At 44.1% G+C, this 60948-nt stretch overlaps 1 protein-coding gene across 2 annotated transcripts; it reads right to left on the reverse strand.

The window, feature by feature from the left end:
• Nucleotides 1-17057: 17057 nt before the first annotated feature.
• Nucleotides 17058-60392, reverse strand: Slc25a17 (solute carrier family 25 member 17). 2 transcript variants are annotated; one of them, XM_052161264.1, is made up of 10 exons: nucleotides 60258-60371; nucleotides 47003-47090; nucleotides 42724-42784; nucleotides 37543-37609; nucleotides 35323-35474; nucleotides 26402-26518; nucleotides 24557-24702; nucleotides 24381-24476; nucleotides 22184-22266; nucleotides 17058-17894 (listed from the first exon to the last, which is right to left on the reverse strand). In XM_052161264.1, the coding sequence occupies exons 2-10, from the start codon at nucleotides 47078-47080 to the stop codon at nucleotides 17747-17749; spliced, it is 948 nt and encodes a 315-aa protein (XP_052017224.1). In that variant the 5' UTR covers nucleotides 47081-47090; nucleotides 60258-60371; the 3' UTR covers nucleotides 17058-17746. The 2 variants fall into 2 exon arrangements, with proteins under 2 accessions (XP_052017224.1, XP_052017225.1); XM_052161265.1 differs by lacking the exon at nucleotides 47003-47090 and having other exon boundaries at nucleotides 60258-60392.
• Nucleotides 60393-60948: the final 556 nt, after the last annotated feature.

The following is a 60948-nucleotide window of genomic DNA, read 5'->3' on the forward strand; positions in this document are numbered from 1 at the left end:
CTAGTTTAGAGGGAAGCTTTAAAGAATCAGCCTTCTCCTTCCACTGTGTGAGACCTAGGGATTGAACTCAGGACACCCGACTTAGCCACAAGCTCCTTTACCCACTGAGCCATCTTACTGGACCTTTTCTCCCTTTAATATTTAGAGGGGAGAGAGAAAAACAGGGGGAGAGAGAGGGAGGATACAAAGAGGCAAGCATTGGGTAGTTGGTTTTCTCCACCATGTATGTTCTAAGGGCTAAACTCAAATTGCAACAACACAAGGTAACCATCTGTGATTGATCAAATATTCTTAGCCTAACTTTTGGAAGAGATAAGTTGTCCAAGTGATGGCCAGACCTGTCAGTTTCTCCTGTTCCTTTTTTAAATTACATGTATGTGTTTGTGTGTGTAAGTTCCTATGTATGTAGATATGAACATGCCACACACGCGTGTGGAGGTCAGAAGACAACTTGTGGGAGTCAGTTCTCTCCTCCCGCGAGGAGGGTTCGAGGACAGAACTCAGGTCATCAGCCTTGGTGGTAACAAGGGCCTCTACCCACTGAGCCACCTCGCTGGCCTGGATATGTCCATGTCTTGCAGTGACTCTGGCCACTGTCACACTGATGCGTTTGAATCAAGCTCATCTTGCCTCAGGCTTCTTACTGTTTCATGGCTTTTGACTAGAAATCTATTTGAAAGGCCTCATGACCTTTTGTCTTTTTATTTTAGTTTCGTTGAGACAGGATTTGGCTGTGTAGCCTGGAACCGAGCACATTGACCAAGCTGAACTTGTGGACATTGGTCCTCCTCTGCCTCTGCTTCCCAAGCCCTAGGAATCCCGGCATGAACCACCATTGACATCAGCCGGTTCCCCTGCCTTAGCATTGCTTGCTATGTCTACTGCCATCTCCTCCTCCCTTCCTCTTTTCTTAGTTGCGTGGCTGTGTCTTCCCCAACTTGTAAGTGCCGCTTTGATTTCTAATGCTGCTTTTGAGATTTGTTGGAACCGCACAGTAAGTCAAGGTTGCACCTGGTTTCCTCTATACCGGGGTGTGTAGCTCGTCCTTGTTGCCACACAGACTTGTGGTTTGCTCCCTTTCGTGTCTGCATAGCGCTCCATTGTACAGATTAATGTGACAACTGCTGGTTATTCAACTATTAGATGTGAATCTTTGGCTATTGTGAATAATGTTGGGGTAAACAGTCACATGTTGGATGAGTAAGACAAAGAAGGAAAAACAATTTTACATAGATTATAGAGGCACAGAAGCACCCGGATAGGTCCTGCAAAGCCCCTGCACTTTAATGCAGAATTTCTTCCTGTTTATGTCTCTTGCTTTGTAGAAATATCTAAAGTTTTCTCTGGCAGCTTGATCCTCAGCAAATCACTGAAAGCCAAGGGTGCTCTCAGTCGCAGAGGCATGACGGCAAGAAATGTGTTAATAATTAACACCTAGGAAAAGCATAACTCACAATTGGAAAAAAAAAAAAAGCAGATACAGCAATGCAAGCCCAGACCATACTGCCCTGGGCAAGCCTAATCCCTTCCCAGCCTGGAGTCAGTCTCTGAAGGGACAAAGCAGCCAACTGTGGGTGACTGAGACAACTGTGGGTGGCTGCCTGTGGCGGCCAGCAGAGTCCGTGAGGATGATGTGCTAAACCAACAACTTGCCAGGCAGCGGTGGCGCACATCTCTAATCCCAGCACTTAGAAGGCAAAAGCAAGCAGATCTCTGAGTTCGAGACCAGCCTGGTTTAGAGAGTGAGTTCCAGGACAGTCGGGACAACACAGAGAAACCCTGGCTTGAAAGAAAAATAAAAATAAACAAAACAAAATGAAGCAACAACTGAATTATATACAGCTTATTACATTTACTGTGGACAGGGATCATCAGCATTTTGAGAATGATTTAATAAAATGGCTAAAAACAAAACAAGGCAGTAAGTCAGGACGGTGTAGGGCAAGGCAGCAGCAATGTCAGTGTCTGGGAGATCTGTGGCTAGTGTACCAGTCAATATGCATTCATTTCTAAGCATGGTGACAGGTCACCCATGGTGACTCAGAGCAGGCAAGTGCACAGTCCTGCAAAGGAACCACAGGGAGCCTCTGGAAAAGCTACAGCTAGCACCACACTTAACAGTGTGAGATTGGCATGCTTTCGCCCACAGTCAAGAACAAGACCTAACTGTCCGGTTTTATCTCTAGTTTTCCTGTTATGGATTGCCCTGGTGCTGCTTGCATTTTGATGCTAATTCTGCTTCCTCAAGAGGGGCTGCCCCAAAGAGGAGTGGATAGAGTGGTGATTTCAGGTGAACCTTCTGCCCATTTTAACTGGTTTAATAAAGGCCTGTGATTGGGCAGTGGAAGGGAAAGGTGGGGCTGGAAGTTTTAGAGAGGGAGAGAGGGGAAGGAAGAAGGGGAGCTGAGGGGAGAGAGAAGAGAGAGGACGGAAGAAAAGGAAGCGAAAGGAAGATGGAGCAGAACCTCGTGGCCTGGAGGAACCTCAAGTGGCAAGGGATTTCATACCTGGGGCACAGAGCCACGTAAGTCAGGATGCCACCCCCTCTCCCACGGCTTTGCTTGCTGCAGTCGCCTTTCTGCCCGCTTCAGCTTCTACACAGAGGGTGCCAGCTGTGCTGTGTCACTCAAGTTAGACGTTTTTATTAGTAGGAGTAAAAGCCACAAAGATCTGGACCCTACCAGTAAGAGGCAGGTGTCCACGTGTCGGCTTCAATTTCTGTCGCTATTGGGAGGTCCTGAGTCTACCGTCTGCTCAGGAAAGATTATTAGTCACGGATGGGATGGCAACTCGAAAGTTTAGGCCCATGCCTGGGGAAAGGCGTAAGGGAGAGAAGAGCACTTGAGGGAGACGCCACCTACTCTGTTCTTTACTTCTGCCAGATACAAAGAATGCTCGCTCTCCTGTTCCAAGTTCAATCTACTGATCCTCTTTAGGAGGTTCATTAAATGTGAAAGTGCTTCTTTTCCTGGAAACAGATTTCACCAGGCACCTCTGATTTATAACAAAGCCATCACCCAACGTTAACTACAATGCCCTCTGGTGGCTTGAAGTATTTTCCTTAGCTACAACAGTAAAATGAAACAAAACGAAATCTCAGAAAACAACAACAACCATAAAAATCCCAGCACTTGGGAGGTTCTCCCACTTACAAGGGAGCTGTTTTATAAAATCGGGAGTCAAACTGTAAAACTCTTCAATATTTATAGCCTTTGTGATCGCTGCAAATGCAACCTCATGGCTCAGAGATGAGCTGGTGAGGAAGAGGGGCTGAGGCAGCTCAGTGAGAGGTTTGCCTAGCACACCTCAAGTCCTGTATGCGCCTCAGCACCACATAAACCAGGCACGGATGCACACAACAGTAATTCAGTGCTTCAGAGGGTGAGGGAGGCAGAACCAAAGTTCAGGGTTCTCCTTGACTTTCTGTTGCTGTGACAAAACACCAAGACCAAGGCAAGTAAGAAAAGAAAGGGTTTATAGCCTTAATTCAGCCTTCAGGAGGTTGGAGTCCATGACAGCAGAGCAAAGGCGCAGAGGGAGGAACAGACGAGAGCTCACATCTTGATCCAAAAGTAGGAGACAGGGAACATAGTGAAAATGCGGAGACTTTTGAAACCTTGAAGCCTGGCCCCAGGGACTCGCCTCCTCCAACGAGGCCACACCTAATCCTTCCCAAACAGTTCAACCAACTGGAGACTAAGAATTCACACATGGGAGCCTATGGGAGACATTCTCAGACTGACATCACCACAGTGAGTTTGAGGCTAGCCTGGGCCACCTGTTGAAAAATCGGTGGGGGGAGAGGCAGTATGATGAATTCCAACACACAGAAATTACAATCTAACAAAGTCACGTGACGTGGGGGGGGGGGGGGTTGCACCGACTCGTGGAACCAAAGCTGGAAATGCAGAACTGTGGAAAGCACAGAGGTTTGGGGATCTGCAGGATTCAGTAAAAGATACACATGAGGTCTTGTGACACCAATGTGTGCAGGAGGTGCCTAATTAATGGTGGCTATCGTTATGACCTATTTTAGTAGACAGTCTACAATGTCAACTACCCCGGTGGGTGAGGGCTTACAGCTACTGATCGGTGTAGCATTTACATTTTCTGCAGGATCGTCAGGGAGAGCAAAGCCACAGAGTACACAGCCCTGCCCTCAGTCCTTGCCTTTCTTCCCATTCCTCTTACAGTGGGATTTCTCCTGCAGATCCCCAAGCAGACATGCAGAGAGTATGTCACACCGCTCCACGAGTGACAATCAATGCCAATGAATCATAAGGGGAAGTGGGAGGCGCATGCCCAGGGTCCCCCAGGCACTGGCTTGAGGGTTTGAGAATATACCAGACAGTATAAAAATTTTATTTTAGTAGTTTCTTTTCTTTTTTTCTTTCTTTTTTTAAAGTCATGATCTCATAACATAGCTCTGGCTGTCCTGGAATTTACTATGTAGACCAGGGTTGGCCTTGAACTCACAGTGCGATTGATTCACCTGCCTCTACTCCTGAGTACTGGGATTAAAGATGTGCCATTGTATCTGGCCTAATTATTGTTCTCATGTTACCAGGATTAAGCTCAAATTCACAATGTTGAACCAATGTGGTGGTACGGTCTATAGATCTTATAATCTCAGCCCTGGGGAAACTGAGCATGCTAGAGTCCAAAGTCAGTTTATACTACATGTGTGCTGCAGGACAGGCCGGCTGACCTGGTGAGACTGTGTTTTAAAAACTACAAACCCCTGCCTGGTGGTATAACACACACCTTTAATCCCAGCATTTGGGAGGTGGTGGGCAGGTGGATTTCTGAGTTTGAGGCCAGTCTGGTCTATAGTGCATGTTTCAGGACAGCTGGGGTTACACAGAGAAACCTTGTCTTGAAAAACAAAAATCAAACCTAAACAAAGCAAAACACAACAAAAACACAACACACACACACACACACCCTACAAATCACCTTACACTAGAATGGCCAGCCTGGTCAAGGATGGTGGGAACAGGAAAGTTAAGCTGGTTTTTCAGGCTGATCTTATACAGGGAAACTAAATAGTTCATGTTATGATTAATTCAAAACTTTAATTACTTGATGATTTCAAGGACATCATCATCTCAGTAGACTCAATTCTAAATGTAAACAAGACGGTTAAGAAAGATGGGGCCACTGAGCGGTTTTCCCTCGGTGCAGGGAGTGGTCGGAGCTCTTTTGTCTCCTCCATTCAGCCTCCTTTCAATGCTCAGCTAAGGCTGGAATGCTTCTGGGTTTGGTTCAGATTAATGTAGAGAAAACTAAAACAGCACTGTGTTTTCTCACTGACAAGGGCTCTCTGCGTCCTCTGTCAGACAAGCTTCTGCTCAGTGGTGTGCTCCCAGGCAAACCTCACCTTCTCACCTCAAAGTCCATGGCAGAGTTAGATCCTGCCTCTCAAGTGAACAGTGATACAGTGGCTGCGAAGGAGGCTGGGCGTTTAAGAGAACCGACTGCTGTTCCAGAGAACCTGGGTTCAATTTCCAGCATCTACATAGCAGTTCATGACCATCTGGAATTCCAGTTCCAGTCTTCTGGCCTCAGTGTGCACCAGGCACCCACAGGGTGTATAGACATACATACAATCCAAGCATCTATATACAACAACAACAACAACAACAACAACAACAACAACAACAATAATGACAGGTGGTAGGGATACATGCCCTTAGTTCCAGCACTCAGGAGGCAGAGGCAAGCAGATCTCTGAGTTTGAGGCCAACCTGGTTTCAGGACAGCCAGGGCTATACAGAGAAAACCTGTCTTGAAAAACCAGAAAAAACAAGTAAAATATCTTCTGTGTGTTGTGTGTGTGTATGCATGCACATGTACATGTGAGCACACACATGTATTCTTGCATGTGCACATGCCACGTGTGTGCAGTGTCCATGTACACAAAAGCCAAAAGAAAGCACTGGACGCCTGGAGCTGGAGTTCCAGATGGATATGAGCTGCCCAGTGTGGGTGCTGGGAGCTGAACTCGGGTCCCCTGGAAGAGCAGCAAATTCTCTTAGCCACTGAGCAGACTCTCTAGCCCCACAAAATGACTTGAACATTTTCAAAACATTTTTTCATCAAACTTATCAGTGGAAGCAGTCCAAGCTGTTGTCGTCTGTCTGACTCCCACACTGAATAATGAATCAGAAGGGCAGAGCCTGAATACTATTCATCCTTCCAGTCCCAGAAATTGGCAAGGTGCTTGCATATGGCAAATAACCAAAAAAAAAAATGTTTTTTTAAATACACAAGCAGAGCATTAGTCTCAAAACCAGAACTGACAAGGTAATAAGGTCCTCCATATGGAGCCCACACAGGAACTACTCACTGGCTGGCCATCCACTCTACCAATGCGCTCCACAGACTCTAAAGCAAACAAGGATGAGATACACCCGGAGCAGCTGGCAGCTGGTACAGGTGTACCTATAAAGCAAAATCTAATGAGTGTTTAAAGGTTGAATAAAAGCAAACTGAAGCCAGTAATGCTGTGTGCATGTCCTCCCTGACCCTGTGCGCATGTCCTCCCTGACCCTGTGCGCATGTCTTCCCTGACCCTGTGTGAATGTCCTCCCTGACCCTGTGTGAATGTCCTCCCTGACCCTGGAAGGCAGAGGCAGGAGGTCAAGGATCTCAAGACTAGGTAAACAATATAGGAAACACTGTCTCAAAAAGTATGAACTAATTAAAGACATCTGAAAGCCGAAAACACCACAGTAGAGTAAACACGTAAACCCTGTGTATGTGTGTGTACTTGTGTGGACATGCAGATGAGTGTATGTGAGCACGGAGGCCAAGAAGTCAATGTTGGGTGTCTCTCTCGGTCTCTCTCCCCCTTGTTTTGTGACACAGGGTCTCTTGATGGCCTGGAGCTGGTTGTTCAGGCCAGGCTGGCTGATCAGAGAGTCCTCTGTGATTCTCCTGTCTCTGCCTCCTTGGCACTGAGAAAGCAGGCATAAGCCACTGTCCCTTGATTGTCATAGGACTTCTGGGGACCTGGCTCTCTTTCCCATTGAGCCATCTCCTTAACCACAATAGAAAGGCCCCTTAATTAAGATAGATTCAAGTGGAAAACAATCAGTATCATCTTTAGCCAGAAGCAGTCGACACCACAGGTGTGTGAGATGGCTCTGTAGGCACATGGGCTTGCCACCAAGCCTGACCGCCTGAGTTCAATCCCGGGTCCCACGCGGTGAAAGGAGTAAAGGACTCCCACATAGTGCTGACAGCCACACGTGCGCACTGCCTACCTGAGGAGGCTAGAAGAGGGCCTGCGCCCCCGGGACTGGAGTTACAGACAGTTGTGAGCCAGCATGTGGGTGCTGAGAATCAAACAGGAGTCCTCTAGAAGAACAGCCAGTGCTCTAAATCGCTGTGCTATCTCTCCAGCCCCAAACACTGTATTTTAGTAATATTCACCTCAGCCTCCCTCTTACCTCCCCGCAAGATCTTCCTCCACTCTGTCCCAACTTCATGTCTCTTAGTTCTAGGCCAACCTGGTCTACATAGCAAGACCCTGCTCAAAGACAACAATAACAAACAAATAAAAAGCTCCAAAAGAAGACAAACAAAAAAGACAGAAACCTAAAAGAATACTGACCGTAGCCTCTCAGCGAGGGGTCAGGGGTCAGGGCTTATGAATCCCTCCCCACTCCACACTAGCATGCTCACTGGCTCCATCTTTTGTGACTGCAATGAGATCCTGCTACCTCAAAAAACAGTTTCCCTCTGGTCCTCTCTAACTTTTTAACCTTTCTACCCCTTCTTCCCCCATAGTCTCTGAACCTCAGTGTGTGTATGTGTATGTGTGTGTGCACGTGTGTGCATGCATGCATGTGTATGCATGTGCATGTATTTGTGCATGTGTGTATGTGTGTGCATGTGCTATGTGTATATATGTATATGTATATATGTGTGTGTATGTATGTGTGTGAATGTATGTGTAATATAGACATCCCATTTGTGGCTGAGCCATGTATGTGTGTATGCATGTGTGTATATGTGTGTCTGTATGTATGTGTGTGCATGTGATAGACATCCCATTTGTGGCTGAGCCATGTGTGTGTATGTATATGTGTATGTGTGTAATACAGACATCCTATTTCTGTCTGAGTCATGTGTATGTGTGTGCATGTGTATATATGTATGTATGCATGTATGTATATATGTGTGTGTACATCTGATAAGACATCCCATTTGTGTCTGAGCCATGTGCTTATGTGCACATGTGTGTATGTATGCATGTATGAGTGTGCATGTATGTATGTGTGTGCATGTATATATGTATACATGTGATACAGACATCCCACTTGGGACTGAGCACTCCAGTCACTTATTCTTTTTTTTGTTTTGTTTTGGTTTTTTTTTTTTTGGATTTTGGTTTTTTTAAGACAGGGTTTCTCTGTATAGCCCTGGCTGTCCAGGAACTCACTCTGTAGACCAGGCTGACCTTGAACTCAGAGTGCTGGGATTACAGGCGTGTGCCACCACCGCCCGGCCAGTCACTTATTCTTACACTGTGATCAGGACAAGGTCTGAGACCTGCACTGGCCTGCGGACTCAGAGGTGAGAGTGCAGGGTGCTTTGATACTATGACCACTGTTTTGTTTTTATGGGTCAGGCACTCTATTACTGAGCTATACTGCCAGCCCTTTAAAAGATTTCTTTTAAACCATGTCTATGTGTGTGTCTTTGTGTGTAAGCATGTGCACGCAAACTCAAGTGTCCAAAGATGGGTTGGGTCCCTCTGGACCCCTGCTCAGGAAGTTCTAGAGATCTGAATTCAGTTCATTCTCACACAACAAGCACTTTTACTTACAAAGGCATTCCATCTCCCCACTGCCTCCCCAAGACCAGCAGTGTCTTATGTAGATCTCATGTAGGTCTTATGTGAATGACCATCAACAGCTGATTCTCCTGCCACTAGCATCTAAAGTGCTGGATTACAGGTGCTTGCCCTGTACTTGGTTTTAACTCTATTTTTTTTAATGCACTATTGGTGTGTGTGTGTGTGTGTGTGTGCTTGGGGAAGAGGCATGTGTGTGAAGGTCAAGGACATGTCTGGAGTTGGTGTTCTGCCTTTTCATGGATCTCGGGATCAAACTCAGACCACTCCACTTGTGTGGCAATAACCTTTACCCTCTGACCCATACCTCACCAATTATAACCTTTACCCTCTGACCTCACCAGTTGCCGCTCTATAACTGTAAAGTATCATTTTCTTCTTTTTTTCTTCTCTCAATGACATGATTGGGCTTCATTTTTTTTCTCTTTTCCTACATAAACTCTAGAAAGCCTTCTTTTCCTGTTTAATTAGACCCACTGAGCAGCTTCTGTAGGAAGAAGTACCGACACCCCACAAACATTAGCATTAATACAAAGCCTTTTTATTTAGATAGGGGCACTAAGCCAGTCGCATCTCAACCAGCCCACATTCTTCGCATGCATAAATACCTTACATGTGAGCTTTCTATTATAGATTTCTTGATTATTATAGTAACATTCAACTGCCAGGTGACCAGTGCGCGGCCAGCAGGGGCTCTCAGCCTGTGGCTTTTGGCTCCATAAAGCCACCACTCTTTAGCTTTCTAAAACGCCCAGGTGACTCACTAGCTCAGTCAGTGACTCTTGCTATTAAACATAGCCTTGATACTGAGTAACTGATAATTTCAGGGAGGGAAATCTAATTTGAATACTGAATAAAAGAAAACATTATTGGATTTGGCTTCTCTATTTTTGCTCTTCTCTATTTATGACAAATATTCCACACTCATTACTGTCTCCACTTAAAAAAAAAAGAGGAATACTTTATAAATCTGTGTCACTGTGATGGCTAGGCATGCTTATCAACTCAACACAAACTAGTCACTCGGTGCATTAGTCAGTGTTCTCTAGAGGAACAGAAAAGAACCAAGAGGATAAAGAAATGTATTGAAAGAATGTATTAAATCAGCCTAAGAGCCGGAGAACCCAGTCCTTGCTCAGTCCTTGCAGCTGGGTACCTCAGTAGTTGGAGTAGTAGGCTTCAATCTCGTTCATTATAGGAAACACCATGATTGATCAGCAATCGCAAAGGTCTGCATGAGTCATGCCATTACGGATATCACATTACCTGTGTTGCCCATTAGAGCCAGACTGTTATAAACAATGCTTGCCCTGGCCTGCCCATTACAAATCCGGTCATTACAGACACTGCGCTTTGCCAGTGCTCCCATTATAGTACCTACAATTCCTTTTGCTACTCCAGTGCCCAATTAAACACACTGCATTTAATTCACCCAGTTGAGTGGCAGCTTCTCCAAACCCTGGGGCCAGACACACGGGGAGCAAGGACAGAGCTCTGCGAATGAGCCTCTCACCTGTTTCTGTCTCGCGGCGCTAGGGAAGGGTATGGTATGTCTTCTGATGAGGTTTTAAACAACAAATCCACTCAAGCATCCCAATTGCTCTGAGCCTTAAAAATCCCTCAACATTAAGCCAAAGAATAGCAGGCATCTCTGGCTCCTTCTAGCAGGGCAGCTTTTCACAGCCTCTCAGCCATCAAATCAAATAAAGTCTTGGTACCTTTAACTGTACTAGTTTCAATAGTAAACCCAGAATCTTTCCCCTGGACTCATATTAATAAACTTGTCCTCTCTAGCTTCATAATCCTTTGCCTCAATACTCACTCCCTTAAAATCCATTGCCACACACATTCCCAGGGTGTCTGTCTAAATGAGTTAACAATTTTACACAAGTTCATTTGTGTAATACAGCAGGGGGTGGGGAGGCATCCTCTACTAAGGATGAGGAGACTATTTCCTCAGACAGACTGAGCCCATGAGAATCTGAGGATTCAATATCAATCTCCTTAGGGTCCTTTCACACATCACCAACCCAACTCACAGGATCCTATTCTTTTATAACCAGCACTCTCATTTTAACTGCTGGCACCCTTAGAGGCTGGGAATTACATCTGCATTGTAAGCCAGTTAATTGTATAAGGAGGGCTTGGGTTTAGTATTCCGCAAGTTGAGTTCTAAAGGCTGCTGGCTTCTCTTCCAGGGCATACTTAGGAACCTTTGGGTTGGTTATGCACACCTGGGGAATCATCAATTTTATTACTCAACTCATTTTTTTCTCTTTTTCGTTTATCCAAAGACACCAAAAGGAAGCAGGCGGCATCATTACTTTCCCACGTTTAAAGGTTTTCTATAAAGTCACTAATGCCTCACTTCTCGCAAGAGGCCAACCAGGCACATCGAATGCATTTATCTTGCATACTTCTTTAAACAGCTCACACACTGGACTTTCAGTGTTCTCCATGCTACCCAAGCAGCCTTTAGCAACCATGGGGTTCATGCAATCGGAGATCCAGCTCCAGACACCACAGAGCCCATTAGAGATATTCATCCTTATAATTCTGTTTCTTCAGAACAATTCCTGGCACCACAAGTTATATTAGTCAGTGTTCTCTAGAGGGACAGAATCAATGGAATGGTTATATATATATGTACACACACACACACTCACACATACATATATGCCCAAGGAGCTGAGCTCTCAGTCCACGAGGCTTGGAGCTTCAGCAGTTCCAGTCTGGTGCTGAAAACTGGAGAGTTTCCGGAGAGTCACTGCTCCTCAGTCAACAGTGGAAGCCTAGAAATGTTAGCTGTGCTATCATCATCATCATCATCATCATCTTCTTCTTCTTCTTCTTCTTCTTCTTCTTATTCTTCTTCTTCTTCTTCTTCATCATCATCATCCTCAATGGGAACCTCAGCAGCAAGAGGGACGCCACAGGGGCAAAGGCAAATAATCTTCCCACTGCCGAGGTTTTTTTGTCTGTTTTGTCTTAAATCTGGAACGCTACCAGAGGGTGCTGCTGCACGGTGGGTGAGTCTTCCCACATCAATTAAGGAAATCGAGACAATCCTTCAGGTGAAAATTCCTACTCTGGTGATTTTAACTTGCAGCAAACTGACATTAAAACCAACTATCACACTTGAAAGGAGAGAACCTCAGCTGAAGCCTGGCATCCATTGGAGTGAGTGGCCTACCGGAAGCTCTGTGGAGCTTTTCCTTCCTTGTTAGCTGGTGTGGGAGGGTCCCGGGCTGTATAAGAAAGTGAGCGGGGCAAGTCTGAGAGTAAGCCAGAAGGCCGTGTTCTTCCATGGTTTCTGCTTCAAGTTCTTGTCTTGAGTTCCTGACCTGAGTTCCCTCAGTTATGAACTGTGACCCGGAAGTGAAAGATGAAACAAGCATCTACCGCCAAGCTGCTTTTTGGTCGTTGTCGTTATCACAACAACACAAATCAAAATGTAACAGTCACCTTGCGCAGGGCCATGCTAGTCTCTTTATCTTTCCATCTTTACTTTCCTCTGAAGCAAAAGCCCGGCTCCTCTTTGAAAAACGCCCTGTATTAATTGTGTCAGATGGAGGCTCCACCTCATGGAATGGGCCCTCAACCCAGTTTTTAAAAAGTGCTTGGCTACTCCCTATCACCTGAGGCACTCACCACTGCACTAGTGTGTCTTGAAGGCGGGTCACTATCATAAATTGCAGTGCCTTCCCTCACTGTGAATGCTCGTCAGTAGGGGTAAAGCTTCTTGCTGGGGACCAGCTCAGTTTCTCCATGTTCAGTGATATAAGTGGCGTCTTCAGCAGTAGGGCCTTGCCATCTATCCCATGTGGATGGAAGCACGCACTGGCAGCACTCTATAATGTTGGGGGTGGGGGTGGGGGTGGGTGGGTTATGAGACCCCTTTGGCCAATGACTCATAAGATAAAACCCAGTCCTGACACTGAGGCTTTTACTTGGTATATTATATATGATGTCCAGCTGGGCTGTCTCCCCTATGATATGGTGACTTCATTTAAATTTATATATTTTTAGGAAGCTTCTAGAACAGCAGGTTTCAGTGTGGCTTTTCAAGTCACCTTTCCTGATATTCTCCTTGCTCGATTAATCCTTGCCCCAATTTAACCCTATTCTAATTTCCCTACCATCCCTTTATAAAACTATATTCCCAACCAAGTAGAGTGGCACAAGCCTTTATTCCAGAACTCCACCTTTGACTCCAGGACTCTGGGGCAGAGGTGGGTGGAACTGTTGAGTCAGACACCAGCCAATCTGATCTATATATCAAATCCCAGGACAGCCAGGGCTACATAATAGACCATGTCTCAAACAAATTTAAAAAAGCATACATATACTCTATCTCCCTTTCTTTGGAAGACCTCCTATTCCCTCTTGGTCCCCGGAACTTGCTATGTAGACAAGGCTGGCTTCAAACTCAGAGATCTGCCTGCTTCTGCTTTCCAGATTCTAGGACTAAAGGCATGGACACCACATCCAACTTTCAGCTTTGCTGTATTGTTTTGTTTTGGGTTTTTCTAGTTTTTCAAGAAAGAACATGACATTGGGTGGGGAAGAAGTTGGGGAGAACTTTAGAACAAGATCAAAATGATTTGTATAAAAAATTTTAAAAACATAATAAAAATAAAAACACGATAAGTCAAAAGAAAGATTCACAATGAAAATGAATAAAAAGACATACGAGATTTTCTTGGTTCAAACAGCACTTGTTAAACACAGATATATGAAAATACTGTGCCAGTGCTTGAGACCCCACACACCTGTCTTTTGCCCCAAGAAGTAATAATTTCACTCGACAGGAGAAGACACAGGCTTTGAAAGTGAAGTGATTGATCTGTGGCCCCAAGGTTAGAATTACATGCTAGACGGAAACTGAGCCTAGATCTGGCTCAAAATCCAGAGTGCCTTCTCTTGAGACCACAGTTATACCCAGGCAGCTATATCCCTGATCGATATGACAGTAATGGTTAGCACTGATGTTTATCTAGCTCTAACAAGGCTTTCATCTGACACTAGTGATCACCTATGAGCTAGCTTTATCAAGAACTTCACTCCTGAGCCAGAGGGATAGCTCAGCAGTTAAGAGCTGTTCCACCAGAAGACTTGAATTCCCACTAGCACCTACTAGTGGCTCACAACCATCTGTAATCCAGTTCCAGGAAATGCAGTGCCCTCTTCTGACCTCCTTGAGAAGTGGCGAACAGGCAAAACAGTCACACACAAAATAAAGCAGTATTTTTAAAAGGAGAAAGAGAAAGAGAGAGAGAGACAGACAGACAGACAGACAGACAGAGACAGAGACAGAGATTCCACATCACAGTTAAAAAAGCTGTGCTTCCTGAAAGCCTGGTTTGAGTGATAATCTGTCTAATCCCAGAACCCTTTCTCTTAATCTCCAGAATGCAGGAGACTCAGTTCTGGCCCTGGCTCTACCTAGGCCAGGCCTCCTGACAGCTGTATTTCAATTTCATTAAATAAACGGGGCCATTGTAACTTGTCTTATCCACTCCACACAGATACTGGGTTGATGAGAGGAGGAAAAGCAAAAGCTTCAGAAGGGAAATTGCTGTACAAATCTGGATAGTCCTGAGTTCCACTCAGTCTCCACGGCCCCATCATAAAGGGATGGAGCTGACATCATTAGCTCTCACACAATCTAGGAAGCAGGTAGGAAGTATCATTATCTTCACTTATCAAAGAGCAGAAGTGCAAGGAGATGCGAGTTGGTGGCAGACCTGGGAATAAAATCTAGGATTTTTTCAGGGTACAGTCTAGTTTTTAAGAGTTCTGAGTTAATTGTAAAATAGTCAAGGGAAGACACATCAGTGTCCACTTCAAAGCAGAGATTAAATGCTTACAGAAATTAACACTTCCACAGCAGTGATGCTGATGTGATCTCTTAGGTTCTTAATCCTTGTAAGTCTAAAGTAACTACATGATTCAAGAGGGGGGAAAATCCCCATTCCTTCTAACAGATACCAGCTCTTTAGACACATGCTCAATTAACCTGTTACTAACTAAAGGCTACAAAGCTAGGTGTTATTATGTAGAAAGCCTTATTACTAAACTGCCCCTCATAAGATCAGAGAAAAAAAGGGGCCAGGCGTGGTGGCACATGTCTTTGATTCCAGTATGTGGAGGCAGAGGCATGGATCTTGGTGAGAAAGAGGCCAGTGGAGTTTACATAGTGAAATCCAGAATAGCCAGAGCTACAAAGTAAGACCCCATTTCAATAAAACCAACCAACCAACCATCCAACCAACAACCAACAACCAACCAACCAACCAACCAACAACCATCCAACAACCAACCAACCAATTAAACCAACCAACCAACAACCAACCAACCAACAACCAACCAACCATCCAACCAACAACCAACCATCCAACCAACAACCAACCATCCAACCAACAACCAACTTGAGCTATTTTCTTCGGCTTAGAGATTCTTGTAACATGGGATCCCATCAGCCCCAGAGATCAACATGAGATTGATTATCAAGGTGAACAGCAGAACTAAAATGGTTGTGAAGGTGCACTAGCACCTCCTAAATCATTTTCCTCCTCGATAGAGACCTAACAGTAGTCTCAGAGTTCCCATGCAAGACCTCCAACAGCAACACCCAAACCTTAAAGTCTAATAAAAAGTAGTAATGGCGGAGAGGGCCTGGGGAGACAGCGTAGCCACAGAGGATGCATGAGGACCTGAGTTCAAGCACCAGGATCTCCACCAGAATCTGACATGGCGAAGCAAGCCACAACCCCAGCACTGGGGAGGTGCAGACAGGTGGATCCAGGGGCCGGCCAGCTGCCTAGTCCAGCCAAGTCAATGAGCTCCAGGTCTAGTGAGAGACCCTGACTCAAAACGGTGAGGGGAGAGCCTGAAGGGAAAGCCAATTGACTTTCACACACAAGTGTACATCCCCGCTGGCTCCCATAGCCACACAGATGCATGCAAAATGGTAATGGGACCAGTTCCCTCTCATAGGGAAAGTGTGCTCAGTCAAGCTCGCTTAATTTTTGTTTTCTAAAATGCCACAACCCCCTTCAGTTAATACTAGTTTAATAACCACGCACTTTGAAATCATCAAAGGCGTGGGAAGAGGAAACAACAGAAATTTCCAGAGTCCAGATCCACAGAACCCCCATTATTCTCTGACTGACAAATGGGACAGAGACCAAATGACAAAGTCAGTTATTCTAAGAGGAAGCCACACTTGATCTTAGCAAGGTGGCTGAGAACAAAGAATTCTATGAATGCGAAGAGAATTTACTTTGTGGGTGGGTAGCTTGAGCTATCTGAATCTGCTCCTGCTGTGTGCTCTGAGGGAAAGAATTGGTGACATGGGATTTCTGAGAGGCCATCTTTTCTATAACAATGCAGTTTTCCTTTGAGAGAAATATTTATCTGACTTCTGTAATTGAAGCCAATCCCATCTCCTGTTGGGCCACTGGCCCTACGATCTCCTGAACTTTATTATAGATGGGAATTGCCAGGGGATCTTGTTAAACTACAAAATGTGACTCAGGAGGCCTGGGCTGCAAGCCTAACCTGCTCTCAGCTAATGCCAATGCTACTGTTTCACGGGCCGTATCTTACAGTAGTAGGGCTCTAAGGAATGTTTCCAAACGGAAACAACCTGCATCAAATGCTTCTGAAAATACAGCATCCACACAGAATCTACAAGGGAAGAGAGCATTGCAGAGTCCACACTAAGTACAACCCACTTAGTGAGCTTGTACAGTCTTTCTCTAACCACCTGGTTTCCCACTGTCTCAGTCACTGTTCTGCTGCTGAGATAACATGGTGATCAATGCAGCCTGTAAAAGGAAGCACGTGATTTGGGGCTTAGAAGTTCAGAGGGGGAAGGCCAACGGCTGTCACAGTGGAAAAGCATGCAGGCATGGCGCTGGAGCAGTGGCTGAGAGCTCACATCTTGAGACACAATCACAAGGCAGAGAGACAAGGTGTGGGCTTTGAAACCTCAAAGCCAGCCCCCAGTGACATGCCTCCTAACCCTTCCCAAACGGTTCCATCAACTGGAACTAAACATGCACATGTGAGTCCACAGGGCCATTCTCATTCAAACCACCACCACCACCACACACACATACACACACACACACACACACACACACACTCTTAAGGCCCCAATAAAGAGCGACTTTCATAGATGTTTTGTGTGTGTGTGCCGACAATTTATTGAGGCTTATGTGATTGGAGCTTGCACGAATGGACATACAATATCAAGGCTTTTTTTGTGATAAAAGACAATTCTAAATAAATATGTGTTTAAAAAAACTATGTCAAACACTAATGAATAAATGACATTTACAAATTTTAAGAAAATCATTTAGGTTAATAATTTTCATTTCTCCCACAAAATGGCAGAAATAAAGTCAAGCCCACAGCACAGTCATGATGTTATTTTCAGTGAGGAACTCTTTACCAAGATTAAGACAGCAAAGTATCTGAGGAGAATTATGTTACTGAATTGTCTGGATCTGGGAGACCATTTAGTGAAAGAAAACAAGTGGCAGAGTTGAGAAAAGCCTTAGATGGAAAGTCCATTCCCCTTGAGAAAAATTAATGAACACCCACAAACTAACATTTTCAGGGTTTTGATATTTTCATATCAGACTCACCTCTACCCACAAATCCAACCAAACACCATAAAAACACCAAAAAAAAAAAAAAAACAACAAAACAAAACAAAACAAAAAAAGCAATAGGCTTAGCCGGCTGTTTAGCCTTTGATGCCTTTACAGCCAATGACAGGAATGTCTGTGGTGTGGATGGAACCTGCAGGAAAGGAGAACTGTGCCTCTTCTCTGTGCAGCACCCGAGCCTCCAGTGTGCTGTGGACGGGGCTCAGTGCTTCTGTGTGCTCTTCAGGCCCATTACGGTGAAGGTGGCAGCTGTCAGTTTCTCGTACACAAGGAACATGAGGGCGGCTGTGAGCACTGTCTGCAGCAGCTTGGCTTCAAGGCCTTTGTAGAGTCCCATTATTCCAAAACGCCTAAAAGGAAAGAGGTTGGGAAAAAATAGACTTTCTTTGTAAAAATGAGCTCTTGTGTTAGATCTGCTGCTCTGATAGCTTCTCCCTGAAAGGGTTTCTCTTTAGGATCAAAACAAGCAGCAGAGGTTTTCAATTCCAACAATCTGCTGCTGAAGTATTTCTTAGCTTTGAAGGTGGACAGATGAAACTCAGTATGAGGGGCCATTGATATTGTCTTCATTACAGCTGTCATTAGCTAGTGGGGTGCTGGCAACGCTGCACTAATAGGATGCAGATTCTGAAAGCTTCTGAAGCCATCATAATGCCTAAATCAGAGATCTAAGAACTATGTTTAATGGGCCTCCAGCTCCAGGTATTTCAACATAACAGCCCCTAAGTGGTAGGAAAGCCATTAATTGGTTCAGATCATGTAAATCTCAATAGACCTAAGAGACAGAAATGAAGAGTTGTCTGACCCTTAATTTGGTCCTAGGGCTCAAATGAAATTCAGCAGGCACCTGACTCACCCCAACTGCTGGTTAAAATACAGATCTGCTAGCCCACTCAAAGAATATATGACTCATTAACTTTGGGACAGGACTCAAAAAATTTGCATGTCCAACAAGCTCCCAGGTGGTGAGGAGGAGCATGCTATCCTGGGACCAGCAGGTAAGAGCTCCTCAGACAAGAATGCTTTGGCTAGAACCGGAAACCCAAAGCAAATAACTACTCCAAATCTATTTGCTGAGAGTGAGTTAGTCTCTTATGCCAGTTCAATAGCAACTCTGGCCTGTGGGTCGATGTTACAACTAATCTGATGCCCAAATCAAGCTAGTTTATATACATGCTGTGAAAATCTATTGCCAGGCAATCGTGTGAAAAACAGGATGCAAGACTGGACCCATGCCTTCCCGTTCACTGACTACCCTGTGCTCCTCAGGGTGACATCACCCACAGTGGAAAGCCCAGCCAGGTCTACTGAGGCCGCGTCCTGCAGGGAAGGTGCAGATCTGTGTGGTGACAAGCATTTCAGCTGGGTTTCCTTTTTTATAGATAGGGTCTTCGGGTAGCTTCACCTGTCCTCAAATTTCTTATGTAGCCAAGGTTGGCTCATCACACCTGGCTTCAAGTGATACTATGTATATGTGTGTGTATGTGTATGTCATGCGTGCACGCTCAAAAATCTTTGTTTGCACATAGCTCAGAGGATGACTTGAATTTTTTCTTTCCCTGAGACAGGGTTTCTCTGTATAGCCCTGGCTGTCCTGGAACTTGCTCTGTAGACCAGGCTGGCCTCCAACTCAGAAATCCACCTGCCTCTGCCACGCGAGGATTTAGGATAAAAGGTGTGTGAAATTGCTGCCCAGAAGACTTGAGTATCACTGTGTATTGAATCTCATCTTATTTTTGAGACAAGGCTTCTCATTGAGTCTAGACCTTGCTGTGCTGGCTAAACTGGCCAAGCAAACCCCCCCAGACTCCCACGCTTTCACCCACCAGTGCTACAGGGATGGGCACACACTGCCACACCTGGATTTTTCTGTGGGTGCTGGAGAACGGAACTCAGGCTCTCAGGCTTGCATGGTAAACGCTTCACCAACTGAGCGGCCTCCCAGCTCATCAGGGCTTTCTTTTTTCCTTTCTTTCTTTTTTTGGGGGTGGGGGCGGGGAGGAGGGAGACAGGGCTTCTCTGTGTAGCTCTCTCTATCTGTCCTGGAACTCTGTAGACTAAGCTGACCTCGATCTGCCTGCCTCTGCCTCCTAAGCGCTGGGATTAGAGATGAGCCACTACTACTACCCCACTTCTTAAAAATTAGTTTTATTACTTAAAAAAAATTTATTTGTATATTATTTTGTCTGTGTTTCACATGTGTGCAGTGACTGAGGAGGCCGGAAGAGGGCTTCGGCTCCCCTGGTACCAGGGTTATAGCTGGTCTCTGCAGGCATAATGTTATTGTGCACTGTGTAAAGATCACCCTGCACTATTCAAATGCTGCTTTCTCTGACCCTATGTCTGGTTGCAATCTGGACGTGGCACTGTAATGCTTATCTACGTATCTCCTGCCTCAGTGTGGTGTAACCACTGCTCCCCACTTATCCTCTGATTTGTCAATAAAGCTGAATGGCCAGTGGCTGAGCAGAGGAGAGAGTAGGGTGGGACTTCTGACCCAGCCAGGGGAGGGGGACAGAGAGCGAGGCGTGGTCAGGAGAGGGCACCCCGGAAACACCTGGACCAGGAAGAACCAGAGCAATGCTAAAATGCAAGTCCGGTTGAGAGGTCATCAGGCTAGCTTAGAGGATTAAAGCAGATTAATAAACAGCTACTGTGCTGTAGCGCTTGATTAAATAAATCTTATAGTCTCTGTCTCGTTGATTTAGGAGCTAGCCAGGATAAAGAAAAATCAATACTTTTAAAATTACAAAGTGCCATGTGGGTACTGGAATTGAACCCATGTCCTGTGTAAGAGAAGCCAATGCTCTTAACCCCTGAGCCATCTCTCAAGTCCCTCTTCAGGTGTTTCTTAATCACATACAATTGGAGAGGCTTGGTATGTTATTTCATTATCAATGACAGTAACCACTAGTCAGATGTGGCAAATAAAAATTAAAGCAACAGTTGGGCAGTGGTGGCACAGGCCTTTAATCCTAGCACTCAGGAGGCAGAGGCAGGTGGATCTCTAGGAGTTTGAGGCTAGCCTGGTCTACAAAATGAGTCCCAGGACAGACAAGGCTACATAAGGAAACCCTGACTTGAAAAACCAAAGATTAAAACAACGGAAACTGGGTTTCTTGGTAGCATCGCAGTATTCCACTCGCTGAACAGCTCCATGCAGCTGGTCACAACCCGCCTGGACAGTGCAGGTGTTTCCATCACCACAGAACACGCTACGGCAGAATGGCAGTCATCCCTCTGGCTCTTCCTCTCTCTAGTCCTGGACAAACTGCTTTCTCTAAATCTGTTTCTTGATTTGCAAAATGGGAATATAATTGCTTTTCTATAAGGCTGAGTAAGGACCAAACAAGACCAAGAAACAAGATGTGAAAACAGTTAATTTGGAAATTATAGGACCTCATCAATTTGCAATTGAGAACATCTTAGTTAAAGCTCTAAGTGATGGCTTTCTCCCTTAACCTTCTCGGTGCTGGAGAAAATTTTAATTGCTGTCATTCTTGAGGGTCAATTGGCAATGTCTAAATATATAATTTTTGAAATTATAAAATGTCAGAATTATATGTGTTCTAATACTCTTAACTAGATAATTCCACATAAAGGGCCTTCTCTACAATTATGATTGCTTAATTGTACAAGGCTCAGTTTATAGTCTTCACTCAGCAATGCCTGTAAAGAAGAACCTTCAGACAGCCTGGACACTCAGCAGTAGCTGCCTGGTGAATAAATCACAGTGTCTTACACCATAGGAAGCCAGTACAAGTCTACAACTGTCAACGGGAAGTGGTGGGTGTGATGGCAAGGTACAAAAAGGAGAAGATGAGGCAGGACTGCCTCAAGTTTGAGGCTAGCTTGGTCTACCTGACAAGTACTAGGCCAGTCAAGGCTACACTGCAAGACTCTGCCTCAAAAAAGTAAAAACAAAATAGTAGGATGTATAACACACACACACACAAACACATTCTCGCGCACACTCTTACACATACACAGTCGTGAGTGTATACACACACACACTTGCATGCACACACACTCGCATGCACAAACACACTCGCACACACACACTCACGCACACACACATGTAACTTTTATTGATATTTAAGTTGCTTTATATTAGTGAGTTATCATTTTATTTATATTTGAGACAAGTCTCACTATGTGGCTCCAGTTGGCTTGGAACTTGCTCTGTAGACCAGGCTGGCTTCAAACTCCCCGAGATCTACCTGCTGCTGCCTCCCAAGTCTGGGATTAAAGGAGTGTGCCATGATGCCCGGCCTCATATGTCTATTTTTTTCTTACTCCTAGCGTTTGAACCCAGGGCCATGCACATACTTCACAGAGGCCCCTCCACCAGGCTCTGTTCCCAGCCTTGGGGTCCCTCTCCAAAGGACCTGTATTTATGATTAGCAAAGAATAAAGAGCTGAGCTTTTCTGTGCTCCTCCAAACTTCTGTCAAGCCACACTGAGCTCCTAAAGTGAGAGGCCTGGACATGAAGAAGAGGTTTCTGGGGCTGCTGCTGCACTGAAGCAAGAGCAGCTGGTGTGGCCACGCTGTGCTGCGCTGCCCTGCCCCGCCCCACCACGTCCGCCCGTCTGTCCGTCCCTGGCATTGGAGGCTGCCCAGAGGGAAAGCAGAACTCACTTGACTCGCTGGTGAAGAAGAGAGAGAACACTCCGAAGACTGCCCAGGGTCCTGCTTTCTGGGTTTAGTCTGTGACGTCCAAACTGGGATGCAAGGAGGAAAAAAAATTACTATTTATCACTGTTTTACCTTAATTTTTTTTAAAGATTTATTTTTATTTTAACCATGTACACATGTGTGTGTGAATGTGGATCTATGCATGTGTGAGCGCCAGCACCGTGGTCTCCAGGAGTTGGAGTCACAGGAGGCTGTGAGGCTCTCCACAGGAGTGCTGGGAAAGTGACTTGGATCCTCCGCTCTGAACTACCCATCTCTCCAGCACCTCTTCATCCTAATTTCTACTTAGGAAATCACACTGAAGTAGCATCTCATAACACAGCACTTGTTGATAAAAATATCCAATTAGCATCATAGGTTTTATTAATATTTTTCAATTAAGTAAATCAAAATAAAAATATTTTTCAATAAAGGAAGCACACATATTTTTACTGTTCCAGGGACTGAGAATGCTAAAATAGATCCCCTTAGCACTAAACGACAACCTTAGCATGGGGAACTGTCACTTTTACAGAGAATTAAGGAAAAATTCTATCAGCAAAGATGAAAACAAAACAGAAGCACATGCCTGGGGTGATATGCAGATGTGTGTGTGTGTGTGTGTGTGTGGTGGGGGGGGGGGGAGGGGGGAAGGTAACTTCCAGGTGTTTAAGACATTCTTCTGCCTGGTAACCACTGATCAGTCAGAGCACCCTCAATCAACACTCTTCAACATATATCAGGAATATGTTAAAAATATTAGTGTGATCAATAGTGTAATCCCTTCCATCAAGAGCCAGTTTCACAAAAAATAGCACATTAGCAAAACACTTTTCATAGAAAGATGTGTTTTTAACTGAGACACCACCTTCATTTTCTCTAGCAATATATCTTTCAAATGTTCCTTCTCGAACAGATCTTTAACAGTATTTTTGTAGTGCTGGGGATTGAACCCAGGACCTTGCACATGCTAAGTAAGCAACACCCCAAGCCCCAGCACAGACCCTGAATCTGTCCACATCCTATCTCCACTGCTGCTACACTAGCCCAGGCTACCATGCCCTCTTCTGGAGACTAAAATGGTCTCCTGCCACATTGGCCCTCTTTTTTCTTTCTCTTTAGCCTGGGGGGTGGGGTGTAACAGTAACTTCCATTTTCCTGTCATTGTTGTCTGAAAGGCTTACTGCCTCTGCTAACCTATTCCTAGTCCTGGAAGCTGCTAGCCTCAGTACAATCTAGAATGTTTTTAGCCTCGGAGACTTGCTGCTGGATTAGCTCACCTTAAGAAGCCACACAGGCCTTCCAGGTTGTCTATCATCAGATCATACTACTTCCCAACTTAAAAGTCCTCCAGAGGCTTACTGCTAGGCTGAGAATAAAATCTTCCCATCTTTCCTGTAATTAATCCAGTTTCACACTGGGCAAGCCACTCCTGGCCACAGAGGCCTCCTTTCAGTTTCTAAGATGAAGCAAGCTCTTGAAGTGTCTCCCTCCCTCTTGCAGACACACAGTCCTCCCTCTTGCAGACACACGGTCCTCCCTCTTAGCTGGCTCAAGCTTCACATTCCCTTGCATCTTGATCTCAGTGTGCTTCCCAGGCAGGGATCCAGTCAAACCACCTAGAAGCAGCCCACTGCTCCTCTTCAGTAAGCCAGGGCTGCTCATGTCGGGAATAGCTGACTCAGACCTTTCACTTGCTGTCTCCGTGGGGACAGGGACTACACTGTACCCCCCTCCTCACAGAGTGTCTAAAAATGTCTGTATGTAAGAACAACCAAATGTTTGGAAGTCTGAAAGTGCTTTGGAAAAGTTAAATTGTTAACTACCCATGAGTGAACTACAGAAGTTAACCTCTGATTTTATCAAGGATCTCTGCTCCATGGCAAACAACGTGAATGAGAAGAGAACTTGGGTTGGGCTGAGTCCCTGAGGAAACTTTTCACACATACGGTTTTTCTGAGACCATGTATTACTAAGAAATTCCAATGTAAACCTCATTCCATTTCATGCAGAAAGTCAATCAAAAGCTTGGTTAGCAGAATATCACACACAGAAAAATGGGCAGAACCACACAGGCATGCCACCTGCACTAGTGCTTTTAAGAGTTTAGGGTGTATTTTAGGTTTCTCTGGATTTACTTTAGGAGAACCCCAGCACTCACCCTCAGGATCGACTGTACCGTCTGCATGGGATAGGTGACTGTGGTGGCAATCGCTTTGGCTATTGCACCAATGATGAACACATCCAAAGAAGAGAGCTGGAAAGCAGAGGAGGCACTGTTTTAGTCGAACAAGGAAACAGGCATTTCTTTTAGACAATTTTAAAATTAGGGATTACCTTCATCCGCTTCTTTAAGAGCTGCCGTTTTAAGCCTTCGTAGAACATGAACTGGATGGCGGGGTTGAAGACCAGTAGCAAGGAGGGGAAGGTGCCATTCCACAGAGCCAAGGCCCCTTCATCTCGGATAATCTGGTGGAACGCATCTAAGCAACAAGTCAGGCTTTTGCAAAGCACCATGACAGTGCCCTAACTAGAAAAGACATTTATTCTGTTCAGATGGGCCCAGATGGAAACTATCCTTTCAATAATATTTGGGGGCAGATTCCCTACTTAGGCACTTTTCTGTTCAGGTGTTTTTGGTTTTGTTTTTAAAGATGTTCCTGAGCCGGGCGGTGGTGGCACACGCCTGTAATCCCAGCACTCTGGGAGGCAGAGGCAGGTGAATTTCTGAGTTCAAGGCCAGCCTGGTCTACAGAGTGAGTTCCAAGACAGCCAGGGCTACACAGAGAAACCCTGTCTCGAAAAAAACCAAAAAAAAAAAAAAAAAAAAAAAAAGATGTTCCTGCTATGTAACCCAGTATGGCCTTGAACACTGTACCTTCCTGCCTCAGACAACAGCTGTGGACTGCCATGCACTGGAGCCACCTTTTAATAACCATCAGAATGTGATGCCAGCCCCATCACATGAACTTTTCCTGACAATCTTGGCTTAGACTGCTGGGAACTGTGTACTGTACAGAACTGTAAACCATGTATTCCACATGGCCAAGATGTCTTTTCTTGAAACCTATGACCAAGGACTTACAAGAAAACTACTTCTGTTCCAAAGAGAAATGCATGAGCGATGGGAGCCTGGCCGTGTGGCTTTACCACAAAGCAGAAGCCAGGCAGTGTGATGGCACACTCTGGCAATCCACCACTCTGGAGACTAAGGCAGGATCAAGACTTCAAAGCCAGTTGTACATGGAGAGCTGGCCTTAAAGAAGCAGAAGTTTAAAGCCATCAGTCACTATCCTGGTATCCAAAGACATCATTATGGATATAAAGGTAAACTATCCTTTAAAAATACCAATGTGGACTGGTTGTACTGTAAGCATCTATACCACCAGCACTGGGGAAGCTAAAGAGCAGGAGGAGCTTAAGTTTGAGGCCAGCCTCGGTTCTGTAGTGAGACTGTCTCAAAAACAGTACAAGGCTGGGAGTGGGGGTCACACCTGTAATGTCAGTACTTTGAGGCCAGTGTAGGTCTCAAAGTGTTCAAGGTCAACTTGGGAAACAGCAAAACTCTTGTCTTAAAAAAAACTAAAGTCACTTGAGTTGGGGATATAGCTCAGTAGAGTGCTTGCCTAGAATACACATAGCCATGGGCTCAGTCTCTAGCACGGTATTGTGATACACTCCTGCAATCCCCGCACTGAGACATGGAGGCAGGAGGATCAGAAGGTCAAGCTCATCTTCAGCTATGAGGAGGGGCCAGCCTAGGCTATAAGAGACTGTCTTCAAAACAAAACCCCAATCCAAAACACGCACGGCACAATCTCCTTCAGGGTAGAATGCCTGCTCAGCACACCTGAGGTCCTGGTTTCATTCCTAGCAAAAGATTAAATAAAACCTCATAGAACCCCGTCTCCCCTCCCCATCTACTCTCTGGGAATAAGACAAGTCTCTACCCTAGTCTTAGGTGTTACCAGGTAAGCTGCAGCAGCACAGTAGGTGTGTCCTTTGCGTCACTGTTATGAGAATGTGCGGGGCTGAGACTCAGCTGCGGTCAGCCCAGATGAGTTCTGTCAACCTCAGACACACAGGCAAACAATGGTTTCCTGACATCTGAAGCTGTCTGCTAGGCAGCTTTTCTGTGGAAACAGAGTTCAAACAAAAAGGGCACATCTCCGAGACACCTACCGAGAATGCCTTTGTAGTTAGTTGGTACGATGTCTTCATTCCGAAATTTTGCCCCCTGCAACTTCAGTCTGGTGTTTACCACCCAGAGTGGAGTAGTTAGCAGCACGTTCACCACTCCTTAAAAGCAGAGAAAGACGCCTGAAAACACAGTTACCTGCTCATCTTTGCTGTCTTAAGTTACACACCAATAGGCCACTTCTATTTCTGCCACTGACTTCAGGTAAGGTTTAACTTTGTGCTGGGGAACAACACATGCTACTGCCACTAGAAGCAGTCTCGAAGCCTGGCTCATAGCAGTGCTTCCTCACACAAAAAGAGTGGAGAACTTCCTTCCTCACTCAGTGAAGGCAATCATCTGTTGATTTTTTTTTTTTAAATAGGATTCAAAATGGTGATTTGGGGATGGGAATTTAACTCAGGGATAGAGCAATTGTCTAACACGTGCAAGGCCGGGTTTGATCACCAGCAGTGCAAAACAAAACAAAGTAGCAATCTGATATAGTTTTAAACACAACTGTTAGATAACAGCTTCAGAGAGAGAGAATTCTGTTGATGCCATGCTAAATCTCTCATGTAAATAGCATAGGGTTTTAAACAAGTATGATGTGGTATTCTGGGTGACAGGTGGGAGGACAGACTGGCATTTCCAAGTGCTTCAACTGAGACCACAAAGCTCACAGAAGAGCTCATCACTCAGAGGATTAGACAGCCAGCAGCAGGCAGCAGTTACAAAGTGTCACAAAATACCCTAAGGAGCTCCAGGAGCGCTGTGACCCTTACAAGCAGGAGGACCAACCTTGGCCCCACAAGGCTGCCTCAGAGGAGCAGGGTGAGCCAGGTGCTTCTTTGAAAACACATGGTGCCAATTTAACAGCATCTTGAGAAACTAAAACTTCTCATGGTCCTGAAATGATTAAAGAAAATACCACATAGAATTGTAAGAAAATGCCTGACAAATGTGTCTACTTAATAACCGCAGGTCAGCCAAGGGACAGGCAGTGAGCATGTGTAAAGGAAGTGTCAGGCTCCAGCTGAGCCTGAAGAACAAACAAGAACAATCCTAAAGGAGAAAAGGAAGCCCCCACCCCCTTGCGAAAAGTCTTTTAAACACAACACAGAGGCAAAAACATGTTTTCATATAGGGAATCTCAAAACACCCTACAAAGAAAACAGTTTACTCAAGGATAGACTTTGAGAAAGCAGCTAAAGGGTCTCAAATCTATTGTTTTGTTTGTTTCATAAAGTTGCTGAAGTAAGATCTTTTTCTGCTTATTTTCCTGGAGCAGTGTACCAACATATTTCCTCCCAAACAAAAGTCAGTACCAAGTACTCTTACCAGTTGCATTCCTACAGAGTCACATAACACCAGGAAGCCATCTGCAGCTCTGACCCTATTCATACATTGAGCACAGTCTGAAAAGGCTGTGCCTGCCACAGGAGATCCTTGCTAGACTCTTTCCAAAGGCACCAGTGCCCAACAGCCTATCTGCCCAGAGTTGAAAATGGATGCCTACTTGATGTGATGTACAATTCACTTCACAGAGACAAATCAGTATCTGGGAAAATCAGGCCAGAAAATGCTGGTGGCCTGCCTGCTCGCGCTCTCTCTCTCTCTCTCTCTCTCTCTCTCTCTCTCTCTCTTTCTCTCTCTCTCTCTAAAAAAAAAAGCAAAAAAAAAGGCAGTGCATGCACCACCCCAAACAAATGAAATGCATTGCCCATTAGGCAGATTTTTTTAGAAATCACAACATCCTTCAGGCTCTATTCAAGAAGTAGGTGTACACAAAACACTTAAGGAGCAACCCAGCCAAGACTAAGATTCAGCCATTATTTAAGGCTCTGCTTCCATGTTCCCATTATTAATACAGCAGAAAGACTGAGTGGTTCTGAAGGCAGCCTCGAGTACAAAGTGTACCACAATATTTAAATACAGGGATCAAAGTCATTGCTGAGCTTTGCATCTGGGAAGATCAAGTACTGCCTTCATCCTCTAAGTCAGAATGGGTGGAGAGGTACCTTTTCACCACGATAATATTATGAATTCTGGGGTGGAATGCACTCAAAAATACTTGACAATGCTTTTTTAAAACTTCACAAAAAATGCAGCTTACATAATCAAGCAGATGGCAGCAGTCCAGAGCTACTCATGACTAACTTTAGTCCTAGTAACACACCACACGGGCAGACCCTCAGAGGTGCACTCCCTTGGGTCTAATCTGTGGATGTTGCTTCAGCTCTAAGATCTGAGTTCTAATTAATACTCTTCTTACCTAAGAGCAGGGGTTTACTTTTCTTTTGAGTTTCTATGAATCTACCTTTTCTTTTCCTTTTCAATAACAAATCACTTATGAGAAAGCAGAACAAACCAAGGGCTGTGAAACACTAATCAAACGCACAAAAACCATTCAGCCATCTAGATAAAGGAGCATGGGAGCCCCACCCCACCCTCCCATCCAGGAGAAGGGGCCAGGGAACAGCACCCCAAATTCAGCAGTATTGTAATAAATTTTAAATGTAAGCTCTTGGAATCTGCCCGGAAGAAGCTCCACTCTGGTGTCCCCTTATTTGCCTAAAGATGACATCCTTGAGTGTCATAGGTGAGAAAAGTGGGTTACTACCCCTGGATGGACTGTCACAAACTGCAATCTGTCTCCCCTGCCAACTCACTTCCAGAGAGAATCACACAAACCGCTCTGGTCTCTAGGTGCAGTCCTTCTCTCTAAAAGCCATTCATTACCACTCAGAAGCGGCTCTCGGACAAAGAAGAGTGCACAGGTTACTGAGTAGCGGCTGACCTCAGGTTGCTTCCTGTGCAATTTAAGTTCATTTGTTCTATTGCACATCCTGTGCATTCCTCCCTAGTGTGGCAGTGGGTATTTGTGACATTCATTGGCCGCTTCCTATCATTCTACCTTGTTTTGGGTGGGAATTGCTTTTTGTATCTTTTCCTTTATTAACCCGTCCACTGTCGGTTCATTTCAGAATTCTTTCTAGGGTAAGGAAGCAGCCGTTGTTCATCTTCACAGCAAGAATAACTGGGACATAGCTGTTTACTTCTGAAATCTTAAAAATAAACAGCTTTGTTCAAGGGGAAGTTGAAAATGTGTCTCAGATGCACAGCTGGAAAGAGAGTGTGATGGCAGCTGATGCAGGAAATGTCCAGGGCTGGGGAGATGGAGTTCAGATCCGCAGCACCCCAATGCCTGTAACCGCAGTGCTGTGTGTCTGTGTGTGTGTGTGTGTATGTGTGTGTGTGTGTGTGTGTGTGGGTGGGTGGGTGTGGGTGGGTGTGGGTGTGTAGCCTATCCAGAAATGTGTGGGCTCCAGCTCAGTGAAAGATCCCCATCTCAAGGGAGCATGGCAAAGAGCTACAGACGGTGACCTTCAACATACTCTGGCCTCTACAAACAGGAACACATGCACACTACTTAAGTAAATCAATTTTAAAAAGAGAAAGAAAATGGCAAATCAGGGTTGGGAGGCTGAAGCAGGAGAACCATGAGTTTTACAGTGACTCATCTCAGAATTCAATTCTCGCCCCCACAAGACAGAATGAAATGAAACAAAATGGCAGATGAAAGCCTCAAGTCTAACCCACTGTCTCTCTCCCTAGGGAGGAGCACAACCTGATGTAAAGAATAAACCTAGCTGGCCAGACTGAGGCAGAGGCAGCAAGTACGTTGTCAACTGAGATTCAAAAGTGCTGCTGCTCAAAATTATAATTCATAAACATGGCAAACACTGTCTTCATTCATGCAATCTGTAAGGTTCCAGTCCCAGATTCTCCCAGGTATGTCTACTGGGTTTTTCTGTACAAATACAATAAATAATAACAAACTTCTAAATTTCAAGCAGAATCTGAGGAACAACAAAGCTAGAGGTTCTCCACCTGTGGGTTGCAAACCCTTGGGAGTCCAAACGACCCTCTGCAGAATGCTTTTGTAAGTGTTACTGAAGACCACTGGAAAACCCAGATATTTACACTACCACTCATAATTCATAACAGTAAAATACAGTTATGATGCAGTTAGGAGGTAGCCATGAAAATAATTTTATTGTTGGGGGTCAGCACAACATGAGGAACTATATTAAAGAGTGGCGGCATGAGGAAGGTTGAGACCCTATAAAGCTGTGCCTTGCTCTCCTCGGAGAAAGGGAAATTTGTTTCTCTGGAGCTAACGCAGTGACAGGGCTTAAAGAAAAGACAGCTCTGATTGCTGCAAGAATGGGTATGGACTAAGATACAAAAATGTGTCATGGGGAGAAGTTTAAAATTGTTAAAGTCATTTCCAAGAACTTCAGAAAGAAGGCTTTTTAACAGAGAATCTCAGAATCGCAATCTTGTAATAATTCTTTAGTTTCCGGTTTCCTGAGTACAACCACACTGGCATTTTCAGGTGGTTCTTTGTTGTGTGCTACTGTGTAGGATGTTGTTGGGGACAACTGTTCTCCAGGGCATCACAGTTTTCATTCCTCTTACATTGTATTTTATGTATGCATACTATGTGAACGCAAGCAGAGCATGTATGCACAGGAGCCTATGGAGGCCAGAGGAGTCTGATACCTCGGAACTGGAGTTACAGACAGTTGTGAGCCTGAGTAATCTTGTGGGTGCTGAGAACTAAGGCTGGGTCCTCTGCAAGCACAGCAAGTGCTCTTGCTCACTGAGGCATCTCTCCAGCTTTGGCCGTCACCATCTTAACATTCACTCACAGACGGAGTGGGGATGGACCTTCATCTTAGGCTACAGCCAATCCTTCCACAACCCCTCCTCCTCCTGCTGTGTGTAACTCTGCCCAGCTGCACACTGTCTCAAGAAGTGCTAAAATATACAGGAGATGCAAATTTTACTAGGGGAAGTACTTATTTATATAGCTTTCAGGAAGTAGTCATCTGTGCTGGAGGGAGACTTCCTAGTAATGTAACTGTTTTGGGGTTACCCACAGTCTTTTTTTTTTTTTTTTTTTTGGTTTTTCGAAACAGGTTTTCTCTGTGTCACCCTGGCTGTCCTGAAACTCATTCTGTGGACCAGGCTGTCCTCGAACTCAGAAATCCACGTGCCTCTGCCTCCCAAGTGCTGGGATTACAGGTGTGCGCCACCACTGCCCGGCTCACCCAGTCTTATAACAGCTTGGGTATGTTCCTCTAAGTAAGGTCAACAAACTCATTTGTCCACCAACCTAGACTTGGGATCCCTAGCTGAGGTGAGTAGACATCTGAGTGCATCTCCTCAGGAAAAGTCATGCAACACTTGGTGCTCAGACAGGGACCAGTAAGAGCAAAGATGAGCTTGGGAAAGTGTGGAGTGTGGCACTGCTCCCGCTGTGGGTGGGAAGCTAAGCCCTCTAGTGTGGAGCATCTTGGGTGGAAGAGGGAGCAGATCTCTACATAGCCGTCCATCCCATGCGGTAGGGAATAGCATGCCTTCCTGCTTTAGTAAGTTATCTGGTTCTTGCCACACAACTAAGGCTGCTCTGTCTGAAGGTGGTATCTGTGGGGTAATCCCAGAGTGCCTGTCTTCCTCCACGTGGTAGAGTGCCATACTTCTTATCACATGAGTGCAGAGACATCTCCAAAATGGCTGACACACAGAGAATGATTGGGATCCCCGAAACGTGCAGGTAGGGATGGAGCTGTAAGCGGACTGTGGCATCAGTTGGTGGGGAGCTTTCCTGGAGTGAGAGACACACGTGAGGCTCAGCTGTCTGCCCAGAGGAGCACACCCGTACAAAAGAACTACAAAGACAAAGGGATGTGCACTAGCCTCTGAGATGGCAGGAGAGAGGGAGAAAAGGGTGTGATGGAGGGCTTGGCTCCTGGGGAGACTGGGAGGGAAAGAGGACAAGTTAGACCTATGCTGGTTGTGGCTTGGGGAGGCTACGGAGCCACTGCAGGAAGTGGCGCCTTGCTGGAGGACGGTTTACAGTCTTACCCCACTGCCAGCTCATTTCTGCTTCCTGCTTCCTGCTCCTGCCTGACGCCTTGCTTCCTCTATTCTTCAAGCACACTCAGCACAGTGGCCAATGGTTCCATGTTAGAACACAAGTGCGAGCCTTGCACTGCTGCTCTGTAATCGCTTCCTACCTCCTGTCCTGTGAAGTACTCATGGCCTGGTCCTGTTCTCCGCAGTCACACTGGTCTCTGCTCTGTTCCAGAACACTCCTGCCATGTTTCTGCCTGTCTATATCGCCTCTTTTAAAATAGCCACAATGACCTAGGCGGTGGAGGTATATACCTTTAAGGCAGATGGATCTCTGCTAATTCAAGGCCAACCTGGTCTACAGAGCTAGCCTAGGGCAGCAAACAATACAAAAAAGAAACCCTGTCCAAAAAACAAACAAACAAAAAAGAAACAAAGAAAAAGGAAAAAAACATGCAATCTAAAATTGAGGTAGAGAGTGCTAGCTGCACTCTCTACCTCAGATTAAATTTGCCCTTAGCCCTTATCTTCTAACACACTGCACATTAGATTTATCTTCGACTGTCCTTCTTACATCACTGGACTGTAAGCCTCAGGAAGACAAGGATTCTCATTTTACTTACTACTGCTATTCTCACCACCTAGAACCAAAGTCAACAGAAGCAGTGACAGACATCATGACTCAGAACACTGCAGCAGTTTTAGAGGCTGGGCTAGGTACCAGAAATTTATTACAAGACATGAAGGATTCCTACAACACAAGAATGCAAAAACAGCTTGATTTAAAAAAAAAAAAAAAAAAAAAAAAGGCTGGCTAGGCGATGGTGGCACACAGCACTCTGGGAGGCAGAGGCAGGCGGATTTCTGAGTTCGAGGTCAGCCTGGTCTACAGAGTGAGTTCCAGGACAGCCAGGGCTACACAGAGAAACCCTGTCTCGAAAAAAACCAAATAATAAAAAAAAAAAACAAAACCCCAAAAAAAGGCCAAAAACTTGAAAGGGCACTTTTGTAGAGATAATATACAAACAAGTAATAAGCATACAAAAAACACTCTACGAAGCAAAACCCACAGTGATTAGGGTGATGGTTAGCACAAGAGAGAAAGTAGTGAGGAGAGAGGAATGTGAGAAGCCTACATACAATCACTGGACCATAAAGATCCACCCGGTAGGGACACCGCCCCGAGGCCAGGCAAAGGACTACGGCTGTGATGAGGCTGGGACAAGGATGAGCGAGCTCAGCTGCAGTCACTTCCATATAGCACATGACTCAATCCTCACTGCAAATACAGACACGGAACACGTCTATTCCTCCTCATGCATCTAGATACCACTGCCTGTCCAGCACCACACACAAGGCACACACCAGTAAGTCCTTAAAGTAAAATAGGTATCACCATATAAAATCATCAAAGCAAGCCGGGTGGTGGTGGCGCACGCCTGTAATCCCAGCACTTGGGAGGCAGAGGCAGGTGGATTTCTGAGTTCGAGGCCAGCCTGGTCTACAGAGTGAGTTCCAGGACAACCAGGGCTACACAGAGAAACCCTGTCTCGACAAAAACCAAATCCAAAAAACCAAAAAAAAAAAAAAAAAAAAAAAAAAAAAAAAAAAAATCATCAAAGCAGGTCGGAACCGTATGGTCGCATACCAGAAGAAGCAGGCCCTAGGGCATACGAGACCAAGGAAGGGTGAAACACCCTCATGTGTGCTTCATGAAGGAGTCGTCTAACACTACACGTGACAGTCCCCACTGACCTATCATCTGACCACCTGGCATGTATGCCAAGGGACTGGAATAGGCAGCAGAGATGCTCTAAGCACTTTAGGGACTGCAGGTCGGCTTTGTCCCACTGCTGACACAGCCTACTCCCCTGGCTGTTATCTGATAGGCTACTCCCCTGTCACCAGGACCTGCCCTCACTTCTGCAGCCTCCACAGGTCTGTCCACCTCGTCAGCAGCTTTACTCTACTGAGGCTTAGTTCAAACCTGCGAAATCTGTAGTTGGCATCTCCAGAAGCTCTCCAACAGGACTCATTCACTAACACGGCACCCCAGAATCTCACTGTACCCATCATCCTCCTGCCTCCACCTCTTGAACCCTCTGTCCCTTAGTGCTCACACACATCATTATAGTTGATTACAATGTGATATCTAAAAGATAATACCAGTGGCTAAGATTACAACAAAAGAACTGCCAACTACCAAGGGAAACTGGGACACAGCAAATTACAGCCAACGAAGCTGATGGAGCTTGTAAACGTATTGTTATTCAAAAATTCTCACATTGTGAAAAGATATTAATGTGCCCATCATTGCTTCTGACATAGCACATTCATGACAATTACGTATGATCCTGCAGTTCCATTTGGGAACATATATACAAAAGTACATATGACAAGGGCATCTCTTTAGATGGCCAGCCCTGTGTTCATGAAGCACTATTCAGAACAGCAAGTGGTGGATGCCAAGTGTCCGTTAGCAGATGAGTGGATTCACACAATGTGATGTATTCATACAGCAGAGTATTATATCTAGACATACAAAGGGAAATATCTGTGAAATGCTACAATATACTTGAATCTTGGGAATACTACTGAGTGAAATAAGCCAGCTCCGAAAGACAAACACTATACGATTTCACTTACATCTAGCAGCTAATGTAGCCAAATCCTTAAAATCAGAAAGTAGGATGGATGATGGTTACCAGGGGTTGGGGAGGGAGAGACGGGGAATTTACTTTGGGTGTATGAGGTTTATAAAATAAAGACCTTTGGTGTCACTTTTAAAATGCAAGCATATTTCATATGACTAGCTTATCTTAAAATGGTTAGTGGCAAATTTTATGTCGTGTGTTTTTATTATCACATTAAGAAGACATGTCAGAAAAACTGGTCCTATTCTCTGTAGTATTACTGGGTGCTAAAATCATCCTTAGAGGACCCATGAAGCACAGATCAACATTAAACATAAACATACTTATACACAGAAAACTTTTGTTACCTGCTACAAAGCCAACCACCAGATCTTTTCCTGTAGAAGAACGTTGACCTTTGACCCACACTGCTTTGAGGCTATTAAAAGTGTAAAAATAGACAAAATTGGAGCAGCAGAGACTGGAAATAACTGGAAACCATCCTCGGTATGGTGCCAAGCTACAGAAAAAACACAATAAGCAAAGTAAAGATCATGGACAAAAGCCATGGGCAATTGCCAGAGAAGCCTGTTAAGATCTGAATATAAACTACTCCCCCACAGGCTTATGTATTTGAATGCTTGATGCCAACACTTCTACCGGCAATTATTTTACAAGGCTGTGAAGTCTATAAGAAGTAGAGCCTTGCAAGAGGGAACAGTCACTGGGGACAGGCCGATCCCACTCCCTGTGGGGGCAATGTGATCAGCTGGCAGGCCTGACCTATCGTGTTGGACTGTGAAGTGAGTCAGAATAAATCTCTTCTCTTAACTTGTCACAGAACTGACAGAAATAAGTTGTATGAAGCCAGGAAGACTGGTGTCTACTGACAATCTCAAGGTCTGACAAAGAGCAGGACGTCGGCAGCACCTTAAAAGGTTCTTCCCACAGGTGCTTAGAGCTGCAGGAAGTAGCTAAATCACACATTAGAAAGCACACAAGGATCACAGGAGGCTATCGAAGAGGGAGATGTTTCACTATACTGTCCCTCCTGACTCTGAACTCCAGGCTCCTGCAGAGTGGGTGGGTACTCCAGGTGCGCACCACTGTACTACCTAGGCACTCAGTAGTCTTATCAAGAAGGCACTGGCTCAGAAGTGAAGAGCACTGCAACCAGTGCTCTTCTGAGTTCAATTCCCAGCAACCACATGTTGGCTCATGACCATCTATAATGAGATCTGGTGCCTTCTTCTGGCATGCAGGCAAACTTAAAATAAGAATTAAAACTCACACCTTTAATCTCAGCACTAGGGAGGCTGAGGAAGGCAGAACCCTATGAGTTCAAGGTCAACATAGCTGGTCCCAGGCCAGCCAGAGCCTTATAGGGAGACCTTATCTCAAAAAGAAAGTGGAGGGGAGAATATATTATTTTAAAGAGTCAATGTAATGTCATAGAGGTTAACTGCTCTGATGCATGTAACTGACATTTAAATAACTGAAAAAGATCATGTGATATGCATGTGTGTGTTAAAGACAGAAGCAGAGAGACATAATTGGAAACATAAAAATGGTCAATAAGGCCGGGCGGTGGTGGCGCACGCCTGTAATCCCAGCACTCTGGGAGGCAGAGGCAGGCGGATTTCTGAGTTCGAGGCCAGCCTGGTCTCCAGAGTGAGTTCCAGGACAGCCAGGGCTACACAGAGAAACCCTGTCTCGAAAAATACCAAAAAACCACACACACACACACACACACACACACACACAAAATGGTCAATAAATAAACATGTAAAGTGTACAGTGGTACACTGTACCAATTTGAGCTTTGAAATTGTTTGCAACTCTGAAATTATTTCAAAATTTAATTCAAAGAAATTTAAAAAAGAAAAAGAATGCAATCTGTCTGGATGCAACTGATAGGAACAAACCTCAAGTGTGTATATGTGTGTATGTGTGTGTGTGTCTTCTGCAATGTGTGCTACTGGCACTGAAACCAGGCCCTGTAAAGGCTAGCAAACATGGTCAGTAAGCTAAATCCTCAACTCTTGAGCAATTAACACTACTGCTTTATTATACATCAAATTTAGCTGGGCAGTGGTGCCGTTAATACCAGCACTTGGAAGGCAGAGGCGGGTGAATTTTTCTCAGTTCAAAGCCAGTCTGGTCTACAGAGTGAGTTCTAGGACAGCTAGGGATACACAGAGAAACCCTGTCTCCAAAAACAAAAAGGAAAAAAAAATTCTTAGAAGGCACCATAAAAAAAAAAATGAATTAAATGGTGGAGGCTAGAGAGAGGGCTTAGCCATTAAGGACATTTGTTGCTCTAGAAGAGAACCTGGGTTTGGATCCCAGAACCCACATGGTGGTTCACAACCATTTATAACACCAGTTCCAGGGGATCCAACACCCTCTTATTGCTTCCTCGAGCATCTGGCACACACATGATACATAGACATACATGTATGGAAAGTACTAACATGCAGAAATCAATCTAAAAACATTAAGAACACATATGGCTCTATAAGTCTGAGCAGAGACTTCAAGTCTTCAGATAGGCCACTCTGATGGATTGTGACAAGGGTGGTACTCACAGGCCTTCTTCCTTAATTATCTCCAGGAGCACTGCATGCGTCGTTTTTGACTTTCTTTTTTCATCAACTGTAAAAATGAAGGCAAGTATTATCTGCAGCATCAGCAAGTTTCACCAAAGTGTCGACACTTCATCTGCATAAACTCATCTGTTCTTTGAGTTCCCTACTTTGCTTCAGAATCTCCAGTGTGTCCAGCCAATGGCTTTACTTCCCCAGATCAAATTCCTCGGGTTTCATCTGTTACTCAGAAAGAATTTTAACTTAAACCCTAATTGACACAGTAAAACAGAAATGCTATTTCTAGAGTCTTATTAAGCTCTTTCTTATTTATTTTATTTTTAATTATATGTTTGTATATGTGTTTGTGTGTCAGTGTGTGCATGAGTGTAGGTGCTCTTGGAGGCCAGAAGAGGGTGTAGGATCCCCTGGAACTGGATTACTGGGAACCGGATTTGGGTCCTCTGGAAGAGCAGTATATGTTTGTAACCACTAAGCCATCTCTCTAGCTCCATATAGTCCATGTCCCTATCCTTCCTTCCCTACCACCCTTCCTTCCTATGTATGTGTGCCTCTGTCACTTTATGTGTGCCACATGTATGCAGGGGATCTTGGAGGTCAGAGGGCATCAGATCCCCTGGACCTGCAGGTACATGCAATTGTGAACCTCGTGATGCTAGGAACCAAAACTGGGTCCACTGGACCCATAATGTTGTGAATCCATAAATGTTCTTTCTTTTTTTAAAGGTTTATTTACTTATATGTATGAATACACCGTTGCTGTCCTCAGACGCACCAGAAGAGGGCATCCGATCTCATTACAGATGGTTGTGAGCCACCATGTGGATGCTGGGAATTGAACTCAGGACCTCTGGCAGAGCAGCAGTCAGTGCTCTTGATCACTGAGCCACCTCTCCAGCCCCATAAATGTTCTTAATGGCTTAACTAGTTCTCCAGCCTCATATACAGCGCTCTTTTAAAAGCCAACATGTATGTTTCCATTTTTATTTCCATACCTTATAGAGGAAATTGATTACTTTTCTCTTTAAAAAAATTATTTTATTTTCTATGCATGAATGTTTTGCCTACATGTATACATGCACTATATGTGTGCCTGGTGCCCAGGGAAGTCAGAGAGGGTGTTGGAAAACCTACAGCTGGAGTTACAGATGTTTCAGAACTGCTATGTGGGTGCTGGGAACTGAACTCAGGTCCTCTGTTAGAGCTACAAAGGCCCTTAGCGGCAAAGCCATCTTTCAGCCTCTACTCTCTTCCTTTTATAAGAGAGGCCCGGGGAACAAAAGCATGTTAGGATTAAAAAGGATTAAAGCTCAAATTTCAAGCATTCTGGCTTTGAGCTGCTTCCTACCCTTGAATCCCAGAAGGACAACACCCTCATTTCTTATGCATTGTCACTGAAAACGATATCCACATTTCAATTAACTTCAAATTTCCTGCCCATGCTATAAAATTAATCTAAAAACATAAAAATGTGGAAATGGGCCAATTTCTTCAGAATTAAAGTTGGTACCAGTATATCTTATGAAATGGCAAGTTAGTCAGTCCCCATTAAAAGCAATCTGGCATTTACTCAAAATCACACATTTACCCCTTGATGTGGAAGAAATCTCACGTCTGGGAATTTATCCCATAAGGTTTACAGAAACAAAATGGCTTGTGAACAAACCTATTATTACATGGTATTTGCAAGAACAACAATAACAAAAAAGTAAAACAACCCAAGAATTGTTCCACAATAGGGCAAGGGTAAGCAGGTTATGGTGCATGCATACCAGACAACTTGACAACTGGAAGACTGGATAAAGAAAAACACACTGCTAGGCTTACAACACAAAGTTTCAGGGGAGGGGAGCTAGAGAGCTAGCTCAGCAGTTAAGAGAACTGGCTGTTCTTCCAGAGGACCTGGGTTCAATTCCCAGCATCTACAAGGTGACTCACAGCCTGTATAACTCCAGTCCCAGAGAATCTGGTGCCTCTTCTGGTCTCGGTGGGGATGAGGCACACATGTACTATACACACATACATTTGGGCAAAACACCCATATATAAGTAAAGTCTAAAAAAGACTATTTTTAAATGAAAAGTCTAGGATAGAGCAGACTGCTTTTTATATAAGTAAGACAGAAAACTCCAAATACACATTATTTGCTTTTTATTGCATAAAGTCTGAAAGGCTATCCAGGAAGCCAGGAAGGCTGACCAACAGCCTCATGCTTCGCTCCTACACATCAGTGGGCTCTAGACTCTGCACCACCAATCACTCTTTTTAGTTTGCTCTGCCTCTCTCATTCTCTCTTCCTTTTTCCCTCTCTGAAACAAGGTCTCAGTATAGCTCCTATGCTCAAATGGTCCACAGGCCTCCAGTTCCCAAGTAGCTGGGACTGTAGGTGTGCACACAGTGACCACCTATACCTGCCATTCTGAAGGATGTCCAAATCGAGAAAGCTTGGAGCTGGAGAGAGGCTCAGCACCTGTATCAGGTGGCTCACAATCACCTGTAACTCCAGGGATTCCAAAGCTCCTGGCTTCAGAGGCCCCCTGCACGCATGTGCACATACCCCCAAACAGACACAGAACATACATACGATTAAAAGGAATTTTAAAAACTAAGAGACAGAGAGTGAGATCTTCCTAGAGATGAAGATACCAAGAAACACCACAGTGTTAGCTAAGGTGGAGATGGTGAAGGTGGGCTGGAGGTTTCCCTGCATAATACTCCTTTCTATGTATTTTGCTTTGTGTATCATATAAATAACTGCCTATCTAAAAATTCTAACCACAACCAGTAGGCAAAGTGTTTAACCTTTGAGTTAGTTTTCAAACTCTCTATGCAAGTTGTGGCATTGGTTTATAATTTCAAGATGAAAAGAAAATAGGAGGGGAGAAAAAGGATGATAGCAAAATGCAAAACCCTGTAGTGTTAGAGGCAGGTTAGGGTGACATGTCTAGATGAGCAGGAAGTGGGTATTTGTCTCCACTGCTTCCCAGTTTCCATCCTCTTTAGAAAACCTTCCTCCTGCTGGGTGGTGGTGGCACACACCTGTAATCCCAGCACTCTGGGAGGCAGAGGCAGGCAGATTTCTGAGTTCAAGGCCAGCCTGGTCTACAGAGTGAGTTCCAGGATAGCCAGGGCTATACAGAGAAACCCTGTCTCGGGAAAAAAAAAAAGCAACAAAAAACAAAAACAAAACAAAAAATCCCCAAAACAAAAATAAATCCAACCCCCCCCCCAAAAAAAAGAAAAAAAAAAAAGAAAACCTTCCTCCCTTAAACATGCCCAGTTTAAGCCTCAAGAGTCACAGTGCCCAAGTGGGGCACTTGCGGAGCACATGGGAAGCCGGGGTCTGACTGCCTACTGTAAAAGTCATGGGGGTTAGAAAGAATGGCCATGACTTCTTAGATCATAAATGTGAGAAGCCCTTTGGTCTCTGCTTAGAAATGGCTAATGCCATGGCTCCACCATGACTCTTCTAAGAAACTGAAGGCTGGCAGCCGAAGGGCAGCGGAACATATCCTTCTCATCAGGCTCTGATGTGCCCAAGTCGGGCACCCTTGTGTGAATGATTAGGGTGGAAAAGTCAGGAAAGCGGAAGCTGGCTAGGCCGGCTTCCCTGCTGTCTGTCTCTCTGCAGCTCCCCACCTTGCCGCAGCCCTGATTCCTTTACCAAGCCTAGCATACCCGACCTAGGGCTGACTCTCTTAGGATATATTTTGGTTTCCAAGGTGAGCCCTGCTTGAATTTTTTTGGTGGGCATTACACTGCAGTGCCCAGACCCCAGTGGTGTAAGTGCAGTCCCAATGCCACTGCCCACTCACCCATCATGCAGGACATCGCCCTAATATAGAAACAGAGAGTGCATTTCCCACCTGCCTTTCTAATAACTGCTAAAGAAAGAAATACTTTTTTTTCACACGTGGGCTTGCTACATGATAAAATCAGTGAGGTGGATTTCAGAAGGGCAGATGTCTTGGGTACTGTCATGAGTAAGAGCTGTGTGTAATCACTTTCTAGTGTGAGGAAATTCGCCATCTCTGGTCCCCTTGACTTAACTCTTCAGGCCACCCTTTTTCTCTTCTAAGAGCCTGCAGAGCCTTGGTATTTGTACTGGCTGGTTTTGTGTGTCAACTTGACACAGGCTGGAGTTATCATAGAGAAAGGAACTTCAGCTGGGGAAGTGCTTCCATGAGATCCAGCTCTGGGACATTTTCTCAATTAGTGATCAAGTGGGGAGGGCCCCTGTGGGTGGTACCATCTCTGGGCTGGTAGTCTTAGGTTCTATAAGAGAGCAGGCTGAGCAAACCAGTGACGAACATCCCTCCATGGCCTCTGCATCAGCTCCTGCTTCCTGACCTGCTTGAGTTCCAGTCCTGACTTCCTTTAGTGACGAACAGCAAAGTGGAAATGGAACCTGAATAAACCCTTTCCTCCCCAACTTGCTTCTTGGTCATGATGTTTGTGCAGGAATAGAAGCCCTGACTAAGGCAGTATTGAAGACTGTTTCTTAAGTAATTGCTAGTCAGTTTATAATAGAAACTGTTCCCAGGCTGGAGAGATGGCTCAGTGGTTAAGAGCACTGACTGCTCTTCCAGAGGTCCTGAGTTCAATTCCCAGCAACCACACGGTAGCTCACAACCATCTGTAATGGAATCTGATGCCCTCTTCTGGTGTGTCAGAAGGGTGTACTCAAGTAAGAGTATACTCATATATAAAATAAATCTTAAAAAAAGAAAAAGAAAAAAAAAATAGAAACTGCTCTCATTCCGACATTTCCGGCTACACATTGGGGAATTCCCACTGTGGAATTTTTGACAGGTGACCCTCTTATTTTCTTTAACTTGGGTTGCCACAATTCTCCTTGGAGAACAATATGAGGTGAGCACTCAGTGGCCAAGCACTGGTCTAGTTGCTGTACAAAGCTTGTTCACCCCCAGTACAGAAAGAGGAGTAGGGATCAAATATTTAAGCCAGGGGCATAGCTATAATGCAAGAACTTTTGAGGTGGAGGCAGGAGAATGAGTCATGGTTAGGCTATATAGTGAGTTTGAAGCCAATTGGGCTATATATAACCCTGTCACAAAACCAAGCAAGAAAACAGATAACAGCAGTATGTACTAGAAAATGCTTCCCAACATCAAGGGATCAATACATGGGATCAATACTTACCCTGAAGCCGAAGTCTAGCAGTATCCAAAGGGAAGAACACTGTCATGGCAGTCACACTTCCCTGCAAAGGTTAAAAGGGGCTTTAGCCATTACAGTACATAAACATGGGCCACAACTTAAAGAAAGATGTGTGTGGTTTTTCTTTATGTCTATATGCATGTCTCTCTGTGCATTATCTGCATGCCTGGTGCAACTTGGAGGCTAGAAAAGGATGTCAGATTCCCTGGGACTGGAGTTCAGATGGTGGTGAGCTGGTATGTGGGTGCTAGGAACTGAACCCAGGTCAGCTACAATAGCAGCCAGTGTTTTAACCACTCATCAGTCTCTCCAGCCACAAACTGTATTTAAAAAATATATATATATTTATTTATGCATGAGTGCTCTGTCTGCATATTTGTCTACACACCAGAAGAGGGCATCGGATTCCATTACTATAGATGGTTGTGAGCCACCATGTGATTGCTGGGAATTGAACTCAAGGGCCTCTGGAAGAGCATCAAGTGCCCTTAATCACTGAGCCATCTCTCGTAGTCCCAGACTGCAATTTTTAAATGATCAAAAACTCATGAGTGATGTCTGGCGGTGGTAGTCTGCATCTGCCCCATTAATTGCTAAGAACACAGCCCACAGAATCAACAGACTGGAACTCATAGGAACTTGAGAGATCAGGGAACCTGTAGGGTTTTAGCCTCTACATACATGCTATGGCTAAATAGCTTGGTGTCCTCGTGGAAATCCTAAAAGTGGGAGTAGGGGCTGTCCTTGACTCTCTCGCCTACTTGCAGAACCCATTCCTCTCTGCTGGGATGCCGTGTCCAGCCTGGATGTAATGCATATGCCTGGTTTTACTGTATTTGTTATGCTGTGTTATGGTTGATGTCCCTGAGAGGCCTGTTCTTTCCTGAGGGTCTGAGGGGAGAGGGAAGAGGAGAGGGAGGAAGGAGGAGAAACTGCTGTTGGGGTGTAATATATGAGAGAAGACTAACATGCTACTACAAATAAACACTGCATACCATATCTAATATAACATGCTTGAATCAAAATAAAAAATACATCATGTAAAATTAAAAAAAAAAAACAACTGATTAGTGATATCAGTTAAATTAAATTCTTACCAAATAAAAACTTCAATCTATTGGGATTATTCATATATAAAGTTCCATTATTAGAAGGAGAGTTTAATTTTCAAAAAAAACAAAAACAAAAATAAAAAAAACCCCACAAACTTGTTTCTCTGATACTGAAAAAGAAACAAAACTATAGCACATTTGAAGACAGCAGATAAATAGAATTTCGACTTTTTTTTCAGGTCAGTTGCTACTATGATGCCGCTGATACTCCCCCAAATCAAAATAGTCAATAATCTAAAAATACAGTCTAAGTAGGATATGGTGGCAGAGGCAGACAGATCTCAATGAATTTGAGGCCAGCTTGGTCTACATAGCAAGTTCCAGGACAGTTGAAGCTACATGGCAAGACCTTGTCCCAAAAGACCAATATGTGCATATATATGTGTATGTGTGTGATACATATGTACATATATACATGTATGTATGTGATATACGTGTGCATATGTGTCTGTGTGTGATACATATGTGCATATATGTGTGTATGTGTGATACATATGTACATATATATGTATGTGATACATATGTGCATATATATGTGTATGTGTGTGATACATATGTGCATATGTGTATGTGATACATGTGCGTATATATGTGTATATGTGATACATATGTACATATATATGTATATGTGATACATATGTGCATATATATGTGTGTGTGATACATATGTGCATATGTGTATGTGTGTGATACATATGTGCATATATATGTGTATGTGTGTGATACATATGTGCATATATGTGTGTATGTGTGCGATACACATGTACATATATGTGTGTATGTGATACATATGTGCATATATGTGTATATGTGATACATATGTACATGTATGTGTGTGATACATATGTACATATATGTGTGTGATACATATGTACATATATATGTGTGCGATACATAATGTGCATATATATATGTGTGTGTATGATACATATGTGCATATATATGACTACTTCCTAAGATGCTTAATCAATATAATCATCAAAAATTGAAAAGGCATGCAAGAATCTTCCTGTGTACGTGTGTGTGTGTGTGTGTGTGTGTGTGTGTGTGTATGGAGAGACCAGAGGTTAAAGTACAGTTTCTAATTTGTGGATGTCCCAACTCCTATGAAAATGTCACAGTGTGTTGTAGCTTATTAACCAGCTGACCTTAAAAAACAAAGATTATTTTGGATGACTAAGTGAAAATGAAGAAATTACAGGACTCCTTTTTGTTTGTTTGGTTGGTTGGTTTTTCGAGACAGGGTTTCTCTGTGTAGCCCTGGCTGTCCTGGAACTCACTCTGTAGACCAGGCTGGCCTCGAACTCAGAAATCTGCCTGCCTCTGCCTCCCAAGTGCTGGGATTAAAGGCATGCGCCACCACTGCCTGGCACAGGACCCCTTAAAAGTAGCAGGGGCTGGCAAAATGACTCATTGAGTAAAGGCTCTTGGCATCAATCTGATGTCATCAGTTCAATCCCAGAACCCATATGACGGAAGGAGAAAACTGACTTCTACATGCTGCTCTCTGACCTCCACACACATGCACACATATCTACATATATAAATAAAATGTTAACAAAAAAAATTAAGGGGGGTGTAGGGGTGTAAGCTTTCAGCTCCAGCACTTAGGAACCCAGGGCAAGTGGATCTCTGAAGCCAGCCTGATCCACATAGAATTCTGAGCTACATAGTAAGACTCTATCTAGATCAAACCAAACAAAAAATCAGTTAAAAGAAAGAGGAGGAGGAGGAAGAGAAGGAAAAGAAAGAGGAGGTGGAGAAGAAGGAGGAGGAGGAAGAAACTCTGGGTTCTATTCCCAACCCTGGAGAAAAGAAGACTTGGGAGCAGATCAGAGTAAGTAGGAGAAAGCAATGCAGAATAAGAAGAGACTCCAACTGTGAACTCTGGCAATCTGGCAATGGAGGAAGATGCCACTAGTTAGGGAATGTAGCAGGCTCTAGAATGTGGTCAAAAGACGGAAATGATCTTTACCCTAGAGCCGTGGGTCTCAACCTTCCTAATATTATGACCTGTTAATATAGTTCCTCATGTTGTGGTGATTCCCCAGCCATAAAATTATTTTCATTGCTACTTCATAAGTGTAATTTTGCTACTGTTATGAATTGTAATGTAAGTATCTGATACGCAGATGGTCTTGGGCGACCCTTATGAAAGGGTCGTTCAACACCCCCTAAAAGGGGTCTTGACCAGGGGCTGAGAACCACTGCCTTGAAAAGGGAACATAGCTCTTACAATGTCTTGATTTTTATCTCAGTAAACCTGCACTGGCCCACCTTACAGATAATAAACAGGTATGGTTTTAAGCTACTTGGTAGGCATTTGCTAGGTAGAAACAGAAAACAGATACGACAGAGGATAAACCCTGGGAGGCAGAAGGGAACCCCGTGGTACCTTTCACAGCAGCCATTCCTAAGGTGACCTGAAACATGCAGGTGGCATAGAGTTAGCTAGCCAGAATACAGCCTGACTTGTCATCATCCCTGGAGAACAATAGCAATAAATAAACAGGAACTCAAAGGAGAGGACACACACACACACACACACACAGAGAGAGAGAGAGAGAGAGAGAGAGAGAGAGAGAGAGAGAGAGAGAGAGAGAGAGAGAGAGAGAGATTGAGATTCCCTCTATGTTTTGTTTTGTTTTTTTTTTTGTTTGTTTTGTTCTTTGGTTTTTGGTTTTTTGGATTTGGTTTTTTCGAGACAGGGTTTCTCTGTGTGGCCCTGGCTGTCCTGGAACTCATTCTGTAGACCAGGCTGGCCTCGAACCCAGAAATCCGCCTGCCTCTACCTCCCAGAGTGCTGGGATTACAGGCGTGCGCCACCACCGCCCGGCTCTCTCTATGTTTTGATAGAAACATGAATGTGAAATGTGAAGCTTAAAACTTGAATGCTGAGATGGGAGTTTCTGATTACAGCAATACGGTGTCTTGGGCAATGTGCTGCTAATTATCCAGAAATGCTGAATAAAATATAACAGACACCCTTCTGCTTATTGCAATGCACTAGAAAGTACAGGAAAGCCCTGGAGGACTAGAGACGAGCCATCCGCAGGGTTAACCAGGTTCTTCTTCTCCAGGGGCCCCAGGAGCTTTTGTCGTGTTTTGCTTTTAAAACTGAGGTAAAATCCGTACAGTCTAACACTAACCATTGCAGAGAACACCTTAAGGGCTGGGACGTACTGAGCTGTGATGTGTGTTTCCTCATCAAGAGGCTGCTTCCACATGCACTGTTACCTGCAACAAAATATTATACATGCACGCCTTATACTGAGTCATACAAACACATGATTTTCAGGATCTGAATTAAATTTCTCTAAATAGATTCATATTTTCCTGAGAACAATTTGTTCAGTTATACAGAATGAGAAGACACAAATGAGAAGCAGGCATGATGTCCCACACTGTTGTGCCAGCGGCATAAAATAACCCTGAGTCCCACAGAATTCTAACTATCTGAGTAGGAGTGCTATTGCAGACAATAATTACAATTTACAAGAATCTATTTCTAGAGAAATCTATTTCAGAGATTTCGTTCTCTCACCAAGCCATTTTGAATTACAATGTTCTGTGTTGGGAGAACAAGTAAATTCCTACGCTGCACTGGCCCTTGAAGCCAGGAGGTCCCTTCAGCTGGAAAGTCAAGGGCCTGAGCAGCCCAAGGCAGAGTGGCAGAGGCAGGGTGTAAACACCCAGACTCCACCCCTCTTCACAGTTAGACCTCGGACTCCACCAAACATGAATATATACTCCTTCTTTTCGTTTCTTTATTTGAAAAAAAAAGCATTACATTTACTTGTGTGTGTGCGCATGCGTGCCAGAGAGACAGAGACAGAAAGACTGAGAAAGAGACAGAGACTGAGAGACAGAGAGACTGAAAGACAGAGAGAGAGAGAGAGAGAGAGAGACTGAGAAAGAGAGACAGAGAGAGAGAGAGAGAGAGAGAGAGAGAGAGAGAGAGAGAGAGAGAGAGAAACTGAGACTCGTGGGGGTCAAAGGACAATTAATGGTACACAGGTCATCAGCCCAGACATTAAGCACTTTTTCCCTTGAGTTGTTTCACCAGCCCTTGATTTTCTTTACCCCCTCTTTATTTGTAAGTGTGTGAGTATATACCAACATGTGTCTGAATGCCCACCAAGGCCAGATATGGCATCAATCCTCCAGAGCTGGAGTTGTAGGTGGTTGTGAGCTGCCTAATCTGGTCCTCTCTAAGAGTAGCAAGTGCTCTTAACACGAGCCATCTCCCCAGCCTCACACATATGACTTCCTTTCATTTTTTTAGACAAGGTCTCATGTAGCCATGGATGGGCTGGTTTGTAATTCTCTATGTAAACCAGGCTAGTCTTGAACTCAGTGATCTGCCATCCTCTGTCTCCTGAATACTGGGATCACAGATGTGCGACACTACATATACCCAGCTCTTTTGGTTCAGGGTTAGTTTGTTGTTTTGTTCTGACCTGCCTGCCTCAGATCTACAGCGGTGGGACTGAAGGTGTACACCACCATGCCCAACCACATACAACTTTTAACTTCATTCTGCCTCTCACAGAAGTGCACATGATGCACACAAATACCACTATGCCTAACTGTAAATACTTTTAAAAAAAATGCAAGAGGGCCTGGGGATGTGGCTCAGGTGGGAGGGTCGGCACAGCCATAGCTACTAGAAACGGCGAATCATGAAGCCAGCCAGTTGCTGGCCACAGCTCCAGTACAGCTGCATAGATGGCTACAGTCCTGCCCTCCTAGCTCTAGCTTTTGGTCTCTAGTGTTGCATTATTGGGAACTTTCTGCATTATGATTCATTTTATGTCTTTTCCTGAGGGGGGAAAAATACATCTGCGTTCTTTTAGGAACATCCTAAAATTATCTTTGTCTGGCCACTATTTGGAAGTTTTCCTTATGCCCTGGAGATCGATAAGCACATAGCTTATGAGGCCATTACTCCAGGAATCCGCTTGGGGTTTCTGCCCCTGAGCTAACTCTACACAGTATAATTGGTACAGGGTAAACAGAGACAGTTGACAAATCCTGACTGGCCAGGAGGATAGGTTACAGATTCAAGATACACACACACACACACACACACACACAGAGAGAGAGAGAGAGAGAGAGAGAGAGAGAGAGAGAGAGAGAGAGAGAGAGAGAGAGAGCTTAGAGCCCTGTCTTCCTACTTTATAGCCTAGATGATCAAACATATAGTAAAAAAAGTTAGATATTAGTATTTGCTATTCATAAGAAGACTGATTCTAACATTTTTTGTTTGTCTGGAGTTCTTTCAAACAGCAAATACGCCAACCTAAAATAAAAACAAGCTGTTATATAATAAATGCATGCTTTGGAAGAGACATTGCTTAGAGTCTTTAACAGTAAGATAAAATCTGTTCTGTTTGTAGCTTCTAATTGTAGCTGAACTGTAACCCTGGACATGTAATGAAAAGTCAAACATACATTCTGTACCACTTGGATAATCATTAGTCTGCCTCTGTTCTGTGAAACTTGTACAAATAAAGAAGCAAGTCAGGGTAGCAAAAATGGCCTGATTGCTAGACAGTCAGAGCTGCTAAATTCCCGACCTGCCTCCCCCAACTCCCTCCTTCTCCTCCCGTCCCGCTCATTTCCTGTGTAGGCTACCACATCAGCAAGGACCTCCCCCCCAACTCTGCTTTCTGTGCTGGAAAAGGAAGGGTCCCAACAGAGAGTAACTGCCTAGCATGCAAGCTCTAGGCTGGATCCTCATCATCACATAAACTGTGTGTAATGGTGTAGGCCTGTAATCCCAGCACTCAGAACTGACAAAGGAAGATGAGAAATTCAAGGTCATCCTCAGCTACTCAAGAGCAGTAAGGCCAGCCTGGTCTATAAGACTTTGTCTCAAAAAAAAAAAAAAAAAAAAGAAGTGTGTAAGGGAGGTGGAGGGAAGGCTCAGAGGTTGAGAGCACTGGCTGCTCTACCAGAGGATTAAAGTTCAACTCTCACCACCCACACGACAGCTCAAACATCTGTAATTCCAGTTCCAGGGCATCCAAGAGCCTCTTTGGCCTCCACAGGCACCAGGCATGCACTAGATACACAGTCATACATTCAGGCAAAACTCCCTACATATAGAAATAAGTAAATAAAACCATTTTTCTTTCTTTTGTTTCTCTCTTTTTTCCCCCCAAGACAGGGTTTCTCTGTAGCTCTGGCTGTCCTAGAACTTGTTTTATAGATCAGGCTATCCTCAAACTCAGGGATCTGCCTGACTCAGTCTTCCAAATGCTAGGATTAAAGGCATGTGCCACCACCATTCCGGCTATAAGGGGTATAGGGTATAAACAATCTTTTTAAAAAAAATGAGAGGGCTTAGTGTGATGAGTCCTTCCTGTATTGTAACTCTTGGGAAGCTGAGGAGGAAAGAAGTTATGAGTTGGAGGTCAGCCTGACTATTTAGCAAGTTCCCAGGCCAGACTGAGACACAACAGAATACCAAGAATAATATGCCCTGGGGGCTCTCGGAGTATAATCTGAAGAACTCTGAATGCCTCTAAGGTCTTTCTATGAGTTTGGATGATGAAAACTATTTATTATAAGACACATGTAGAACTGAGAGGACAACTTGCAGGACTTGATTTTCTGCCCACAGTATGAATTTTAGGATGAAACTCATGCTGTAAGACTTGGCAGCAAGTGCCTTTACCTGCTGAGCCATCTTGCTGGCCCAAACCTGTTGATCCTCCTGCCTCCACCACCTGAGAACTGAGAAGACAGGAATATTATTGTGCCTGTCTCAAAATTGTTTTCAAAAGACTTATGAAGTAATAAGATACAACTTGCTTTCAAAACTTCTTATTCTCCTAGTATGAGGGGAATTTTCCTCTTGTTACATGTGTTCTTGCAAACAGAAAAAGGACTCACATAGCCCAACATATACACGCACCTCTCTAATCTTTAGAAAGTTAGAACCTAAAAAATGTTTTTGTTGACATGTAATGGATATATTTTTAAAACTTCTCAATTGCTTGTTTTCTAATCCTGGGGTTTGGGTTTTTATTTTGGCAGTATAGTTTCAAGTAGTCCAGGATGGCCCTGAACTATCTAAGAAGCCAAGAAGGATTTTGAACTCCAGATCCGCCTGTCTCCACCTTCTAAGTGCTGGATCTAGAGAGGTGCACCTCTATACTTCGCTGAGAATGCAGGAATTATTAAAAGAATAAAGTGGTCCTGGGATCGATTTGAAAAGCATGCCTTTAAATATGAAAAAATATAACATAATAACATATTCTATTATCTTCAAGCAATCACTTGTAGTATTTTTTCCCCAGATCTTGTCATATCAATGGGATACAAACCAGCAGATGACATGACCCTATCTCTATATGACCCAGTACCTCAACCAGAAAAGCTCTCTAGGGACCCACTAAATGGTTTTGTTTTTCTGTTTTGTTTGTTTTGAGATGGGTTGTCTTTATGTAGGTGGGGTATCTCTATGTAGCCTTGGCTATCCAGGAACTCACTATGTAGACCAGGCTGGTCTTAAATTCTGAAATCTGCCGGTCAATGTCTCCCTAGTACCATGATTACAGGTGTGGACCACCATGTCCAGCCACTTAATGGGTTTGTAGTGACAAATGGGATATGATGACATAAAACTGTATTTTAGTTGGTGATATAAAAGCGAATGCTTGGTCCTCATCCCAGGCGCCTGGCATACATCTGCTCATAAAACCCTTGGAAAGGCATCTAATATCCTTTCTGTGTGAGGGCTGCAGGCAAAGAGTGATTTCAGTCACAGCACCTATGTCTGGTGGCTCACAATGGCCTGTGACTTCACCTCCAAGGGATCTGATGCCCTCTTCTGGCCTCAGTGGGTGCCAAGCATGCTCTAGTACACAGATTTACATGCAGGCAAAACACTCATATACATAAAATAGTAATAATTAAAAATAAGAAATCAAAGATTTATATTTCTGTCTTATCTAAGAGTTATGTGGCTCTAGTTCTAAGTCTTAGGTCTGTAGTTCATTTTGTGTTAATTTTTGTGTATGGCTGAAGTAGGTGTGAATGTTACCCGCCATTTACTGAAGGAACTACTGTATTTTCACCAAGTTCAGGAGCCTTGAACAAAATCAAGAGAATTCTGAAGATTTTAGATTCTCGACACTATTCTGCTGATTTGCGTGTCTATTCTTGTGTCAGTAACCTCTTGATTGTTAAGTCTTGTAGTACTTGAAACCAGAAGAAGTCCAATTTTATTCTTCTTTTTCAAGATTGCTATGGCATGTCTTCCAATTTTTGCAAGAAGCAAGCTGGAATCTTGGTAGGATTGTATGCATCTATGAAGCCACATGGAAAGTGCTACAGCAAGTCTTTCGAACCCCTACCACAGTGCCTCTTTCCACTTGCTCGGTCCTCAGTCTCATTCAGTGGCGACTTAGTCTTCAGCATAAGTTCCAATATGCACTATACTGTTATTATTTGGTTCTAAAAACTGAGTCTGTTATGATTTCTTCTCTAACTCATGTATTATTCAGAAACATGTTTTTACAAGGGCACAGAATTCTGTGCCTTCAGGCTTCACTATTCGGAAGTTTAGGTGGGAGGAGTCCTGGAAGGATAAGGAGACAGGAAGAGGAGAAGAAATGCATCTTGGGGCTGGCATTTGCTACTAAGCCTGACAATCATGAGCGTTAATGCCTGGAACTCATATGATGAAGGGGAATTGTCCTCTGATCTCACACAACTGCCATGGTGCACAGGCACACACATACACACAATACTGTAAATAACCTTAAAGAAATATATTTTTATAGCCCAGTAAATAAAATATATTTCTCCCTACCTTCTTTCCAGGTTGTATTTAGTTTGTTTTTGAGATAGTCTCCTATACTCCAGACTGGCCTTAAATACACTATGCAGTTGAAGGCAACCTTAGGCTTCTGATCCTTCTGCCTCTGCCTCCAGGTGCTGAGATTACAGGTATGCACCACCGCATTCAGTTTACATGGTGCCTGGATCAAACCTAGGACTTCATGCATGTTAAGCAAGCACTTGACCAACTGAGCTACATCCCTTAGTAAATAATTCTTAAACCAGCGCTGTGTTTGGCTTGAAAAGATGTGTTCTGCATAAAGTTCTGTATTTGTCTACTAGATCAAATGCATTCATTAAATGCATTCATTATTCCTCATCCCAAGTACCTTCTAGTTCATCTAGAGGATAAAAGGTGAGATCACTGGCTTTGAGTGAAACCGTAAGAAGGATTCCAGGAAGGAAGAGGACACTTCTCTTCGTTTGGACTTCTTCTTCTCCTCCTCCTCTCCCTCCTTCTTCTTCTTATTTGAGAGGGGAGTGCTGGAGATTAAACTCAGGCCACTGAACATGCTCAACACAAACTTACTGACTTTATGAACCTGGATAAAAAGAAATCATTTGCAAAAACAGACTCAACCAAAACTGGATACTTACTGCTGTAATATTCCATAATGTCACAAGTGTTGCCCACTACTGTCGCATAAGGACCCTGAGGATGAGGCATTACTGTCGGTCTCATAGCTTGGCAAACCCAAGTTCAGAAAGTTAGCCACTATGACACAGAGCTAAGCATTACTCCAAAACCTTCCAGCTGGTTTACCACATTTACTTCTTTAAAAAGAGGTAAGAGAGGGCCAGCCTGATTGGCTCAGAGGGTAGAGACACTGGCTGCCAAGTCTGATGACCCAAGTTTGATTCCCTAGAACCTACATGCGATTAGAAAACCACCTCCAGAAAATAGTTTTCTGACCTTCAGAGCTGTTCTCTACCTACAAAATGAATGAATGAATGAATGAACGAACAAACAAACAAACAAACAAATAAATAAATAAATGAGGGGAAAACAAAGGTCAAAGACTATTGAATATGTGACTATTCACTTTCAATTTTCTTTTTTCTTTTTCTTTTTCTTTTGTCTTTTGTCTTTTTCTTTTTCTTTTCTTTTTCTTTTTCTTTTCTTTTTCTTTTTTTTTTTTTCCGGTTTTTCGAGACAGGGTTTCTCTGTGTAGCCCTGGCTGTCCTGGAATTCACTCTGTAGACCAGGCTGGCCTGGAGCTCAGAAATTCGCCTGCCTCTGCCTCTCAAGTGCTGGAACTAAAGGCGTGTGCCACCACCACCCAATTCAATTTCCTTTTTCTAATTCATGTATAAGCACTTACTGTAAGTGTCAGGTAACATAAAAAGTCTGTTATTATGCTATTAACATTCACAAGCCCTGGGAGGTTACTGATATTTTATAGATAAGGATCCAAGTTAACTGATTCTGGAAATATAGGGTTCCCCCCCTCAAATATCACAAAATTAGTGAAGCAGGAGTAATAGAGCTTTGGGAGAGAACACTAACATTTACATTATATAAAATGTCTATCACAGCAAATGGGCTTAACAGATAACATAATTAAATGAAATACTATATACAATGGAACACTATTGGGAGAGGCGGTGGTATCTCTGTGTAACCCTGGCTATCCTGGAACTCGCTCTGTAGACCAGGCTGGCCTTGAACTCAGAAATCCACCTGCCTCTGCCTCTTCTGCAACCATACCCAGCTTTGGAATATTATGTATTTTAAAAAGAAATGATATTTGAAGATTTTTGGTTTTACAGACGGGATGAACCTATACAGCCCAGACTGGCTTAGAAACTTAGGCTCCTCCCTCCTGCCTTAGATTCCTGAGGTTTGGGATTATAGGTGTGCATCACCAATACACCCGGCTTCAAGGTATTTTAATGGTCTGATATTCAGATGTCAGAAGTTTTGGGGCATACAGCATCACTCTCCTATGCTGATTTTCTTTCCTTATTTTATGTGTATATGTATGTATGTATGTATGTATGTATGTATATTTTATTGGGCCTGAATGTTTGTGTACCACATGCATGCAGTTCCTATGGGGGCCAGAAGAGGGCACTAGATACTATTGGACTGGAGTAAAAAGGTGGCTGTAGGACATCATGTGGGTACTCGGCAGACATTGCAGCTGGGTTCTCTGCAAGAATAGCTATAGCTCAGCATAACTGCTGAGTCATATCTCCAGCCTCTAATTTTCCTTTGAAGGATTACCTTGTCCTACTGTGTACAATCTTGACAGAACAGAAAATCCAGTCACCACCCTCCACTGCAGCCCCTGAAGAGGCCTCTGCAGGGTCCTTCTGCTCATGCCTTCTTTTCACACCTGCTAATAATTACAAGCAGTGTGTCAAGGTTTGCTTGGGCAAATGGTGTTAAGTTCTGCTGGAAGGGACACTACAGGTATTTGAGTCAATTGTTTGTCTGTTTGTTCATTTGCTTGCTTGCTTTTTCTGAGACAGAGTTTCTCTGTAGTCTTGGCTGCCCTGGAACTAACTCTGTAGACCAGGCTGGCATCGATGGGTTTACAAGGCATGAGTCACAACAGCCCCTGGCAGTATTTGAGTCTTATTTGGAATTCAGTAAGGGGAGAAGGTCAGAAAAAACCACTCTGATTTCAGTGGTAGTACAAGCAAGAGACTTCAGTGACTATTTTCAAATACCCAGCCTGTTTTTCCACCCTGCAACCAGGGAGCCCTAATTGATTCACATGGAATATTCTTTATATTCCAAAACAAATACTCATAACAAGCAAAGAGAAAAGCCAGTACATAAAACTCTACTAACAGTTATATAAACAACAACAAAAACCTGTGCACACTTATTTGTATATAAACACAGAACAGAGACCAAAGATATAACCCCATTTCGACAAGCATTCTACCTGACCAACTTTTACCCAAACTTTGCGTGATACTGGAGACAATAACAATCTATTACTCAAGGATGCACAAGGGTACCTTGAATCCAGAAGTTCAAGGCCAATCTAATGAATATAAAGAAACTGCCCTGCTAGATATATAAAGGAAGAAAAAAAAAGAAAACCCAAGATGATTTAAATAAGCAATTGGTACAAAAGAAGTTCCTTGAAATTGCTGATCAGTCAGGCCAGAGAGGTGAGCCAGCAGGAGTAGCAGCTCTTGCCTGCAGCCTGAAGACCTGAGTTTGATTCCTGGAACCATGTGGTGAAAGGAGACAGAGTCCTAAAAGTTGTCCTCTCATGTCCAAACACATCTTAACAAACAGGCAAATCCATAAAAAATGTGATGTTCCTGATCAATCTTCCTTACAGTTCTAAGCCCTGTTTCAGTGTGTAATCTATCCAATCTATCCTATGTAACTTTTTTTTTGGGGGGGGGGTTTGTTTGTTTTTCGAGACAGGGTTTCTCTGTGTGGTCGTGGCTGTCCTGGAACTCACTCTGTAGACCAGACTGGCCTCGAACTCAGAAATCCGCCTGCCTCTGCCTCCCAAGTGCTAGGATTACAGGCGTGTGCCACCACTGCCCGGCCCCTATATAAATCTTATAGATAGCATTTTTAAAATTGTAGAATAAGGGAATCTTTTACTTGCACACAGCTGGGGTCACAGCTAACTAACTTGGTAGAGTTTACCAAGCACACTTGAAGCCTGTATTCAGTCCTTGCACCAATAAGAACCTAATGTTCTAATCTCAAATTGTGCCCTCCCCTGAGCCTTGCGTTGGCTAAACTAGTCCCCAACAGTTTTTACAACCTGGTTGGAGTCAGTGCCTGGCCTCACTGCATTTGGAGCTTCTTGCCAGAGCTCTGAAGAGCTGACCAGCTACTGAGCTCGCTTTGCAACTCAATCCAGCTGAAACCAAGAATGGGTCTTTGGGTTCTGCCAATCCCAAACACAGAGCTAAATATTAAACTTTGGAGACCTGATCAGAACTTTTGTCTTGGCTCGTTATTTCTCTCGACCGCCCATCCTATTCCACCCCCAGCTCTCCTTCCCAGTGTACCCGGTTCTCCATGGCAACTGGACAGCTACATCAAATTTAGGAAATGGGAAGATCAGAAGTTCAAGGTCATCTTTGGTTATGCTACAGGTCAAAGCCAGTCTAAACTTAAAAAAAAAAAAAAAGAAAGAAAAAAGAGACATACAAATATTTCAATGATAATCTGATGACAACCAAAATATAAAATCATAAATCTAATTATACTTTACTCAGATTTTTTTTTTTAATTTGGTTTTTTCGAGACAGGGTTTCTCTGTATTAGCCCTGGCTGTCCTGGAACTCACTCTGTAGACCAGGCTGGCCTCGAACTCAGAAATCCGCCTGCCTCTGCCTCCCAGAGTGCTGGGATTACAGGCGTGCGCCACCACCATCTGGCTAATTATACTTTTTAAATGACTTTTTACATATGAAACCAGTGAACAGCAGCTTTCTGAAGCAATGTAATTCTTGTTTTGAGATATTTAATTATCCTAAGGTATGGCACCAAAAAAATAAAAAAAATCAATAATCTAGCTTTTAAAACATGCATAGTAGAGTGGGTACTTAGTGTATGCCAAGCTGGGTGGTTGACACCCAGCACTGAAAACAAAGGAACACATGCTTGCACGCTTCTCTCGAGGTCAGAGAATGCAGAACCAAGGAGGAGCTGAACAAACAAGCCGGAAAGGTCAACTCAAGAACTGCAAATAAACATCTTCAGCGCAACTACTTCTACCCAAGTGCTTCTGCTCTTTGTGTAGACACAATTATCCCAGGTAGCCATAGCAAGGCTATGTAGTTACTTAGAGCACCCTAGTACTTGGAGCCTTAGTGTTATTTAGCCTTAATACAGAAACCTGCTAAGAGTTTGAAAACAACTCTTTGGCACAGCAGTTTTGTAGTAATAGTGATGAAGAGGAGGATGACCACGTCGATGACGATGTCGATGATAAATAAACCACAGAAGCAACTATAACAAAGCATGGACAGGGACGATATTCAGAGCAGGCAGAGGCAGGAGGATCACAAGTTCATGTCAAGCCTGGGCTACCCACCCCCACCACCATGCACCATGCAGGAGCTGGATACTGTACTGCATGCCTATAATCCCTAGGATTTAAGAGGCTGAGGCAAAAAAAAATAATTGTTTTTTTGGTTTTTTTTGCTGACTAATATATATCACCCTGCCCATAATCATGCTTTATCACAGAGCTCAGAAACCTGGTCTATAGGCCAAAGCCAATGTACTGCCTGTTCCGGTGACAATATTTTATGTGAAACAAATCTCAGCCCATTCATTTACTTATGGCTGCTTTCAGACCATCATGGCTGTATATAATTCATAATATGTCCCTCACTAAAAACAGTGTTTGCTAATCAACCAAGGAGTACACTGGCTCCAGCTGCCTATGTAGCAGAGGGAGGACTGTCTTCAATGGGAGAACAGGTCCTTGGTCCTATGAGAGCTTGACAGATGCCCCAGTGTAGGGGAATTGAGGGCGGGAAGGTGGGAGTGGGGTGGGTAGAGGAACATCCTCATAGAAGCAAGGGGAGGGAGGATGGGATGGAGGTTTGGGGGGGGGACTAAGAAAGGGGATGACATTTGAAATGTAAATAAAGACAATATCCAATTAAAAAAAAGTGTTTGCTGGCCCTATTTGTTTAGTAGCATTTACTATTTAAAATCATTTTGTTTACTCGTGTACCCTCTGACTTCTCCACTGGAACCAACAATTAGTGAAGAAAATGACTGTTCTCCGCCGTGCTCTTCGAACCTAGAGGGGCTCACAGCCCACAGAAAGAAATCACGAATGTCATTCCATAAGAGAGAGAAAAAGTAGTGAGATTTTCTGTCTTCCTATGCTGTGTCACACAGTACTTTGCCCACCAGCCCACCACACTAGTCTTCTCAACTAAGCATTGGACTTATCGTCTCGATAAACCCAGTAACTGGTTCTCAGTCCTCAAATTTCTTGACCCCTGTGCAGTAGAAGACACACTTGGACGGCATCCTCTCCCTGAAATACTTTCTTCTAACAGCTGGCACGAAACTTTTCAGTCCCCTCCCACCCCAGACTGGTTCCCGAGTCTTCTCTGTGGTGCAATGTCAGATAGCTTTTCCACTAGGTCGCTGTTATTTTTCTTAGTCCCCGCTCACTTCCTTGGTGAGTTAATCATTTAATACCATGCTATTCTCAGGGACACACCTTAACTAGTTCAAAACTATAACCAAATTATATCTTTTCCCCAAACCTGTGTCTTCACAACCACTGTCAGCTCACTTGAGTCAAATATTTGTCAGACACAGAAATCCTAAGCTACACCCAAGCTATTACTAAATCCTCGGTGATTCTTATAAATCCATTCCAGGCGAATGTTCACTTATCCCATCCACCACCTCACTAGGCCACAACCATCTCTTGCCTGAGAGAGAGGTGCCTCCCGCTCTCCCTGGGGCAGCCAAGAGGATCAGGTTTGAAATGTCAATCAGTAAGTGCAACCGATGACTCTTTCCTACACAAAGTCATGAATAACTTGGCCCCCATTTGCATTTCCACTCCAGTCAAACAGGTCTCTACGACCAACTGAAAACATGTCACAGCAAACTTCCACCCCAGTTCTTTTCATAATGAGCAAAGGGCACTTCTGGTTGATTTAAATGAACGTGGCTCCTTGAATAAGACACCGTGTAATATTCCCTCACCTAATTCTCAAGGTCTAGGAGAAAAGTGTAATTTTTTCCTCTCTTCACAGATAACAAATGTGAGATTTGAGATTACATAGTAAACAAATGATAGAATTGGAATTAAAAAACTCAGATTACTCTTCACCAGGGCATGAGCGGTTCTTGAATTAATATTGGGATAGGGATAGCCTTCAGTATCGGCCCACTGAATGGATAGGAATGGTCCACAGTGATTCTATGTGGCTAAAGTACAAGTTGGAAGTTAGGGAAGAACATGGGAAACAGTCTGAGGAAGAGAACCTGAAGAAGCAGGTTGTTTGTGCTAAGAATGTAAAATTTCAGGAAAAAGTGTCAAATGGAAGGAACTTAGACACCTCTAAATGGAAGAACAAAGCACTTAACTCACAGCAACCACATAGGTAGTGGATAACAACACCGATCTTGACTTAAACAAACACCCTATCTTTTCCTGGCAATAATGCTGACTTGCCTGTGATAAGGTGTGACAACAGGACCATCAAGCAACATCGTTACATCAAGCACCCCATCTTCCACTTAGTTTCCCCGCAGGACCAATTTAGACAAAGTTTGTGTGCAGTGAAGAGCTGGGTAAGGGAATGGTTGGCCTTAAACTTCAGAAGAAAATAGCAATTATCTTCTTCCTTATCCCCTCTGGACATTTGTGACTGCTAGTCCAGACAATCTCTGGGAAAGTCCAGAGGGGACCGGGGTAGAGGGTGGGTCCTGGCCTCGCCCTCCCTCTTGTAGCAGCAACTTTCTATTTATGCCCGTCCTTTTCATCCCAGTAGTGAGATTCGACCCCTACATCTCCCTCGTGCCCATCTCCCCGACCCATCCCGGGATTTACTTCGAAGCCCCAAACCCTTCCTCACCACGGCTCCGGCCACGGCGTGTACCAGACTTTCGTAGGACAACACAGAGGCCATGGTGCTACACTTTTCACTCAGACGCCTCAGGGTGTGTGGGTTCGTGAAAGGACCGTCTCAAGCCCCACCTCTCAGAAGTCTCGCCCGCCTCCACCAGGACGACTACTTCCGGGTCACAGACGGCCCTCGTTCGCTGGGCAGAACAGCCTGGGAGGTGTGTGTGAAGTACCCAGGAACGCCCCTGAACAGTGATTGGCCCGGATCGACCAAGGGGCGGGGCAATGCTAAGCAGACTTGGAATGATCTGTGTTAAGAGGACCGCCGCGCAGGTTCCTAGCCCCTCAGACTGTGCTTGCACGCGAACTTGGTTAGTCATGCCTATAAAACGGGAGGACATAAAAGTCCTTAATGAATCCTGTACCCCAATTCCTAGCAAACTATATGTTGGCAGGCTCAGTTCTAAGAGTGCTTGCTTAGCATGATTACCAGCAAACCATAAACACCAGTAATCACAGCACTCAAGAAGTGGAAAAAGGATCAGGAGACTGAAGAGTTGGCTCAGTTAAAAACTAGTACTGCTCTTGCAGAGGAACCACGTTTAGGTCCCAGTATCCACATGCTGACAAGCAACTATAGTTCCAAGGGATTTGACTTCCATGGATTTCTGCACACACTGAGACACACACATAGGACTAAA

This window comes from Apodemus sylvaticus, chromosome 17, assembly GCF_947179515.1.
Source record: "Apodemus sylvaticus chromosome 17, mApoSyl1.1, whole genome shotgun sequence".
Classification (NCBI taxonomy): Eukaryota; Metazoa; Chordata; class Mammalia; order Rodentia; family Muridae; genus Apodemus; species Apodemus sylvaticus.

Bases quoted from the DNA above. Each gene is read 5' to 3' on its own strand.
- Slc25a17 (XM_052161264.1), bottom strand. From the start codon at position 47,080: ATGTGGAAGCAGCCTCTTGATGAGGAAACACACATCACAGCTCAGTAC. The intron at 42,785-47,002 runs GTTAGTGTTAGA...TAACCTTTGCAG, and splicing joins TTAAGGTGTTCTCTGCAATG to GGAAGTGTGACTGCCATGAC. The intron at 37,610-42,723 runs GTAAGTATTGAT...TCATTTTTACAG, and splicing joins TGCTAGACTTCGGCTTCAGG to TTGATGAAAAAAGAAAGTCA.